General features: G+C 32.5%; 7 protein-coding genes across 12 annotated transcripts; 5 read left to right on the top strand and 2 right to left on the bottom strand.

Moving 5' to 3' along the window:
- Positions 1-799: 799 nt before the first annotated feature.
- Positions 800-38345, bottom strand: LOC133333372 (modifier of mdg4-like). 6 transcript variants are annotated; one of them, XM_061541685.1, is made up of 6 exons: positions 38061-38345; positions 37850-37989; positions 35580-36516; positions 3405-3538; positions 2676-2822; positions 2422-2454 (listed from the first exon to the last, which is right to left on the bottom strand). In XM_061541685.1, the coding sequence occupies exons 1-6, from the start codon at positions 38272-38274 to the stop codon at positions 2437-2439; spliced, it is 1590 nt and encodes a 529-aa protein (XP_061397669.1). In that variant the 5' UTR covers positions 38275-38345; the 3' UTR covers positions 2422-2436. The 6 variants fall into 6 exon arrangements, with proteins under 6 accessions (XP_061397670.1, XP_061397669.1, XP_061397671.1 ...); XM_061541684.1 differs by lacking the exons at positions 2422-2454; positions 2676-2822; positions 3405-3538 and adding exons at positions 26149-26316; positions 26380-26536; XM_061541686.1 differs by lacking the exons at positions 2422-2454; positions 2676-2822; positions 3405-3538 and adding an exon at positions 800-1091.
- Positions 4670-5194, bottom strand: LOC133333353 (uncharacterized). Its single transcript, XM_061541664.1, has one exon. The coding sequence runs from the start codon at positions 5192-5194 to the stop codon at positions 4670-4672; it is 525 nt and encodes a 174-aa protein (XP_061397648.1).
- LOC133333354 (uncharacterized) lies at positions 13078-13520 on the top strand. The gene is made up of 2 exons (XM_061541665.1): positions 13078-13302; positions 13387-13520. Exons 1-2 carry the CDS (start codon positions 13092-13094, stop codon positions 13518-13520), a joined length of 345 nt encoding a protein of 114 aa, XP_061397649.1. The 5' UTR covers positions 13078-13091.
- LOC133333355 (uncharacterized) lies at positions 19399-20836 on the top strand. Its single transcript, XM_061541666.1, has 3 exons — positions 19399-19441; positions 19995-20252; positions 20577-20836. Exons 1-3 carry the CDS (start codon positions 19399-19401, stop codon positions 20834-20836), a joined length of 561 nt encoding a protein of 186 aa, XP_061397650.1.
- On the top strand, positions 20941-21726 carry LOC133333356 (uncharacterized). Its single transcript, XM_061541667.1, has 3 exons — positions 20941-20944; positions 21039-21233; positions 21452-21726. The coding sequence occupies exons 1-3, from the start codon at positions 20941-20943 to the stop codon at positions 21721-21723; spliced, it is 471 nt and encodes a 156-aa protein (XP_061397651.1). The 3' UTR covers positions 21724-21726.
- LOC133333358 (uncharacterized) lies at positions 24221-24532 on the top strand (the record flags this gene model as incomplete). The annotated part of the gene is made up of 1 exon (XM_061541668.1): positions 24221-24532. A coding segment is annotated over one exon (312 nt), but the record flags the coding sequence as incomplete, so codon positions are not given.
- A 6180-nt stretch (positions 38346-44525) lies between the features above and the next one.
- On the top strand, positions 44526-51852 carry LOC133333367 (muscle-specific homeobox protein tinman). The gene is made up of 3 exons (XM_061541678.1): positions 44526-44704; positions 50257-51011; positions 51404-51852. The coding sequence occupies exons 1-3, from the start codon at positions 44526-44528 to the stop codon at positions 51796-51798; spliced, it is 1329 nt and encodes a 442-aa protein (XP_061397662.1). The 3' UTR covers positions 51799-51852.
- The last annotated feature ends 20237 nt before the right edge of the window (positions 51853-72089 follow it).

A 72089-nucleotide genomic window follows, 5' to 3' on the forward strand; every position in this document is an offset into this window, starting at 1 on the left:
CGTTCTCAACCTGTTTGAAAATCATCCTCTTAAATATATAAAAAGAGATAATTTATATATCTGAAGATCAAAAGTAAAAAAAAAAAACCGAAAAACTATTTTTTCCATCCATTGTAATTAAAGTAGTTGAAAGACTGAGAATTGCTTCTAAAATAATTCTTAAGCATTTTCTAATTATTAAATTTATAGATAATTGATCAAAAGTAGCATCGAATTTACTGAAAGATTTTTGTGATAATGATGGAGAATTGTTCGCGTTCTCAGACTTTATGCTGTTTAAAAGATTCAGATGAACATCTCTTACACCTTACACCTCTCTTGAAAAGCTGTAGAAGTTCCTCTGTTTATTGTAAGCTGCAGAAGTTCCTCTGTTCATTGTAAGCAAATGAGCTTCATGTCTTTAGTTAAAAATCGGAAATTAGAAATTAGATTATTTTTACATATTATTTGACACGGACTTGTTGTGCATGTATAGTGTCTTTTGGCGGAATTATACGTTTTAAAAATGTCGTGTCTGTAAAATTCACACATATCCGTAAATTAAATTTACATTTACATCCTGAATATATACACAATTTTTGTTTTTGCGTCAACGCTTTTAGTTTAAAATTTCATTTATATATTGCCTATTTATATTAAATATAAAAAATATTAAATTCTAAATAACAAAAGAAAAACTTGGATACGATGAAATTCATTTACATCTCTTCTTCTTATACAGTCATTTTCATATTACTAAATCTGATTTTTATTCCATACATACATACAGTTCAGTAGACCAGTAGTCATAGGTAGAGAGCCTTAATGTTTGAATGCTATCAATGCCGCTTCACCCAACATATTGTGTTCTTTGGCCAAAAAGGGTTTGATTTCAATATCGTTGCTCGAAACGTGACGATGTTGATGGCATAAACGCAAATTCAGTGTAATTTCATCGTATATAGCAATGGCTGGACATTTCTCCTTATAGTAATTACTGCATTTCCAATATTGACGAGAGCCATGCTTTTTATTGCGGAAGAAGCGAAAGCCATTAATCACTAATAATTTGCCACCGTTCTTTTTTGAGTCTATGAAATCGACGCGGAACCCTGCAATAAAAAAAAGAAAAACATAAAGCACATTGTTAAAAAGTGTACAATAATTAAATACAATTAACAACACAAAATAAATAAATAAAAGGAAAAAATACAAGAAACAAACAAGCATATTTTTTGAGGCATATTTTGTTATTTATGTTTTTATTTCAATTTAAACTAATTTAGTTTGTATTCAACTTCATTTTTGTTTTTTTTTTCTCTCTCTCTTTTTGCAATTTAATCCTCCATCATAAGTGGATGATTGTGAACACCTTTAATAATGCATTTCGAAGGTACTTCCAAGGAGGTTATGGCTCTGGCCTTACAATTTGAATGCCATTTTGAACATTTCCAATATATGTTCGAACCGTAGATATTATTCTTTATGAAACGATGGCCTTCAAAGTACAAAAGTTTATTTCCGCGTGCAGTATCCGAATATTTGATATTGCCCCAATCATCTAAGGTACGTGCATTTAAGAATATCGGTTTGCGTTTCGATAAGCCCGTTTTCACCGTATGCCCACCCATGGCAATTGGAATATTATTGTGGCGATTCAAATAGGAATTGTTTAGAAGAAATGATTCGTTTTCAGCAGAGACTTCAAATTTGACATTGGCCACACTATACTGGAAGGTGCGTAATGAATCAGAATCTGTAATATTTAAACAAAAGAAGACAATGAGAAATAAAATCGTTATTGGGGATGCATAAATAATTTGATGTATACGTAAATTAGCACATAACAATACAAATAAAATAAACTATATTTTGTATATCATATATATTTTTGTTTCTTTTTTTACTTTTGATAATTTGAAATAGAGATATTACTTGGTAACAACCAGTTTTGGGAACACTTTTATTATTTAATTGTTACTGTTTAAAATATACATAAAACATTTGTTGAAATTTTCTAATTCTTTCATTTTATTAAGTTCTAAAAGGGGAGGTCTCTTATATCCATTTATATAGAAGGTTTCATTAGTTTAATTTTCGGTATATTAATTTTTGTATTTTCAGAGTGAACAAAAGACTCATTTTCATTCACTTTATAAGTCTTATTTGATTTACGCACGGGAAACTTGCGTGTGTGATTGTGTTCGAATGAACGCTGTACAATTATTTCATGACCCTGTTCATTACGGGTTGTTACAATTCTAGCTCTGCAAATGGTTATATCCTGTAAAATAATACAAAAAATTATTGATTATTACTTTGCAAAATTCTTTTGGGCCTTTTGTGGGACACTAACCTTTCTTGAACAAATCCAATAGGTTCGGGTACTGGAACGCCGATTTCTCACATACTTTTCATTGTTGTATAAGAGAACGGTGCAGCCACGTTGTCCCGTTGCTAATACTGCGCGTTCAGCTAAAATAATAAAACAATACAATAATAAATATATTTGAAATTAATAAAAATAATAATGAAATTGTATTTGTATGGCAACAGAAAAACAAAATCAACTATGATATTTCGTGAAAATACTCTTATTATTTATTTCAAAAAATATACTTCGAAATAAAACTTATTAACATAATTACAAAAAAACAAAATCTACTTTTAATACACTATTCAAGCTTAATGCTCACAATCTTTTCCACCAAGGCAACTGCAGCTGGTTTACGCTTTTTGCGTGCCACCAATTGTGAATGATTATGCGGGCAGGATTCCAATACAATTTGTGTCACTCCATTTATAACATCTGTCACTACTCGGGCATTGCATTTTAGACTTCCCTAAAAGATGATAAAATACAAATGTATTAAAGGAGAAGTGTATAAAAAGTTAATGTTATTTCAGGTTGCAATTAGTTTCTTAGGTTTGTTTATTGCTACATATAATAAATTTGTATTTTTAATTGTTATATCCACATAGATCTGTCATCAAGTGTTTCCCTCACAAATAAAACTAAGGAGTCGTATCCTCATTCAATAATCATAAACAGTATCCAACATTAATATTAATATTGGAATATCTAAACCCTAACAGTTCAACAGGTGTTGGCGGATATTTTCATATTACTCTGTTGCAAGAATTATAAATAGTTACCCTCAAATAAATACTCTTTTTCTGTGTCCTTATAGCCGTTAAGACAATACCATTTAAATTTAGTTCGGGACTATAAATATAGCCTTTCGTAAACTGCAATGACAGGGGCCTTGTCTAACATTGTCCATAATTAATTTTTCCCAGTACAACCTAATGTTATTACATCATATCATTTTATATAATAAATCTGTCTATAAACTAAAATTATAAAGTTAGTTATAAAATAGGTTAATACTTAAAAGAGCATACATATGCATTAAATCACTTACCTTCTTGGCACATATCCAGTACGTCTTGACACCACTTTTACGATTCTTAACAAAATTATATCCCTTGTAAGATAATAACTTACAATTCCTTTGGCCCACAATAAATTGCAAATCATCATTTTCGGTCTTTATAACTACAAAATAGAAAGAAGGAAACAAAAATCGATTAGTAGAAATAGAAATTGGAAATAATTTCGAAATTTCCAAATATTATTGAAAATTCCATATAATTGAAATTTAATTATAACAAAATTTGACAAATTTTAAATTTAGGTAAACAAATTGTTTTTATTAAACAAAATAAAACGAATTAAATACAGTGGTTTTCTTAACTTGAATTATAAAAAATATATGTGTAGAGAGAGGCAACAATTAAGTATGTTTAACTTGTTCTTCTTAGGTGTCTAATAAAAAAGGTTTTATGGCAAAGTCGTGTTTTTTTTATTATTGTGATAATTTGTTCTTAAAACGGCGGGTGATTATGTTTTCCACATTTCAGAACAACATCGTGTCGATAGTCTTCATCAATAGTTACAGCTCTAGCTTTGCACTTGTGTATGCCAGCCCGGGCACATGACCAGTAGGTTTTATTTCCCGATGCCTTGTTGCGGGTAAAGGTGAAATCACCAACTTTAAGCTTACGACTACCACGAAAACCAGTGATATAGGTGATGAAATAATTGCCTACCGGTTGGTCAAAGGGATGTGTAAGTAGATACCGAAAAAGATACAAAATAAAGGTGAAATGATTAATAAAAGATATACTAATAATTATGATACACTAGGCAGTAGGATTTCAACTACAATTAATGGCATTTCTTTTTTAATATATATTTTTTATTGATGTATCTTATTTATTATGAATTTTAAGTTTGTACATACATTTATATATATTAGATTCAGAATTTTACAAACTAATAAATAATAAAAATTATAAGTAGTAATATGTCTTATTTGACATAAATAGTTTATAACAATGCAAAGTAGGTGCCTAATAATGTTTTAACTTAAATGGCCCATTTGGTGCAACATATGATGACATAATCTCTAAATATCCAATTCAGAGTATTATTTTTATAAGAATAATAAACTATATTTCGCAACGTAGTAAATAGAATCTATGAAAATTGTAGTTTATTAACTCACTATTTGTAAATTATGAACTCGAAATATTGTTGTTTGTCCACACCTAGGAAGCAGTTATGTTTTGTTGCAATGACTCCATGTAATTAAATTATATACTTCTCCATCTATCGAATGATTATTCAATTAATTTCCGACTTGAATTCTTGCTTTTCAAAACATTCATCCTGTTTCACCTTGGCCACACGTTCGGCTTTGAGATTTTTCAAGGAACCATATTTGCGGGCCTGTGTTATGACTTCATGGTTATGATCACTGTTGAGTACCGTCAGTGTTTGACCCTTGGTCTTAATGCGTGCCTTACAACGCAGTACAGCAAATTGGCTACATCGCCAATACGTAACATCCTCTCGAATGACATGACGATTGAAGGTGTGCTGTTTGAGCAGCAATTGTTTTGTGCCATATTTACTGACCACAAAAACAGGGCCATTGTTGCTGCTTCGCAATGTCGACGAAGAGATACGTTGATTCGCTGACAGGCAGGGTGCAACAGGGGCTGGCTGTTGGTTTGTTACTGCCGCCACTGCTCTTATTCCTCCCATACTTTGCTGTTGTTGCTGCTGCTGCGCCATAGATCCTGCTGGATTTAAAGGTTCAACAATAACTTGATCATAGTAATGGACTTGTCCTAAAGGTTGTTTCATTGGTTTGTCGGAATACATAAAAAGGAAGAAAAAATACAAATTTAAAAATTAATATAAACAATTATATCAAAAAATCGTATTCGCTACGCTACATTAGCAAGTGTAAAGAAAAACAAACATATTTGAATTTGTATTTTTGATTTATTTGCCACAGGATGGTTTGTGTGTTTTACATTTAATCAGTTGTCCTCCCTTGAGATCGCTTAAGACCAAATAAGCCGGGCAGTCTACAGTCAAACAAAACCAATAACTTCGATAGGGCGTGGCACGTGTCTTTTGGTATTTAATGCCCATGAGTACGATATATTCCGTCGAGCCTATTTTTAACATTTTGATTTCTAAATTTGGAAAAAAGGAGGAAGGACAAAAATAATAAGTAACAATAATAATTATTCAATACTAATTTATTATAGTAACAAAATGAAAAAAGGTTGCCATAACAATGTTATGATTTTATTATCTTTTGTTTTATTTTAAAATATCTTTGTTGAAATTATGCATATTGGGCTTGGTCTGACTTATCGTACTGAGCTACACAACTAACTTAGCCTAGAAACAGTTTTTTATTATCGCCTTTAATGAGATTCGAGGGCATGTTGTCCGAGGTAAATTTGGGCGGATGATTGTGAGGATTTTTCCCCAACTTTAGTCCACCCTCAACTTTGGTTATACACCGGGCGGTACATTTATTTTCCGAAACACGTTTACCATTGCCATTCGAACAAATCCAATTGATGGTAGAACGAAAACTGGCCTCTTTTTTATACATGTAACCGCGAAAGATGAGATTTAGACCCTGCTTTTGATTACGTATGTAATGGTAGACTTCATTATCCAACCAAACACCCACTGGGACATCTAAAATGTAAAGTTTTAAATTTAAAAATTTTTTAAGAAAAAAAAGGTTAGTATTATTGCAAAACGGAGTATAACGAATAACCTGTATATATTTTTAAGAAAATAAACTCAAGTCTAGATTTAATTTATTTCCTTTTTAATTGGCTTACTTAAAATATTAAAGCAACTAAAATTTATTGCATCGAACCAAATGCATTTTCATTTGATTATTATAAAATTATATTAGATCTAAATTGTTTATAATATTTACATTTAGTTTTTTAATGTAATCTTTTTTTAATTTTGAAATGGAAAAATAATAGAGGACTTTCAATAAAAATACGTAATGTTATTAAAGTTTTCTATTAAATCTTAGGTTGTGCCACAGCTCAGATCATTATCGGGCTCTTCTTCCTTTATTTGTAATTCTTTCCCAGACGACATTGTTTCGTATAACGAAACGTGTGAAGACGATTGATTGCTCATCGATTTTCGATAAAGATTATCTTGTAAATTTCTGTCAACATTTGTTTTTGCTCTACATAAATAATTCATTTGCTTCCTTTCCTGACGGATCCGGTCATATTCACGTTCGTGATTATGTACACCAGCCATGCGAACATAATCATTATTGGAAATTGTTAAGCGCGCTGTGCAACGAAGCTTGGCAAAACGACAACAGCGCCAATATTTTTCACGATTTTTACGATACAAATAATCGTCTAATATCAGCAGTGGTATACCACGAGGACTGTAGATATATTCCAAAGCTACAATAATAAAAAATAATAAAAATAACTTAATTTAAATGTTAATATGATAGAAGGCTACCCAACATACTTGTATGTATGTTAATGTATCACATGTCTAAAAATAACAAACTGAATATTTGTATATCTCATTTTCTTCTATTGATAAACAAAAATTAAATTAATAAACTTATCCTTTTCTATGTTCTATCTTAAAAACCATCTTCAGAAGAATCTTCAGTTTTCATAAAATATAAAATAAGGATAAACTTTAGATTTTTATTAATTTATTGAATGTTTATTTATTACTTTTATATTCTTTCTAATTATTCGTCATAATTCTCATTTTATTTTCCACATTTTAACTATTCTGATCAGCAGTAGCGTTCGATGTTTTTATTTTGTTACAATGTTTCTGTTGTCCTGTGGCTGTGAACTCTTTCCTTTGATTCTTCCCTAATTTGTAGCATCCTTTGGTTTTGGGCACGACCTTTTTCAATTTTCTTTAAATCTTCGGCATGGAAATGCTTGCCATTAATTTTTGCTATTCTACCGTTGACAACATGCAGGCGGGCCGTGCACTTGTACGTTGTGGTTTTAACGCAACGCCAAGAGTTACGATTTTTACGATAAACGAAATTATTAAAAACTATTAATGGATGGCCACGTTGACTGTAAATGAAGTCCAATCCTTCAACTGTAATGAAATGATTGGTTTATGTATCTATTATTAGCTATAGTTTAGATAAAAATACAAAGAAAAAACTAAGAGACCTGAAAGGCCAACACAATCACATTTCAATGCAGTCGAAATCGCTTACAATGACGCTAAATCGCTTACAAAGATGTAAACAATAGTCGTTATAATCTATACATCGGACTTTATAACATAACTTTTTTCGTGGCTTTTGGATATCATCGTTAGTTATAACGACCATCGTCATGTAAACGATTTTGACTGTCAGTTGGTTTGATTAGAAATGGTAAATATGTATAAATATGTAAAAGCTGTACGACAATCACTTTTGTATATATTTGTATTTAATTCCACATATAAAGACAACATTATCTAAAATAAAATTTTTTTTAAATTATTTTATAGGTTTTTATAGTTTCAAACTATGAATCAGCCTCTCCTAAGGGTTCACTTTTAATTTCTATACTGTCCATATTGTAGGTGACGTTTGGTTCATGCTGTGGTTGGTGCGTATCCAAAGCTGAGCCCGTTGACCTCGTGGTATTAACAATATTTCGTGGACTAGAGTCATAATCATTTCGGAGCATAGATTCGCGGTGTGTACTAGCAATACTTTGATGTTGTTGCAGGCTAACAGCTGGCATAGAGGAGTTTGCATTATGTGCCATATTTGAACATGAATCATTCCGTAGCAACGATTCAAGTGTCGAAGTACCCATTCCTGATGTTGAACCTGTAGTTGCAGCAACACAATTCGAAATAGTTGACCATGTGTTCGTAGTACTGTGATCATTCCTCAGCATGCTATCGAATGTAATGGGCGTCATACCTTGATGGAGATGCTGCTGTTGCCCCGCTACACCTATCCCAGCCGGTACATCCTGTGATGAGTTAACATACCATGGTCTAGGTGGATTGGGATACATAGATTCCATGCATGTGGAATCTGTGCTTGCTGTTTGATCTGGCTTCTTTAAAACCTCTGGTATTTTGGCTGTATTCAATGAGGCTTGCTTATGCCTTTTGACCCTTAAAATTTCTTCGCATTCCCTTTCGTGATTGTGAAATCCAATAGCCTTTTGTATGCGGCCATTGGTAATAATAAGAGTGGCCTTACAATTGTAACGGGAAGCACGTAAACAGCGCCAATATTTGGTACGATTTCTATTGTAGAGATAATCATTGAACACTACCCTAGGATGCCCACGTTGATTAAAGATGTATTCAACGTTGAAGTGATCTGTAATAGCAGTTGAAAACACAATAGTATTGTTACAATGTACACAGGTTACTGGGAGATATTATTATTTGTGTGTAGGCCTTGCATAAAGAAAATAAGGATATTTATTGTTTTCTTAATATGTTTTATTATGTAAACTATAGTTTCAGTATTTAATAAAAATCTACAAAAAAACCATTATGATATATTGTTTAAATGCATTTGTTGCTCCATCAAGTTCCAGAGAGTTTTGTTCAGTGATTGTAGATTTATTCATATCACTTTTCGGCAAACTGAAAATAAGACTGTGCTAAAATCATGTAATATAGAAGTGTTGCAGTAGTCGTTTCTTAAGTTTTTGTGCTTCAAATATCCTGCTGACGTTCGGAAACATAGACACAAGTGTAGTTTCCATTTCAATTTATTTCATAAACGAGAACCTAGCCCAAAGGGCTATGAGCGATTCCAAAAACTCCATTACATGGACTACTTCATTTGGATCATTTAAGGGAAGTCCTAATTTTCGAGTTTTGAGCATTGAAAGTTGTGCAAATGTCATACCTAAACATTATTTTCTTCCATTAATATGTTTATATCATAATTTTCAGTAAAAATAGGTATAACAAATAGTATAAATTATTTCGTACCTATAGACATTGTATCGAATCTATCTTTTGAAGCGCAATTACGAATTAAGATTAAGGACTGGCCTTCTAAATGGACCCATGGTTATACTATTTCAGGTATTTTTAAGTGCGAATTTCAATTTAAATTTATGCAAGATCCAGTTGCAGACTCATCATTGTATCGATCATGCACAGTATTCAATGGAAATATCGACCCACCTACAAACAGTTTTGTCATTGTAATCAGCATAATGAGTAGTACTTGCTGTAAATATTACAAAACCATCAGAGTAAACCCAATGCTTGCTAATTGTTGCGGTTTCAAGCAATCCTTCATATTCTAATTTAGACTTGCTTAGTATTCAATATATTAATATTGAATACTATATGGGATTTTAAAATATAATCTCGTTCTGGATACTTAAAATAAATTATGAGTATAGTTATGAATCCCTTATACATGTATGGTCTTTTCACTTACCCCATGCAGTAAGCCACCACCATGCATCGATATCGTATTCTGAAAACACCACATTTGATCTTTCATATATTTTAGAGTTGGGAGCCATCCCTTTGGCGCACTCCAGTCAACAAGGCATATCGTTACTAAAATTTGCACAATTGGAAGCAATTTTCAATCTGTGTTTATGGCCACAACATTTGTAAACAATGCTCGGTTTTGTTATGATGTCGTTTGTCTTGACACCATCGACAACATAATTCTATTACAATTTTATGGGATACAACAAACAAACACAATCATACAATTCCATAATTCATTCATAATTCGCTTTTATATTGAATATATGTTTTTTGCACATTTTTCTTTCGAATAACTTTTAAATAAGCAATGCAAATTGTATACAATTTCATTCTTTTTCAAATAAAACAAAAACTATGCATTTCCACAGAATCACTCATAGCACCAGGCAGTATCAAATTAAGGTTTGCATACTATATATGCATGGGTTTACGTTTGAGAGTTAACTCTTCATTTTTTTGTAGCTAAAGGTACATTTTATCATTATTCCTTCACAACACATATTTTCCAGAAGCTTTTTAATGAAAATTCACTGTATTTTAACAAAAAATATAAAAGACGCCGAGAAAAATATCCGATTTTCTAGCACGAAAATAACATTAATTTTATGGTGACAATCGAGTAATCGAAGTACTGATTACTTAAGGCAAACTTGTAAAAGATTGCAAGATGGCGACAAGATGACATTTTACAGTGAATATCAATATTTTTAATGTAATGGATCGATGTTGATGTGATTGTATATAAATAAATTAAATTTAACATAAATAAATTTAAGAAAATAAAATTAAATAAAAAATAAACATATTTATAAAATAAAAATATAATACATTTAATTAAAAATAACCATTACTATGTGATAGGCTATGTATGACAATGAAGGAAGAAATACAGGTATATTTTAAAGCTAGTTACTTCAAACTTTACTAAAACAAAATATAATATTTGTATTATCTTTTATTTCCAAAATCGAGGAGTTTATATAATTTCCAAACTATGAGAGGAACTATATAAGAAGAAGTTGGCTTCTTGTATTTAAAAGATTAAAGAAGAACGGCGTTCAAATGCAAGCTTGACTCTGATATTGATTCATAAATGTACATTTCATACAAAACCAACTTAACAGGCCAGGCCTGAATCTTCGTATGTGTTTCTCCTTATATCTTTTAAACAACTGAAATAAAAAATCCAAGATTCTATACCCCGAGTTTTCGCATGCAAATTTTATAAGCAACTCTGAAAAGTTCTGAGGAGAGAGGTATAAAAAGTGACAAGGAATTCAAAAGAGAATCGTAAAGAGCAGCAGCAGAATTACTTAAAAAAGTTGAATTTTTAAACTCGGAGATTACCTTCCTTGTATTATTATTCCATGCGTTTAATACACTTCTATACAGGTCATATTTTTTGAAACCCCTTTAACATTCGCAATCAGGCTATGGAACATTTTATAGGAAAATATGAACATGAACATTTTATAGGAAATTTCGATTAGGCGTCCAGTCTTTGTTTGTAGGAGAGAGATCAGAAAGAATAAAAATGGAAAAAATTGCTCGTACCGGCAATTTTCTGGAAATTCGTCTTGTGTATTTTGTATTGTAATGTAAGCTGCTAATTATTTGTTGACATATTGTATTTATTTAAATGTGAAAAACTATTTGCAATAGCTAATAATTTAAACATATATTTGCATACAAATATTAAATAATAAATGATTTAGAAAATTAAACATGCCAATTATATGGTATGGAGTCAATATAGAAAAATATATTTTTTGTGTACAAAATATTCATGTTTAATACAATTTTGTTTAATTTTTGTTGTGTTTCTCCTTTATGTCATTGCCAAATTCCACTACCGCATTATTTTGTTCCAACTAGTTTGTGTGAACACATTATAAAAATAGCATTGTGCTGTTTGAACATAGTGTTACATCTTGACACAACTAATTTTAAAATGTAGCCAACGTACACATCGCTGCTGTAAAAGATTAACAATATGGCGACTAAAGAAAATGTCCAATTGACATTTGTTGATCATACTGAGAAAAAGCAAAAAGAAAGGAAATTATCTTATAAAGTGCAATATACGCATCATAATCGTAGAAATTATTAACAATTTTTTACGATAGCATAAAGTAAATACAAATCGGCGATAATTCAACGTGGATTTATTTATTTCTATTAATTATTGTTATTTAAATAAAATGTTTTGTTAATCACCCTTTTCTGTTGTTTTATTTCATTGAATTTCTTATGTATTAGACATTGTTGTGTTTTTTCGTCATATTTATAATGAATTTTAATTATTTACCTTACAGCTAAGAGCAATGAAAAGGTCAAGCCGCCAAGAGGAAGGCCCAAGAAACCTGCTTCGGAAACCAGCAGGAACCCTCCTAAAATGATAACCAAGATAATGGAAGCGGTAAACAATAACCCTGGACAGCCAATATTGTATGCATCGACTACAAAGGGAACCATGAAACTTGTTGTAGATGGTCATCATTTCCGCTACACATTCCGTAAGGGAAAGTACACCATATTCCAGTGTTGCTACAAAGAGAAAAATGAAGAATGCAATGTCCGCGTTGTGACAGATCAGAAACTGGTGTATCCCCTAGACGGTGAACATGTTCACTTTATTCAGGCCACGGACAAGAGTGTGACATCTATGAAATTTTCACCTGGCGTAGATACTGATCTGGAAAATGTGAAAGAGCCTGAAGATACCATGGCTGAAGAAGAGGCCCAAACTACTTCTGCTGAAGTGCATGATGTTGTATTGGATGAGGCTCCAACTGTCTACATTGGGAAGGTTCTAACTCCACCGAAAGCAATTAATGTGAAATTGGAAAAGGGTGTATCCCAAGAGCAAATGGAGTTCACTAACGAAAATCCAGCTACAGCAGCAGCTGAAGATCCAAATGAATTCAGAGAAAAAATTAAGAAACGTTTGCAAAAAGCATTACTTGGCAAGAAAAAATAATTTTTGTATCCATGTATTCCCCCAATAACATTTTAAGTATATATTTTCTATATATGTTTTATATAAGTACATATCATTTTAACTGAAAAACGTGAATGGACAATAAATATATCAACAAATCCATTAGCCTCTTATTATACTCATTTATTAAAATGATTTCGAAAAATTTTATTTCAATTTGAGAAATAAAATGTGTGCTTTTTGTCTCTATATTCTTCTATTTCCATTTCACATATATTTCCAGTAATGCAACACGTAAGGAATTGTGGCGAACAGATCTTCATCATTTCTAGAAAAGGAGGAACTCTATTGGCCATCAACGATTTCATATATCGTTCGAATTTAAAACGTTTTGGTGTTAATTCCGATAAAGTGTACTGGGAGTGCATACACAATCGGTCAAAGAAATGTCGTAGTCGTTTAAAGACTATTGGAGATGATCTATATGTTACCAATGGTTAGTTTTGTTTCCGTTATCTGATCAAGATGTATATACATCCTCCAATATATATTACGTTTTATGTTCCTTTTCTCATTTTAGATGTTCACAATCATGCAGGCGATCGTCAGCGCATAGAATTAGCTAACAAATCGGGAATATTAATAAGGAAAAAATTTAGTGCAATAGGTTTACCGGCCTATAACAGTAATACTAATAATAAACCATTATGTTAATGGAGAGATGTATTTTTATTGTTTTTTCATATGAATATATAAGTTGCCATTAACACATTCGCGGACGTGAATGCTAGCATCCATTTTTACGCTGAAGCTTAATGATGAGAATACAATTGCGTCCGCGAATGTGTTAATTATATATATATATATAATGTATGTGGACGTTACAATGCAAATTCGAAAAATTCTATAAGGAACATTGTTTAAACATTTACTATTTATTTCCAATTTGAGTCAATGAAAAAATCAGCCTTTAAGGCTTGAAATTGCATTTATTGAAATAAATAAGCAGATATTCAGTTTTTATCACTCGAATGCTATTATACAATTTAATGTTGTACAATGTATTCGTTTAACAAACTTTTCCATTGTGTTATAATTGGTTATATCGACTCCCATTGATAAATATATACTTAATTAATATCATCTTTTAGGAGAATAAAAGTAGAATTCCTCTAATATACTAACGTTTTCAAATACAACATGTCTTTCTTCCTACTTACCTCCTTTTTTCCTAAAGATTATTTTTTTTTTAATATTTGCTATGTTGTATTTATTAAAAAATTTTGCTTGCTATAATTGATTCCGCGGCCCTCATATTTAATGAGTATGGAATGGATGTGTTATTCGATATCGTATATCATTGCCAATTTGTTTGGTACATGCTCGAGCTTTACATAAATACTTGACGTACATTGAACATCGCCAACTTGAGACATAGGCAGATTTATTCTTCGGCTTGGTGTCACAAACAAATGTGAAGTTCTCAATCATCAGTAGTGGGCGAGATTTTTTTGATAGCCCGAATTTGGCACATAGTTGGAAATTTGCCGATATCATTTCAGGAGAGTGGCAATGGTATGCCTTGGGCACTACTTTTTTAGCTAAAAAATATAAAAGATGAATATATAATTTAATGAGGTAAATTTTTTAATTATCAAATTATGCATATACTTATGAGTAATATATTTAATAATGTATTAAACTGTGTTTTTTTTGTCTTTGAATTTATTTACAAATATTTGAAAACTTACACACAAATTTAAAATACTTAATGTTAATACTTATTTATAATAAAAAAAATCATTACATAAAAATACATATTTTTATAATTAAAAGTACTTGAACTTATATTGCAAAAACTTTATGCAGAATTGAGACATGTTTAAGATTGTTTATTAAATTTATTAATATGGGTTTAGTGGGTAATACCAGTTTCCGTGGCAAACTTAAAGAAAATAATATTATTTATAGCACATACAATTGATATCCTAAATATATACTATTTTTAGAATAGTATTTATAAGAACTTGCCATTAAAATGTATAAAAGTAAAAACAATATGTTTTTACTAAAACTATCTGGACTTACTTCCATTGCCACATAGGGTAATAAATGCATCAAAATAAACAATATTTATTAAAATGATATTAAATGACGTCTTATAAGGTCATATGCACAAAAAAAAAGTCGGGCAATTTTTTTAATTTCACACAAATTTCATTTGATATATAAAATGCACATTTAGCGTCCTAAAAGAATTAATTATTTTATGAAAAAATCTGGGCAATTTTTTTAATTTCACACAAATTTCATTTGATATATAAAATGCACATTTAGCGTTCTAAAAGAATTAATTATTTTATGAGTTTTTTTTCGAAAAATCAAGTGGAGTAATAGAATTTCTTTAAAAGGACAGTGACACTACTGTCAATTTTGTTCCTTGTGAAAACTCAAACTATTAGACATTCTAAACGACGAAGGATATTTTTATCTGGAATTTAGATTACCCATTGTATATTGATTAATAAAAATTGAGTACTGCCGAAATGCTGAAACATACATTCTTCACAGTTTGTGATAAAATTATGATCACATTGTATTTTAGTCATTTTTATTATGAATGAATACTTTAGAGTGAAATATGGATGTTCCGCAAAATTCATTGTTGGTTCACATTAGCAATGGATAAACATGCAGAATCAAATATGATAAAATTGCACTTATATGCACTCTACACGACAAACAGCAATTATGATGGGAAGTCCAGCAGAAAAAATTAGAAACATATTTCCATGACTACAACTATATGATAAAATCGACATACATATATCTAACATTTTCTCAAATATTCTTACATAGACGAAGACTCCGGCTTATAGACACTATTTGATGAATTACTACTAGACTCGGTAGTAGATCTTCGTACATATTGGGCACTTGTAATAACATTTGTTGTTGACGTTACCGGTGTCGATGGCGCAGTTATTACACGTTTCACATCTTTTATATTTCCCGAATATGACAGTACCAGTGGAAGCGGCCCGGTTGACGGAAACGATACTGGTGTGAATTTCAAGTCGGCTTGACTAAAACAACTCAAGCTTTTGGCCGAGCAGTACAACTGGCATGTGGCTAATATATCTTTGTGTCGACGTTTTATATGACTCAAGAAGTTGCCGGTCGATTTTGTGGTACCCGATATTATGCCAAAACATGTTGTACATGTAGCCTGAATGCCACCCGGTGTCTTGGGATGTGGTTGGATATTGTTGTAGAACTTTCCATCCAAGATTTTAGGCAAGTTTTGTGGTTTTCGAAATTCTTCATTAGTAGTGGGTGTTGTGGCAATGGCAACCGATTCGGTGGTGGATGCACTGGTAGACGTATAAGACATACTTGATTTACCTGTAAAAAAAAGAGAAACATGTGTTAGTAAAATACAATATATATATGAAAAACCGATAACAGTGTATCAAATAAATGTATCATTGTTAATTTTACATTTACTTCGATTTTAATTGTATTTCATTTATTTTTTACTTTGTACATTGATTTCATAATTTATTTAACTAAACATAAATAATTAAAAATTCTATATAACTTAATTTGATTTAATTCACATTATTTCTTCAATTTACTTTATATCGCCCAAAAGGCCAACCATTGACCTCATATAACCCACTTTGGTATCTTCAAGGAAATCCGGTGAAATTTCCACCAAGCTATCGGCTTTCATTTCGGGTTCGTGAGTGTGTGGAGAACCAGCTACACGAATAGAAACATCATCGTTAACCTTAGATGTAACAACGGTAGCTCGACATCCATATTTTACATAACGGGAACAACGCCAAAATACGTTCTTGTGTGACTGGCGATTTTCGACATACCGATAGCCATTATAAATTAACATAACACGTCCACGTTGTGTCGTTGAATATTGAATGTATGTTGTGGCATTTTTCTCCTCAAAAAGGTATTTAAGCGCTGCAAAGAGGGGAAAAATAAAAAGTATGTTTAGAAAGAATCAACAAACATTAGGCAAATATCACAAAATTGTAGAAGAGTAATTATTAATATGTAGTAAATTTAATTTGTGTAGCTGATGAAAGTTTATTAGATAAAAAAACAACATACTTATATTATTTACACATAAAAATCATTAAGAAACAAAGTTTAACATAGAATATTTTGGTGAATTGTATTATGTGGATGCTCCAGCATTCGATGTTGACATATTGGCTAGCTTTTGTTGTATAAAACGTAAAACCATGGCATCGTCTAATTTTTCACCGCGCATTGAAAAAACTTGTACCACATGAGCTAGAAAAGAGAAGCAAAGATGGATTTGGGGTATTAATAATATAAATTATTATTATCAATAGTTCTTGGAAGTTTTATAAATTAATGAATTCGAAATTAAAACAATAATTGAAAATCGGTTTACTACAGTCTTATGAATTAGTGGTTCGGTTACACAAGTAAAATTAGAAGAACTATTCTTGTGAACGTGTACGAGTGAAGGCGAATGCTATATATGCATATAATTATATTTTTTTTAAATACAAGTTTTGATTTCTTCAGGCCTGCTGGGGCTAGAACTGAAAAATTACAAAATTGTCGGTTTTATTTAGAAAAATATTCACAAGAATCACATTTTATTTTTTGCGGTTTGTTGCATATGTTCTAAAGGTAAACAACAATTATTTTAGACACAAAAAATATTTTATAATGCAAGGTTATTTAAAAAAATGTAACATCTCATAATCATTAGCTATTACGATAACTGGTGTATAACTCCGATTCTATATGTTCTTATATAAACCACTTACTTATTACAGATTTGAGCAGATCATCATCTAGCAATTTCAAACGATCCTTAATTCCAGTTTTCGCTACCTTTTCCAGATTCTCCAACCCAAATACCAAGTCACTCAAACGTGACGTATATATGCATGCATTCGGGATATAAATTTTCATCAAATCATTTTTCGAAACATAAACTCGACTTCCAGCAAATAGTGGTACCTTACCAGAATCGATAGGTCTGGTTTTCTTAGGTTTAACCGAAGTTGGTATAGCTGCTGCTTTGGCCGATGATATCGTAACTACAAATAGAAACATGCAAACACATTAGAACATCTTTGATAACATAATGAAGACTTCTTCCTAGATACAATGGAAAGTGTAGGAAAATGCTTGCATTGTTTTTTGTTGAATGCATAATAAAACTCAATTAGATTTTTTGTGTAATATATGTTGATTTATTGGTACAGTATTTAAGTTCAAATATGATGCCTAAATTGTTGATGGGGAGATAATAGCGTTATTGTTTTTTCTACAATCCCTTTAAGGCTGTAAGGATTAGTATTGCCATCACAACATATGCTCACATTAAATACATATTTATTTTTTCACTGTAAACTTCTTTATTTCACATTTGTATTCATACTGTTTATCACTTTTTATGTTTAGGTATATTCCATGTTTAATTTTTAATATATTTCTTGAATTATTTGTTAGTAAATATTAATTCTGAAATAATTGTACTCAGACGCAGCACATTGACAAATCGTTGACAGTGGAATGTTGACACACACGGTTGCATTTTACGACACTTGAATTTGTAATAGATTAATCAAATTAATTGGTATCTCAAGCTGTAACTAATGTTTATACGAGGCAATATGTAGTGTTATTTTTCAATTATTAATACAAGATATTTGCTTTTATACTGCTTCCTCATATTTCAAACGTATAAAAAAATTACAACATATGGATAATTGTCATTTTTAATCCGTATTAATTACAACTTTAATAATTTATAAAGTACACACAACATAAATTAACGCTTACCAACACTGGTCTCTTCTGACGCTGTCAATTTGTCAAATTGTTATTTTCATAGAGTTTTGTGTGTGTTTTTTATTTGGTGATTCTTTTCTCAAATGTTTATATTAGAAAAGCAAGCAAGGTGTTGGTGCTATATTTCAAGTCATAATAAAATGGTGTGATAACAATATATTTATATTTGTTATTTAAAAAAATTGAAGTGTACAAATAAATAAGTATATAACTGGGATTACCCCTTCAGCCAGAATGAAATGTGCAACAAATTACAACAAGAGTAAAACAGAATTAAACAAACATCCCAGCTTCCAAAATATTGTGTTGTGTATTTTTAAGATTTGTAAGTGGTGAACGATATAACTATGCGAGATAATGAAAATAAAGTCGTATGCCTACAATTGCATGCCGGAGTTTTATTGTAGTTAGTCTTGGAGTTTGTATCAACTGATGTGTGGGGTGCTACCTAGATTGGCATAAGTCAAGTTTAAGGCTAGCACTTGTGGCACGAGAGCAGTTCGACTTTTTGGAAGACTTTGGTTTCTGAGATTCCAAAGGCTTGCAAAGTTCGGTATTTTTAATATAGCCGGTGTTGGCTACAACACCTGCAACCTACGTCCGATACCCGGTGGATCAGAATCCTTTCTATTAAACAATTCCGCCGCTTAGCCATTGTTGACACCTGTCCAGGGAAGACAAAGAAATAAGTTTTGTTTAAAAGGAGAATCTATCGTGTTAGAATTTCAAAATGATCCGAGACTGTGCTCTTAAATTGGTTATTGAATCTATATGTGAATACCTTGAGTGTCCATCAACAATATATTTGTGAAAAAGATTCCCTAGAACGTAGATGGGGAACTGCAGTAGAACCGGAGGAAAGATTCATTGTTATTTTATTTTAAAAATATCACATTAAAAAAGTTTTTTGCAGTCGATCATAAGTAGATAATAGTATTTCCCGATTAGAATTGGTATTGACAAATTCAAAACGGTAAAATAGGTTAGGCAGATGCATGGACATATTTGAATATTCTCCAGATTGCAATTGATTTGTAAAGATTATTGATAGTATATAAAATCTCATTATACATTCAATTGAGGTTATGCAATGTAAAGAAATGGGAGACTTAAAACTGCTTTGAAATACATTTACAAATATTATATTGAAGTCAGTCCTTATAGACATAAAAGGTAATTCCTATTACGATATATTATGAGTGAAAAACAATTCTATTTTTTACACTATTTTGAATATAAATAAATACTGTAGTGTAATATTTCAAATTCTCAATTTATATAAAAGTGATACTATTGTACATATAAAATTCATTTTATTACTTTTAGATTGTACCGTCTTGCATGTTGTGAAATTGGAGGATGCCAAAAAGGCCAGCTATGATCATCTGAACGTAAGTTTTACACGAAGTGTTCGTGGCAATAATCTCTTAACAATCAATGGTAAAAATTACACACTAAATCGTCGAATAAAAGATGCGTGTTACTGGGAATGTGTCAAAGTTCGATGTAAATATACAAAATGTACGGCTCGAGTTATAACGAAACAAAATCGAATTTCTTCATTGCGTGGTCATCATAATCATAGTTAACTTATCAATCTGGAAATTGTATACTATATAAATAAGCCACAAAACGATACTCATATTCATAAGAAAATATTTACTTATTTATTATATATTTTAGATTATTTTTAGTATATGTAATTTATTTATGTGCTAATCTATCAAAGATTATATTTTTTAATTTACAATATTTCAAAAATATACCCATATATGAACGAAAAAAAAAATAAAAGTGCCATTTTAGGACTGTTTTCTCTCATTTGAATTAGTATCTCATATTAGTAGCATACGCACAATATATTGTTTATTTATTATTGGAAGTTTTGTTAACACTGCATCATTTCAGGGAAGGACAGAAAAACTAATAAATTTGGAATTTGGCTAGATGATAACTTAACATTTGTGCGTAATCGTCGTGGCGGATTTAATTTAATATATAATGGTTATCTATATACAGCTAAGAGAAAATACAATCATACCATTAACTGGGTGTGCAATAAAAGTAGCAACACAACGCTCAGATGTCCGGCCCGTTGTATTACGTCTGGCAAAAATTCAATCAAGCTTGGATATAAGAAACATAATCATGCAACTATTGTGTTATAACAAATAAAATAAATATAACAAAATATTAATAGAATATACATTGATACACACATAATTTTTATTGAAAAAACACCCAACTTGTACATTACTTATTTTATTTCCAAATGAGTATTTATATTAATTTATATTTAGTAATAATAATACAATAGCCATAGTGTAGAAGAATCTGGACCACAATTAACTTTTGCTTTAACTTTTTCAGATTTAAAACGACATCGCAATAATCAATATACCATTATAAATAACTATCGTTTTGTTAAAAGCTCACAATCAGCAAATACATATTACTTAAAATGTGCAAATTTTCGCAAATCCTGTCGAGCTCGTGCCATTATACGCAAGGACACAATGCAAGTCCAATTGAAAGATGGCAATCACACTTGCCAGAGCTACCAACGTAACATACGCCTTAAAACTGAAGTTATCTGACGCCAATAAACTAGAATTGACAACATAGCATTTCATTTTAAGTTCAACACAATTTATTAGATATTGAAATAAAAAACAATGCATTTATATATCTACGAAATTTAGTTTTCAGTAATGTTATTAGGATTTCCTTATTTATGTAATACTATATATTTATTTAATACTATTTACGCGTTTGTTTAATTTTATCTAAAGGTATTACATTTCCCGCTCGTTATATTATATCCAGGCGTGGTACACAACTGGTGCTGTTTAGACACAATACATACACACCAAATTCAAAAATAAAACCTGACTCCCTGAAACGTGATTGGAAGTGTTCCATGTATCACAAGGCCAAGTGTAAGGCACGCTTGGTAACCAAATTTACATCCGCTGGTGATATTATACACGTAACTTGTGCCATGCACTCTCACCCCCCCATGTATCCTCCAACGCTTTTAAAACCTCCGCAATAAACTAAATCACAGTGAGTTCTTAAATAGTTAAGTGTATTATTTTAACTATCTACAATCAAATTGTCATTGTAAATGTATTTATATTTCTCAGGAACAGTTTTTAGTTCTAATTATTAAAAATTATATATCGTTTTAAATTATGCTTTTAGAATAAAAATTGTTAAACATTTGTGAATAAATCTCGATGTCAACATGTTCAAAAATATGTTAAAATTTATTTTCGTAATTTCTTATATGTATATATTTACAATATTTGTTATTTTTTTAATTAAGTTTTCCTTTTATCATTTTTTTGTATATTCGCAGATGTAAAACCGCTAAGAAGTTATGGCAAGAAACAAGCTTTGGCTGTGGTAAATATCGAAACGAAACCATCATTGGCAGCTGCAATGCATACGAATTGTGAGCTGGTATTTATTCCTGGTCAGAGGGGCAAAAACCTATTGCTCTATCAAAATTATACATATTCCAAAAATAATGGTTCTGGCTCAACAACCTACTGGAAATGCCGTACAGTGTACAATGGGAAACCTTGCAATGCACGAATTACAACGTTCTTAAGACCAAATGGTCTGTACAATGTATGCCTGACAAAACCATGCCATAGTCATCCACCTTCGTCCAGGCTAACAAAGAAAATCCTTGGAAAAATTGAGGAGCATGAACAAATAAATTAATTGTATTTTTTCGTTTTAAGTTTACAATAAAGTATTACATTTTTATCCACTTTAACAAAAGAGGTAGCTGTGTACATACATATATTTGTGTGTGTGTGCGAGTGAATACAATTAATTGTTGTTTTATTTTGCCTAGCCATATTAAGAGTTAAGTTTTATTTATTAACTTGGTTTAACTTTTATGCTAACATTTTTTTCATATTTCTTTTTAACCACAATTCTAGAAGAAGCAACTGTGGCTGTGTATTCGGCAACATCAAGAGGACGCATACAACTAATATATGGAGGACAACCGTTTATTTTCGAGAAAAAAATTAAATTACCAACCAACGAAGAAAAGAAATACTGGCGTTGCAATCAATGGTGGAATCAGTAAGTTGAAATGTTTTCACGCTATTTTCTATTAGCATATATAACGAACCCCTTTTTGGACATGACTATTAGATAATAGAGATTTGTCGGTTCAAGTTAGGTAGAAGGTTTCAATTCATGTTTCATTCCAGTTTTCCAAATTTGTATTTTTAACAGGGACCGAAAGTAACATTTATTTTTGAAAATGTGAACAAAAAACTCTTCATCTTAGAGATATGGGACACCTATAGTGTCTTATATCAATAGATTCGTATTGACGAGCCCATTAAGGTGATCCTTAGAAATCACCCTCAGTTCCCATTTGAAGACTTATTATGGTTGTTAAATGTTGTTATACATTTTGAACAGTTAAAAATCAACCTTTATTTTTTCCGTTAAAAAATAAATAATTAAAATTAATTTTTTTATTTAGGCCACAAACTAATTAGGCAATTTTTGAGTTTCTTCTCATAAACTCCGGATGTAATTTATCGTTTAAAGACAACTCAGATATAAACACTATATAAAGATGTGTGGAAGTCGTTGATAAATGTTTTATTTATAGCTTGTTCCCATACTGCAAGAATCTTCTAATTTTTACTATTATTATTTATTTGATATTTTAAATGAAAACGGTTATAGTAGTAAACATTGGTTTTTAAAATGGTGTTTAGGATTTATATGCACTATGAAAACTAACCCATCTTTAATCCATAACCACAACTTGTGAAATTGAAATTGTAACTAGTTTTATTGTCACTCTTCTAAAAATTCTTATTTAATCTTTAACGTTTAATATTATAAATTATTTGATTAGAATTTAATTGCATTTGTGTTTAATACATTAAATTATAACCTAATAATGCTCTCACGTTCAGATAAATCAAATCTATTTTATATCCGTTATATATTTACTACCGATTATAAAGAAATAAACTGATCATATAGATTAATTGTTATATTTTTATTTTATAGAAAATGTCGATCACGTGTCTGCACCATTAATGATATGGTTCTTCCGCTCAATCGTTACCATACCCACGAAGAGATTGTCCGACGAAAGAAGCGTGTACGTAAAAACGTGCCAGGCAACAACAAAACTAACAAAGCAACAGGAGCCGATACCAGTGCTGGCGCTTCTGGTGGCAATAGCGGCATTGATCCGCTCGGCATGCATTTGAAGTATGAAGAAATTGTAGCAGATGTTACAGATATGGTTGAACCTACGTCTATAATTATGGCCAAGAAATAGACAATTAATTTTTTACTATACAATTACAATAATAATAATATTCAAAATATGCCCGTAGATGACAAAATAAACAATTTATTCACTCTTATTAATAATAAATAAATGCTTAATGTCGAAGGTTTTAATTTGTATTAAATAAAAAAAATAATTTTAAAAAATTATTTTGTCTTCCTTTGAATATTTTCTAATACGATCATGTTTTTTTTTTACTTATTGTTTTCCCACAAAAAACAATACTGGCTTTTTCTTTGCAGTCTACACGTTCACCACGGGCCAGCGCTCATCAATAAAATTAGTATACAACGGTTACAGTTTTGTGAAGTTCATGGAAAACTCCCGGGGTACAAAGTGGATTTGTGCCACCCGCTCATCAACAAAATGTCGAGCACGTGTTCGCACTACACAAGACTCACAATTGGAAGTTTTATATGGAGAACATAACCACAGTTTGAAACAAATGAAAGCTAAACATGAAGATAAGAATGAAATTGCTAAATTGATAGCTAGTATTAAGCAAAATATTGAATAAAGTTCATATGTTTATGCAAATGCAATAACATTGTTATATACATAAGATAGGTGTAAAATAGCTATACAAGGACAACAAATAGAACCAATTGGAACTTATGTATAACTTTAATAATATAAAAGTTAATATTGTGATTCTCTCTATAAATCACAGAATAGAAGACAATTAAATAAAAAATAAAAAACTCATTTGCCATCGTCTTTTAAAATAACACCAAAAATACCAACATTTTATAAAAAATCGTATTTAATGGATGTGTGTGTCACATTCAATACTCTTTTAGCTTCATAGTAAAACATTTTATTCAGAAATTATTTTATTTTTAAATGAAATTTCTGTAAAAATATCTGGCATAAACATTTTATTATTTGAGTTTGGCTGTAAGGGCGGTGATAATTTGAATGGAGTTATAAGTGAGTTATTTATACTCTTTCGAGTCAAGCTTAATGATCAAAGTTTTGCAATGAAAATGAAAGCCAGGAGAAGAACCTACTTACCCACCATTATGCGACGCATTTCGCCGTTGGTTAAGTGGCTCATATGGCATATTGGACTATGTGGCTTTACAAACATGTTACACATTTAAAATTCAAGCATACCCTACAAATGTTTTGTTTTCAATCACATCTGTAATATGGTTGGCTTTTATTTATTAAATGAAATTTTAAAATGATATTTCAAGTAAAAATATAATGTTAGTATATAGTATTTTCGCATATAAAATAAATTTCATTTCCACATTATTCTGGATGAATTTCATCAAAACATGACTCACACATCCAACAACCACCCGGACAAACTGTACAAAAAGTGGTTATCTTCGCAAGAGACTTTTTATCAACGTTGGGCTTTTTCAAGCAATAGACACACAAGCCGAGGCATCGTTTGCGTTTCACAACATTCAAGCTATGTCCATTCGAAGACTGTTTTACAATTAAATTGGGACTGTTTAACTGCTTCTCCACTTCGCTCTTGTCCAATGGCTGCATCAAGGAGTCATCTAATAAAGCGTCATTTTTATTCGACAAGCTGTCTGCAGTAGCGGCTGTACGTATTTTTGGAGGAGAAAACGATCTTTTGGAATATTTACGTTGTATCTGTTGTTTGTTTATTAGCAAGGACTGAGATGCAGCTGTTACGTTTGGGTTGAATTGGTTTTGGCTCATTACATAGGCTGAAATTATAACATTAAAGATTAAATTAGAACAATATTTTAAGGATATACAAATAATGTACTAAATAGTTCTTTATTTAAATTATGCACTCTTTTTTAAGTTTTTTTTTTAATTTTTTTTTTATTTATAAATTTGAGGTATAAAAGTTTTCTGTGTTTTTACTTCATGATTATGCTGATTTGTAGTGCTTAATAGGTTTTTATTTTTCGTTACTAAACGTGCCGGGCATTTCTTTTTGTGATACTGTGTACACCGCCACTGGACAATGCAACTTGTTGGCGTCCTACGGTAACAAGAATACGAATATCCTTTGTATATCAAGTGGCCACGATAGTTGTAACTGAAGAGCGGACAATCTAAGAGAAACAGTTTTATATTAACAATTTTGTCCATACACACAAATGCATTAAAAATTTATGAATTAAAAATACGACAAATCGCTTTGTTCATTCCTTTTTTTTATTTTGATTTTTAGCTAAATTTCTCTCTTCATAAATGACTTTAAGTGATCCCTTTTTACGACGTTCAAGTAAAATGTCGTGATTATGATCTTCGTCGACAATTGAAACACGGTCACCAGATGGATTAGTTCGGACTCTCGCTGTGCATCTAAACAAAGACGAAAAAATAAAGTTTAAATATGTATATTGAAAACTTTTTAAGCTTACTTACTTCAATGGCCGAGATTGAATACAACGCCAATAAATTGTGTCGCCCCGCACTCGATGCCTCGTATAAGGGAATCCATCCAATACCAACTGATAGGTGCCTTTTAAGCTATTGCGATATTTGACTCGATTTTGTTGCTCGGCTATGGGAATGTCGCAACCTAAAATCACATAAAACGACAATGCAATTTATTAATAACAAATTCTTTACTGCAAATCGTAAAATATTTACCGAACATATATTTAAGCGAACATTATGTGTGTCTGTCTTAATTACTCAACGTCATTTAACATTTATAAATTTTTATTTAATTAATCTTAGCATCTTATACATTTGCACATGTAAAATAGTTTACTTTTTCTACTACATACAACTAAATATGTATATTTCTGAAATTATTATTCATCACTGATTAGCATAAGCGTTGAGTGGGTTACCATATGCTGTTCACTTGATTGGGACAAGTGGCGGGTTGGATGTTGCGACTCAGATACAGCTAATGGGGTCTCCTTCTGGCAATCAACGGATATTGTACGTCTTGGCATTTTAATACGCTGCATCATGGAGTTAGTGGTAGTGATGTGATGACCCGTGGAGCGATTACGATACATCATTTTTGCGATTTTCTCTGTATGAGGCGGATGATTGTGTTCTCCACCCGACAAGCATTTCAGTCTACCGTTTTCCAAAACGCAACGTGAACGACAACGCTCCGATTGTACTTTTTTGGAATAGTTATGGCAGCGCCAGTATTCCTTGTTGTTCTTGCGGCTATGACAATTGTACATAAAGTTGTTCAGGACCAGGCATGGTGTCGCCCAAGGACTTTCAATGAAAACGAGTTTGGTGTCTGGACATGAAATACAAAAAGTAAGAAAATAATTTGTTAAAAATTGAAATTAATAAATTTCACAACTTAAGAGAACCATATAAATACATAGACCCAAAGACTGGTTATATTATCTAGGAATAGCGACTGAGATGTACTGCAAAAAAGTAGTATTTTATTTTTTTAATAATTTCATCTCATTTGACTTGCTAAGAACTAATTAAATTATACTGTAGCCTATGAGTAACTGAAAATATTGTCTAAACATGCTCCCGTTTATAAATTTGAGCTTTCATGTCCAAGGCTGGACATGGTGCGGGTACAAACAATTTAAATTCTTTGCCGCTCTTCTGTGGCAATATATCGATATTGGTCATTGTTATAAATTCATTTATATTCGTAGAGTCTGGCTTCAATTCGATATAGTCTCCCAGATCCTCTTCCTCGTTGTACAGTGGTCTTTGATTTATTCTCTGCATGTGGTTCTCATGGTTGTGCTCTCGTCTAGCAATGACGAGTTCATTCTTTTTGGTAATAACCACAGCTTTGCAACGCATTTTCAGCACATCTATGCAACGCCAGGTTGTATGTCCATTTGCCTGCGTAAGCTTCTTATTGTAAATGAAGCCATTGTAAACAAGCTGAGCATTCTTCTTTTGACTTCGTATGAATTTAACAAAACCTGGAAAGTTAATGGATAAATATATGACAGCATAAGTTATAAATCATTACAATACAGCAGTAAAATTATTCCATAGAGCAAAAAACTATATTTATATAAATAAAACACAGTTATAACAAGTATTTTTACTTTATTATTTGATAGAATTTTAAAAATAGTTTTATTAAAACAAAATTTATCTTGTGTATTTCTGTTGAAGAGTTTTTTAATTACTATGGATATCTGGAATACAAAATACCTGGCATTTTAAGAAATATACATATTAGTAGTTTACTATATTGATTATCCAAATTATGGTCTTAAATCGATAGTTTCATCTTAATTTGTTCTATCCTGAAGATCAAGAAGACACAAAAAAATGAAGACGACCTTTACAGTTCAGTATACTGGGAATTGTTTACAATATTACCGCACGCGCTTTTAATCATTTGTCGCATATTCTCAATATACCAAAAATATCATACAATTCTTACTTGGAATTTTTCTTCAATCATTTCATTCGTATGGTACAAGTGAGTCAAAGGATTGCATTGAAGTATGTTTCTTTTCTGTGATAATTTTGTCCACCATTATGTATATACACACACCAAACGCATCCCAACAAAATAATCAGGCAGCCTTAAATATTTGGCCACTGACACTGATTGGAAGTTTTCACGACATTTGCACTGAATGTAATTATTTAAAAAACACACACATTTTTATAACTTTATTCTAAAATAAAAAAGAAAAATTTATTTCCAATGCAGAACCAAAACAAAATATAAAAATCTGTACTTTTCAGTTGTCAAACATTGTAGTGTAATAGATTATGACAGTGTTGGTAAACGTTAATACGAGGCACACATCTATTACACCTTTCCTGTTTTACTTTGTGCGGCAATGTGCGTTTATATGTGGATCAGATTATCAAAGCGCGTTTATATGTTACATTCGATCACGATGAAAGGCCGAATCAGGATTTAAGCGGAAAACACATACGATGATTAAGATTTGGCCAAGTTAATTGGCATTGTATGAAATGCCAAATTTATAAAGGAATATAGGTGTCAAACATTATATAAGGTAAGTTATTTTTTGTCAATAATGAAATATACACCTCTTCGTTGTGGACTATAATGTCAGAATAAATTAAAACAAATGCAACAAGTGGTTTTTAATAAAAACACGAAAAAATTAAGCAACTCTGCTGCTGCTATCTTCGATTCTCTTTTGAATTTCTTCCCCTTGTCACTTTGTATACCTCTCACTTCTAAGAACTCAGTAGAGTTGCTTATAAAAGTTGCATGTAGAAACCCAGACTTATCGATTCATTCACAAATCAAAAATTTCATCTTACAAATGTTGTATAATTCATCTTCGAACTAATGGATTTTAGAAATTATTTTTTTATATTTTTCAAAGCATCAAACATTTTGTATATAACTTTGGCATAACAAGTTGCTATGGTCCACCTTGAATAAATGTCCTCTGAAGTGTTTCCCCCTTAATGATTGGAAAGTAAAAATCCTTAATAAAAACAATAATTCTATTAATAATATTTCGTTTGTTTATTTTATTATATCATTTGCAGCTATTGAATATAAAACCAAACAACATGTGAACCCAGTTCCAAATGTTGGTTTATTTCATTGTATAATAATTAAAAGGTATTCTATAGCTAACATATGATTACAATTTGTTCTCAAGTTGACTTGTTCTATCAAATCAAATACATATATTGTGTATGGGTGTGAAATTCCATTAATTTTTCGCGTTTTCAGTAAAATTTTTAGAGCAGGTCAAATCAACAAAACAATTTTTTGCATTTCTTTTTGTTTATTCTAACATTATATCCCACAAGTAGAGGTGTATTTCCTCTTTGTTGATACCGCCACCTTGTGTAATTGTACATGATTGGAGTGTTTCCTTTACACGAATTATACGGCGTTTACATTTACCGGATTTCGTTAACCCAGTGGGTTTCAATTCCCTTGCATATATGTCAAATAAACCCTCATAAAGTAGATTAACCCGGAAAAAAGTTCTTATGTATATGCCGTTTAGCGCACAGCTACCATCTGATTACAATTTTTTCTCAAGGTGGCTTGATATGTATTTTGATTTGATGGAAACCAAGATACATATCTTATGTATTGTTTTGAATACTATGTCAAATGAATTGAAATATATTCAAATTTAATTGAAATGAAACAAATATTTCATGGTACTCTCTACTGGATTTTGGAAAAAAATCATACAGCCTTATTCTGGATATTCGCTGGGAGATATCTCGCATGTACAAAAATTTTCGCTTTCACATTCTCGCCTTATTCTGAATGAATAGGGAGACGCAAAAAATGCGAGATGCGGATTCGAGTTTTCGAAAATGGTGGTGTTGCCATATTATAATTTAAGTTGTAATGTGTGTTGCCATATTGTAATTTAAGTTGTAATATGTGTTGCCCCATTGTAATTAAATTGTGTAATATTTTTCAATATTTTATTTATTGCTTATTTTATTAAAAATTGTTACTTGTTATTGTTGTTTACACTTTATAACAATACAAATGTGAAATATCAAGAATCCGCTTTATAAATGCCTTGTAATTGAAAGAAAAATAATTAAAGTTTGAAAATATGGCAACCTAAAATATGACATGTGAAACAGCTGTTCATTGTTTTGATGCAATTTGGTACAAAAACTATAATAAAATAACATTTTTTATGATGGCAAAAACACAGGCATTTAATTTCGATATTTTATCTCTACAAATTCTTAAAGTGACCTGTTATGTTCCAACTCCTTTATTTCTTCCTCCAAATAATGCAAACGATAATTTAAAAAAAAATGTAGTTTTTTTTGTGTTGTTTCATAATTTTTATTTAAGTTTTTCACTGTTAAGCGGCTCATTAGGCAAATTTGGTTTTTCTATATTTTTTTCTTGAGAGACAGATCCTCACCCAAAATCTCTGTTTTTCGCCTCCAAAATGCATCAAACTCGACTTAAATATTCAGTATTACCTTTGTACATTCCTTGGCAATATTTGGTTCAGCATGCATCATTATCAATAGGATTTCCAAATGCATTCTATTTGCTGTTTTCCAGATAAATATTTGCTTACTATCATTTAAAATATTCTAAATCGTCATAGAATAAGTGTAGTGTTAAAATTTTTCATAAAAATATTTATTACTTATGTTTTTTAGTCAACTCACTCTGAATTTATTTGCGAAAAATTTCATCTCATTCTCCTACTGCCTGTAATCCAAAATACCTAATTTTTCCCCAAAGTGGATTTTTTCGCTTTCGAACTTCATTCAGAATAAAGCGAAAGCGAAGCGAGAATGCGAAAAAATGCACACAAAAATGTTGTTCAGAATAAGACGAAGGGGAAAATCGAGTAAATACACGTGGAATTGACATCCAGAATAAGTCTGATAACCTTTCATTCATTTTTCGCGTTTTTAGTTGTGTAATCACTTGTTGCGTATATTTAGCAGAAGCCAAAGCCAACACAGTCACTTTTTTTTACGTACCATGGTTAAAAGTACGTTAAGATTTACGAAGTCCATTCGAATGTCAATTATAATCCACCAAATTTGTGAACGTCAAAGAATTGATGCTGAAATCGATATAGTAGTCTAAAATGGCATTTACACAAGAACTTTTTGCTGGGTAAAGGAGGAAACACACAAGAGCACGTTCATGCATGGCAAGTTGGTTTGTAAAAGAATAAAGGTTTCCAAAATCCAAAATGGATTTAAAGTATAATGAAATTCCTATACAATTTTTTGAGGTTTTGGAGATTCTAGGAGTACTTATAGACAATAAATTAATTTTGCAAGACATATTGATAGAGTAGTCTCTCGAGAGAACATGGCACTGAGAAGGCTGTACAATTGTGACCTTTTTCTACCTCACCATTTTAAGGTGAAAATGGCCAATGCTATTGTAATGCCGAACATCCTCTACTGTCTTGAGGTATATTCTGGTGCTAACATGCATAATATGGAGCGAGTTCAAAAGGATTTTAATAGCGTTGTCAGATATGTTTATGGTGTTAACCGTTATCACATTTCTTCGTTCGTTCACCGTTTTATAGGATCTTCATTTACTAATTTTATTAATATCCGATGTCTTTCCTTATTCTATAAAATATGCAAATATCAATGTCCCTCTTTTTTGGCGAGTTCCTTTATTTTTTCAAGATCCACTAGAAACACCAATCTAACAATTCCAAGATTGGACGTTCACATGGACAGATAATTTCTTGTTAGAGTGTCACGTTTATTCAATACACTACCTAACAACTTAAAAAGGTTTAATGTAACCATTTCATCATACCGAAATAAGCTTCTTGTCTTATTGCAAGGAGCAGCAGAATAATATTCTATGCTATCTTTATCTACCTTAAAAAATACTTATATTTTGAGGCTGTAATTGCCGCTGATATTATAGTTGGGAGCGTTTTTAGTTTTTTTTCTATGACTTCGCAAGCGAGGTATTAATAGGAGTAGTTCTTCTCTTATGAAGTTATGTATTTTTTCCTAATTAGATATTATTCACCTTTAAGTTCTAATAATTTAAATGTTAATTTACAAATTACTATTCGAAGCATATTGTAATAATTTATTGGCCCCTTAGGCTTTTCATTACAAAATGATTTAATAATAATAAAAAAAATCCAGCCTTATTCTGGATATTCGCTGGGAGATATCTCGCATATAAAAAATTTTTCGCTTTCACATTCTCGCCTTATTCTGAATGAATAGGGAGACGCAAAAAATGCGAGATGCAGATTCGAGTTTTCGAAAATGGTGGTTGAAAAAAAGATTCGTGTTGCCATATCGTAAATTAAGTTGCGCTGTGTGTGGCCATATTGTAATTTAAGTTGCAATGTGTGTTGCCCCATTGTAATTTAATTGTGTAATATTTTTCAATATATTATTTATTGATTTTTGTTATTAAAAATTGTTACCTTTTATTGTTATTTAAACTTTATAGCAATACAAATGTGAAATATCAAGAATCCGCTGTATAAATGCTTTGTAATTAAAAGAAAATAAATTAAAGTTTGAAAATATGGCAACCTACAATATGGCATGTGAAACAGCTGTTCATTGTTTTGATGCAATTTGTTGCAACAACTACAATAGATTACAAATAAAAGAACATTTTTTTATGATGGCAAAAACACAACGAATAATAGGAAGAAATCTGCGATTTAATTAATTAATTCACAGTTTATTATTTCACTACATAATTGTGTGCCTTTTTATTTAATTTTGATATTTTATCTCCCCAAATTCTTAAAGTGGTCAGTTATGTTATGATTTGCTGCTACTCCTTTATTTGTTCCTTCAAATCATGCACACGATAATTTTGAAAAAAAAATATTTTTTGTTCTTTCATAATTTTTATATCAGTTTTTCACTCTTAAGCGGCTCATCAGGCAAATTAGGTTTTTCCATAATTTTTAAAATGTTTTTCTTGAGAGACAGATCCTCACACAAATGTCTGTATTTCGCCTCCAAAATGCATCAAACTCGACTTAAATATTCCTTATTACCTTCATACATTCTTTGGCAGCATGCATCGTTATATAGGATTTCCAATGGCATTTTATTGGCTGTTTTCCAGTTAAAAATTTGCTTACTATCATTTATAATATTCTAAATCGTCATAGAATAAGTATTGTGTAAATATTTTTCATAAAAATAGTTATTACTTATGTTTTTGTAGTCAACTCCCCTTAAATTTATTAGCGAAAAATTTCGCACAAAATTTCATCTCATCTGTAATTCAGAATACCTAATTTTTCGCCAAAGCGGATTTTTTCGCTTTCGAACTTCATTCAGAATAAGGCGAAAGCGAGAATGCGGAAAAATTCACTGGAAAATGTTGTTCAGAATAAGGCGAAGGGAAAGAGCGAGTAAATTCACATGGAATTGACATCTAGAATAAGGCTGATCAAGTTTGGCTCCGATATTCCTAAATTGTCATTTATACAGTCAATTTATCAAGTCTGAATTCTTGTATATTTCCCTCTTTAAACCGCGTTTAAAGGGGAAACACATACAAGGATTCAGGCATTGTTATTGAAACCTACTGGATTAATGAAATCCGGTTAAATGTACTAAGTCAACTTAACATGCCAATCCTAAAGCTCCTCATACGACCGAAAACACTATTCAATGAGTGTGCACGTTTGAATGCAAACAAATTAACTCCTAATGCGAATTTTGACTATTTTGTATGGTTTTATAGGTATATTTCACCTACTTTGCTCACTATTTTTTTTTCTTGTTATTTCTAACACAACTACATTAAGACCTTTAATAAATACCAATTGTTTTTACCCACCTACCAAATGTAAGACTCGGCAGTCAGTAACTGCCGTTGCATAGAGCAACATCTTTTATATGAATAGAAAAATTCCGTAAACCTTTCTCTTGGTGTACTTTTTATTTCAACTTGAATAGAAAATAATTGTATATTAATCAATTGTATTTGTAACCCCAAACATTGTTTTAACTTCGATGGTAATTAATTTTAAACAATGTTCATTATGTTAAAGCCCATTTTTCTATACTAAATAATACAAACGGATATTGCACGCGCTTTACAACCGACAAAAAAAATCTCGACATTTCCGACAAGTCCCCCCCGACCAACTGAAACGATTTTACGAGGAACGGACGATTCGCCGAAGGAAATTGAGCTCTAACACAATTTAATTTTCGAAACAAATTTGTTCAGTTCGGTTTAAAAAAAGAAGCCAAAACAATGGTTAATTTAAACCTTTTAAAGTTACAATTCACATGTGAATACAATTATCTTTACCCCTTTTGATAATTCAATTTGTATTTTTTTAATAATGTCCATTTTTACTTACCTTTGTTATTTAATTATTACACAGTATTATATAAAAATTTTTTTTTTCACCACTTAAAATCGAAAATGATCGCTGACACCACTTCAACGAAAATATGTCATTAGCAATCTTATTTTACACAAATCTTCTTCATTTTGATAGAACATTGTATTTAATAGTGTAAAAGATCTGAAATCCAATTTTTACAAAGTCAATATTTTCGAAAAGGCCACTTCGAAAATTTTCATTTTGTTGAAAATTGAATGGAAGACCTCTATCGATAGAAAATGCAAAATTCTTGTTATCAAAATAAAGACGAGCCGAGTCAGTAACACTTTCTCCACAGAAATATATTATACATACATATAAAAAATATATGTAATCTATTTCTGTGGATCGAAGGACACTTGCTCGAAATGAAAAGTATATTCACGCGCGTATTATACTTTTTCTGTTTTTTAACGCAATTTTTTTAGACTAATTCGGCGGTTTTGAACTTAATTTAATAACAAACATTTATCTTTTTAAAGGAAGACTTACGCGTCCATCTTCTGTAAAGCATAATGTTGTAACCAAATCAAATTCAAACCAACCAAATTTGGAATAGGGGAAGAAGATCAAAGCAGCGAATACTTTTTCAATCACAGAAAAGCTTTACTTTGATCTCCTTAACCAACCCTGAACCACCATTTGCTTATGACTAGGAAATAATATACTTCTTTTAATTGCACACAAATATAAATGTTTTCACAACAAATACACTGGCGACTAGCGCTCAAGCGTTTTGGGGGAAAACATTAGATCCGTGTGTGTTTTTAAGGAATGTCAACCAACCTTGTGCATCACTGTTTCCTTGATCTCCTGTTGTATCCATGTACGACGAATCGGAGAGAGGTTGTGATTTAATGATAGCCTTTGAAGTGGTAGCCGTGGCACTTGTATTCGTTGTTCCTCCCGTCGCCGCATGTCCACCAGCAGCGTCCTCACCCTCTGTGAAATAACTTTCATCGTAACGCATATCACCGTATGACTCGTCCTCCACATAGGTACCATCTTGTTCGCCTTGGTCCACATCGCCAGCATCTTCAACATAGTCCGGTTCAGATTTGGTCGGCAATTCTATGGGCAAGTCAATGTATTCGGGCTCATTGCTCTGTTGCTGAGGCTGGGACTGCTGTTGATGATGGTGGTGCGATTGTGTTTGATGTTGTTGCTGCTGATGGTGGTGTTGTGCCTGGGATTTGGTCACATCGGACGTCACCACAGCGGTTTGTACATTGATTTGTTGTGTTGCAACGCTAGCGTCTGAAGCCTCTAGAGGATCGATTGTGCTCTTGGTTCTCTTAATGTGCGGCACACTACCAAGATTTGTACGTTGGGCGGGTCGTTTATGTGCTACTACGGCTGTTGTTGTAGTCGTGGCCGTTGGTAAGCTAACGCTGGTCAATTGGTGAGTTTGCGTTTGCATTGGCTGCTGTTGAATATGCTGTTGTTGGGGAGGCTGTTGCTGCTGATGGTGGTGATGATGTTGTTGCTGGGGTGCCTGCGTCGTTATTGTTGCCTGTGGTGGGTGGTTTGGCGCTGTTGTTTGAATGACTATTTGTGTCGTTTGTTTTGAATCGTCGCCGGAATCGTCAACTGTTTCTATTTTATATGATCGGGCCGTTGAAGTACGTTGCCGCACCCGTGCCGGATTTTGTATTTGTTGGGGCTGAATTTGCGGCGTGGGTGTTGAGGGTTCAGGAGGTGTTTGAGATTGTGGAGGATCACTCTGAAAAGATTTAAAAAATGGAAAAAAGGATAATTAAAATGTGCATATGAATCGAAATCGAGAAATTAGTTTTTATTGTCGCACAACCTATATTGCTACATATATACAAAAGTCTGAAGTTGGAAGACTACCAAAATAAGGGACCTTGAGTATAGATTGGGAGGTAAATAATTGTAGTTACCAATAACGAGTGAAATTGCTGGATCAGAACTATAAGATCTGCCATAATATCCAAAAACCATTAGATTTTTCGTACAAGAATTGTAAAAGAAATGTCAATACAATGCTTTAGGTTTTCTGATTTAAAATTAAGTTCTGACAATTTAAAATATACATATTGAAAATCCTCTATAATGGAAAATGTAGCGAAGGCATACAAATCAGTTGGTATGATTACATGGGGACTAAAACAAGAAACAAACCAACATAATAATTTGTTGCAAGGATTGGATTCATTTACAATAAATTTATTTTAAAATTGAAGACGTATTCCCAAATTTTAATTATTTTCCGATTATAGATTATCCTGTCGATAGTAGGATGGATACCAGTTTGCCCAAATCGTAAGCGAAATAAATTACTTTTTTTAATGATGGATTATAATACAAGTACGAAACTGTTAAACAAAAGTACGGTATACATTAAAATCACATTAATTTACAGAACTCTTACCTTAATACTTGAATACTGACAAGTGAAAATTCTCAACTGACCCAAAAACTTGTTTTGAAAGAAAATAAAAATACTGACCGTCGACAATGTTTGCAAAGTAGTGTATCTGTACTCATTTTATTATTATTTTTAAATAATCTACATTTCAGCTATGGAGCATATTTACCTGAATATAACATGTATAAAACGGCTTCATCTGCTTGAGGACATGATGCTCATAGCGTTTGTTATAGAAAATGCAGTAAAATATATGTGTACGGGTTATATTAAACTATTGATACATACTATCGCACATTTTAAAAACAAATAGAATTCCTAAAAAGGGTATTTCAAATTTCTACCCCAATAACACTGCAAGGGACCTTAATTATACACACAAATATTCTGTACTGTATGTACAGTTGCGCTTCGACGCAAAATCAATAAACACATATACACACACATCGTACCCAACTATGTTTGACTAAACACACAAACCCACGCAACCACCACGAAGTTGCAGAATCAAGCACCAAAAGCGCGGTAAAATGATACACATTTATAAAACGAAACGAAAAACGAACATTCTAGCCAAAACAGAATTGAAATAAAAACAAAACCAACCGACCAACAAAAAATGTGTGTCTACAAGACGTCTGTCTGTATTCGTTGCAGTACTTACATCTGTTAAGCCTTTGATTTGTAGAGCCTCTGCTGTACTTATAAAAGCTGGTAGTGCCTCCTGCTTTACATTCACCTCTCCACAATACATAAATTGGATGAGATCTTTTAGAGCCGTGTGGCTTACATCCTTTAGAAAAACTACATGGGGGAAAAAAGAGAAAACCATTATTTTTTTCTGCCAAGTAAATTTACTTAAACAAAACACTTACCAAAGGCATGTTGATTGGCTGGCATTTGAGTGAACATCTTGCGAAAATAGGGCGAACAGACGGACAAAACAAGACGATGAGCCTTGACAAACTGCCCCTCTGCCGCCAGCGTCACATCCACCAGATCACCACGGCACAGCGATTCATGGAAACCCGCTGACAAATTGCTATTAAAATTGTTCCAGCACAACGAGAACTGCTCGTCGTCCGCCATATTGTAAGGTAACACTATTTACTGTAGCGTACCCAAATCTGCTTTTATTTGTTCTCACACTTCAACTGGAAATATATGAAATAAAAATGATCATCAATAAACAAATTCGATACCATCGAAATTGAACATTTTTAAGCAAAATAAAATGTGAGCATTTTTTCAATTAGGTATAATATGCAACCATAACTATATGTGTTTATAGTTTCAACATTTCTTCACTCACTTTATTTGCTTAAATTTAGTACACATTTTTATAACATAAAATACTTACAATAAAATATTTTAGTTAACCTTTTTTTCTATTAGTAAAAAATAGAAAATTCTATAATCTTCAATATTTTCTTTAGCGGTACGACGATATGCTCACGACAATTTTCTACGAATGAATGAGACGATGATGCCCGTATTTTGTGTATCGAGTTTCGTTAAGTCGCCATTTTACTATACATGCACTTAACTACAACGAGTAGTGGTTACTCAGTAATTGAAATAATACCCAGAAAATACAACCCTGTTACTTGCTCTAAAGAAATGAAGGGACCTTTACATGAAGAGTTTTTGTTAACATTTGTCTTTTTTTTAGGACAAAATATATATAATTTTTACTAAACTTGAATGGAAAAATGTTTAGCTTTATGTTTATGTTTAAAATGTTTTGTTATTTTCGTATTGTTCACCAACATTATTTACAATTTTCATTTTACTTTTATTTGATTTTTTATTCTTTGGTGAACAAAGAATAAAAAAATGTATATATAATTGTGTTTTATGATAAATCATAATTTAATTTTTGTTGGAGTTGCATTTCCTTTCTTTATATATCAAATAAATGACCATGTTGATAAAACCTTTATCTTTGAACACGTTCCCTGTAAACGTACATCAACACAGGTATGAAGAGAATTGATTTCTATGGTATAATAACAAGAGGTAAGTTAATGTAAAATCCAACATTACAGCATTCAGAGTATTTGGAAATAAATATTATTATAATCTTATTATATTATGAAAATAACTTGACAGCATTCATTTTTCTCGGTATTTTCCTTATTTAATAAAATTATAAAAAAATATATAATAAATAAAGCATTATACCTTACTACAGTTTTTGTTAATTTCGTCAAGTAATTTTACCTTCATTAATTTGCCATGTATGTAAGCGTTGTTGTTATTGGAATTCTTAAAAAAAATATGCAGCGACATTAATTGAATTACCGGGAAATATTTCAACACTATTAAATCATTACTCCTTTGCAAAAATATTTGTAAGATTCCATTATGTGTACACAACCTAAAAAATGCATCTGTAATATAGAAAACAAAATGGCAATACTTGTTTTTGTATATACAGTTGGTAACTCTAACAAATTTAACGAAGAATTTGTCTGTATGTTGTGTACTAAAATTTTAGAAGCTCGATGTTGATTGGCTGTTGCAGTGGGGGTAATTTGGCTGCGATTAGTGTGACACGTAACGTACATAGTTTGTTCATGCACATCATTAAGCCTGATCACATGAGCGAATATAACATTGACATTTTTGCCGCATGCAATATTTGTTTTATTTTACAGATATTGAAAGTATGCGTGCAGTATTCTGTTCTTATTATTGTGTGTTCATATGTATTTTTAACCAATGTTATTATTTTCCCCCTAATTGCTCAATTATTATTATTTTTTCATATTTATTATAAAAGACGCGGGAAATGATAGTAAATAATAATAAAACAATAATAATGTCGTTAAGTTCTGCCGGGTCGAATTTGACCTCCACATAAGGTGGAAAATCAAAATACTTAAAATCAGCCGAGATCCTTTATACATTAAAGTACCGTTATAGCGAACTAGTAGGGCCCGAGCAAATTAGTTTGTTATAGACAAAGTTCGTTATATCCAGGCAAATTCAAGGATTAGCAGAAAAAAAGTAAGTTCCAAAATATGTAATTTTTGTGTCCTTTTTGGCAATACTTTAGCTGGTTCTCTTTTCATTTGATGAGCCTGAGATATTTGTGAAGGTTGCCAGCGATAGCTATAAATTAATTTTTGAGCAAGTTTGTTATCGTTAAGTATTTTGTATATTTATGGCAAGTTCGTTATAACCGAATTAAAATAAATGAAAACTGAAAGATGGGACCGAATAAATAGTTCGTTATAAAAAAGTTCGCTATATCCGTAATTCGCTACAAGAGTAAATATTTGTATGAAAAATATGTCTTAAAACATCGGAACCAGGAAATATGTTCACTATAAAGCCATGTTCTGACGGCACTCGAACAACGTAGTTCGCTCTCAGAATTATCTATTTACTTTTAATTCATGTTTTCCATTTTTTCTGAAAATATTGTAGTTTTAAATAAATTTTCATATTTTCGCAATTGTAAAATGTCACATATAAAAAATTGGAGAATTTTTGTTTGACTTTCCCCACATTTCTTTCTCGTTTTACAACGTTACCTTAAATCCGACGGGGCGTAAAAATATTAAACTTCCTCACTATGGCAAAATGTTGTGTACGGCCGTATTACCCAAATATGTCGAATACATATCTGCAAGCAAATAATACAACCCGCAAAACTAAATTGAAAATTTATTGGATTAATTTATATTTTATAATAAATTTAGGTGGATTAATTAATCCACATATTTTTAGTTATCATTCGAAATTTCAAATTTCCTGAATGAAAAATACGTTCTGTCAAAGTTGAAAATTTTCAACATGAAATTTTGTACGTTCGGCGTATTTCGGTAACATTCATATAAATACACGTGTTCTACTTTTGTGGTGAAAAACGTCGAACGAACGAGTTGAATTTTAGGTAAGGCTGTTATACGTTAAGTAGAACCAAAGGGAAAGAAAGGCACGTTGCATTATGTTGATTACAAAAATTACTTGCATATATAAAAATAAGAAAATTTTTTACTTTTCATTCATCATTTTCAATTTTACTGAAAAAGTTTGAAAATTTTAAAAATATTTTCATGCTGTCAAAACTAATTTATTTTCGATATATTCTCTCAATTGTTAGTTATGGGTCAAAATTCTTTGTTATTCAGAGAGTGATTCGAATTGAACAAAATGTATACCTATTGGTCTGTTCCCGTACTGCAAGAATCTACTATTTTTTTACTACAATAACACTTTTTTCCTTTATGATATTGGAAAAAATAGTAAAAACTCGTAGGTTCTTGCAGTACGGGAACAGACCATATGTTTTATATGTTTTAAGGTACACTCTAAATTAATTTTGTATATATCTTTAGGATATTTAGTATTAAATATAATAAAAAAGTAATTGTAACAGTAATGTGACAAAATAAATGTTGGGTTCTATATTCGTAGGTTCGCCTTTCAGCCATAGATATGAAATGCATTGGCCATCGTCATCTGTGGATGATGTAATAATAATTGTTTAATTAAATTTTTTAATAGTGTATATTTTCATTTATATATTCACACTCCAAACTAGAACAAAAAGTCTCATCGTTAGTAGAGCAATTAAATGGGTGCTAAGATTACTGTAGTACAATACATTCTTTATATAGCAGTGTAGACCGTTCCATAAAATAATTGTATATAGCCTTGGCACCACAATTTTTTTTATTCAAAAAACTTATAAAACTTATTTCTGGATGTTTCAAAATTATCCTAAGGCTTTAGGAATGGCTGACCAGTTCTCTGTGTAGCAAATCATCTAGACATAAATGTTCTTGCCGTCTACAATTCTGAATGATCCACTTTTTTGTGGTGGTTTGACATACATCAATATCAATTATTATTTTTTTTAATACATTTTTTAAAATTTTTAAAATTTTTTAATACAAAATTTTAATTTTGTTGTTCTTCTTCTTAAATCACACTTTTTACACTTATTGTTGTAAAATAACAAATTTTTCAATGAAAACGCATTGTCAATGTTGAAAATTTTCAACTTAATATTTTTATACGCAATGTGTATTTTGGTAACATTCATTCAAATAAATGTATTTAACTTTTGAGGTGAATGAAATTGTAAGCATACGCATGAATTTAGGTACGACCCTTACACAATATTATGTTGAATATTACCCACCTTACACACCTGGTTTCAATTCGAAATTTCAACAAATAATTTATAGTGAATATACGAAAAGTACAATTGAATTAATTTTCAAATAAGTTCATAAATTTTAAATTTTTGGTTCATAGGTTAAGGAAAATAGGCTCATTCGAAATCAAATGTTGCTCGCAAAAGTTATAGCAGTTACAATTCACGCTTAATACCATTTTGTAGTATTCTAAGCGTACTATCAGTGGTAAACAAAATTGAGACCCTTCGGTTTCTGTATTTTGAAATAAAAGCCACAAAATAGCGGTCACTCACGTGATTTCAAATATACATTACTTTAGACATAATTGATAATTAAAAATGGGAAAACTTTGCGAATTGTGTAAAAATGTTGAAAGTGTGTAAAAAATATTGAAAGCAGACGTAAATATTAATATACTCGCATTTGTCCCCGAAAAATTTTTAGCAAAAACAATTTTCATTACTTAAATAAAAAAGCATAAAAGTATCGCATAATAGTCATATTATCCAGTGCTGCATTTACGAACAGACCCAGCGATTCTGTCGTAAATAATTTCAAATCAATTGCAAATAATTCTGTATATTTCACTAACAATTTCCGTATTTAAATTTATTTTTAAACAACTGTCCCTTCAAATGCATTTACATTTTCAAATAAATAGCCACTTTTAAATCTATTATCTGCGATTATAATAAAGCAAGCATAAAAATCATTATATTTTCGCACTTCATACTCAATGAAAGGAAAATTATTTTGACAATCAAGTCATTGAGACAATTAGTGAAAACCAGAAGTCAAGTAGTGGCCAATACAAGAGCAAAACATAATAACATCAAATCGAAATCTCTGTGATCTCTAACAAGGCTGAGACAAGTGCTTGAGAAGAGTTTCAAGAAGGACAATTATTACCACAGAAGTGTAAAATCAATAAAAAAGCAAAAAAACCCAGGGGAAAAAACAAATCCCAGTAAAGCCTATGACGACAAAATACCAACAGCAACAACAACAAAAAGGCGCCACTTAAAGACCATGAGTGAAACGAACGACAATACACGGTTATGTCCGTTAAGGAAGAGCCATCAACAGCAACAACAAACATTCATAAATACAAACAATCAGAGAGTGCGTGTACTTGAAGTGAATGGGAGTTAAATAGACAGACACACACACACCACTTACATGCTGTTACACAGTCAGCGACACACGTATACACGTACAGATTGTGTGTGAATTTCTAAACAAACTACGTGGAACTCATCGGAATTGAAACATTCATTGACTCGTCAAGAGGGGAGAAACAATCAAATGCTTGTGTGCGTTTCAAGTGCTCTCATTGGTGGCTGAATGTTGCAGCCATTTTTAATTTTTCCCAAACCAGTTCGGTTGGACACACATGGCTGGTCGGATGGCCGCCTCGATTGCTACGGAAACACACTGAGAGTCTGAAACAGTTGCATAGCATCGCTTACATTGTTGTTGGACGAGATCTTATTCGTTTGTTCGTTCGTGCCTTCGGTTGCGAGAGGGTGGATTGAAATGAAATTGCTGGTGCTGGTTGTAATGGTAGTAGTAGCAGTGGTGGTGGTACCGACGATGGTGGTAGCTGATTTCGTTGCTGCCTTTTACAGTTAATTAACTAGGCACTCGTGTGCTAAGGAATTTCAATCAGTTGTTTAGATGTGCTGACAAATTGCGCACACACACGCACGCGTTGCCATTCAATAAACGACGAACGGCATTTCCTTCCTCTTCCTCGCCGCCTTCCGTTCGACACTTCAAATTTACAATCGATTCCAACTACTCCACTCTTGTCTCTTCGCCTGAGTTGACAATTTAGAGCAAGTCCACCGCAGAACAATTAGAAGATATCGCGCAAGTGCAAAATAATAAAACAATTTCGCTATTCATGCTAAAAGTGGCCCCGGTCGTTCGTTGGTCCTCTTAAAGTGCTCAAGTGTTTTTATTTGTTGGTGCTTATACTTATTATTATTAGTTCTATTATACTTATGTGACGAACAAAAGAATATTGCAAAGAAAAAAAAAAAAATAAATACTGCAAAAAAAGAAACAGGAAAATAATATTAAAAAGAAACAATTAAGTGTTTGTGATACAAAGAATATTAAAAAAAAAACATACACAAAGAGAAGGAACAATTTGAATTTAACAATTAATTGCCGCACATTATGTTACAACATCAACAGCAGTCGGCACAAGTACCTCAAGGTTACTACGATTACAATCAACCAAGTCCCGGGAGTATAACCAATCCAGATTCCCTAAATAATACTCCATTCTCAGTTAAGGATATATTGAATATGGTTAATCAAAACGAAGACTACGAAGCGTATGGTACAATGGAAAGGTAAGTTTGTTGATGTTAATGTACTAATTGGAAAATGCGTAAAGGTTTTCTTTAAAAAAAAATATTAAGTTATTGGCTGTGCTAAATAGGACTTGGCTCTGAAAATATTTAATGAAACATTTGCTAATACATTCCATTATTAGTAAATACCAATTAAATTGAAGTCCTTCATTCTAATCTATGCTCCGTCGGTTAAATGACATGGACGCAGCTTAAAACATTAAGTTCGGGACTTTAGTTATTTTTAAGAGGGGCTTTTTATTATAAAGATTCGGACCATTTCACAAATAAAACAGCAATAAAAATAAGGCGTATAAAACCGTTTATTTTTCATATCAAATTTTTGAAGCCGTCGGTTATGTTACTGATATTACAATTAGGTATTTTCTAGTATATACTTGCATCATTTCATTATTTTTTGCTTGCACTAATACCTGAAAAATATCTTCCCTTCACGTTTGCTAAATATAAACTTATATATCTTATATGAAATACATTTACCTTAAACTTCCACGCAAAATATTCCCATCAATATTTATACACAAATAACAACAACAGTAACAATGAATAGTAAATAAAATATGCCAATATTTTATTTGAATTTTTTTTTCGGCTACAAACATTCATAACTCCTCGGCAATTTCAGAAACCACAGTTTTAGAGTTTGATTTTTTTAAGTAGTTTTGTTTTTTTTTTCATATTTTTCAAATGTCAAAACATAGCTCACTCAAGTGGTGCACTTCAGTTTCGCATTTATAATTATAACGAACTTAAAAAAAAAAAAACTATATACATCTAGATTGTCGATTTCCTCCAAAAAGGGGTTGCAAAGTAGTAGTAGTAGTTGGCTGTACTAAAAATGGATTGAATATTTTTTTATTGCGAGACTACACATGAGGAAAACATGTTCCGTCTAATATTCATTTTTGAAACATAAATATTTTATTTGTTACTTTAATTTTTCGTATAAAATGTAATATTACCATGAAGCTTTCGACCAAAAAGATTAAAAATTAAAATAAATTCACTAACCTGACCTTTTGAAAGGACCTTGGCACCAAATGAGTGGCGTTTAAAATATCGCCTTCTTAATCGCCACTAACTTTTATTTTTATCACTGAACCACTATTTTATTACAGTTAAGAGAAATTGCCCTGATTTTGGTAATGATAATCCGTGAATCCGATTAAACCAAATATCAGGTTTGATACTCTGTCTTATAAGCCATGGATATACATAGTTCGGAAATTTGAGTATATAATCGTACATCAAGTTAATTCACTTTGTAAAATCTGACAAAAATTTAGTTTTGACTTTCCCAAATCCGTCTAAAACTGATATGTATATCCAAAAAATAGTGCATCCCAAAAATTAATTTTTTTTTGGGATGTGAAAGACGAATTTAAGATTTCTAGGCCTTTGTATCAAGTAAGGTTTGCACCAAATGTACATCATAATGCCTCTCTCATAGAAGACCAGCTCTCTATTTGAAAAAAACTCTAGTAGTCGATTTTCACAATCCTCGCTAGATACCAATTTTTATCATTAAAGAATTATTGCAATGCAAGAAAAATATGATAATCGCTTGGTGCAAAGTCTGGACTATATGGCGGATGCATTAAAACTCCCCAATCAAGCCCCGGAAGTTTCTGGCGAGTCACTGTAGATGTGTGTGACCACGACACCTCTCCTGTTGGCCAATTCTGGCCGTTTCTGGTCAATTGCTATCTTCAAACGGTCCAGTTGTTGACAATAGAGATCAGAATTTAGTTTTTGGCCATATGGAAGCAACGCATAATAAATAATTCCATTTAGTCCCACCAAATGCATAGCAGAACCTTCCTGGTTTGGTCACCGTTTGAGGTGCTTCGCCGTTCTTTGACCACGATCGCTTTCGCACAGGGTTATCGTATGTGATCCATTTCTCATCTGCAGTCACCATCCGTTCAAGAAGGCTTCGCAGATGGAAATTCGATCCATCCTATTTTTTTTCTGTTAATTGATGTGACACCCAAACATCGAGCTACTTTTTGAATCCAGCTTTGTGTAAATGGTTTAAACAGTCGATTTTTAGCTACTGGGCGATGTTATGACTGCTAATATACCGGTCAACTTCGATAATTTCTCGGATTTTATTGAAATTTTCATAATGGATTTCTTCTTCCCCATCCTAATAAATGCAAATATATTTTAGATATTTTAAGAAAAGAAGGAATTAGAATTAGTTCTAAATTACCTCAGTCTGTCAAAACAAGTAGAATGTTATAAATTTTGATAGGCAAATTATGACAAATACTGGTTATCTTCTAATTAACATGATCGGACAAAACCTAAACACCCCCTCTATACATTTTTTAAATGATCATTTCTATAATTTAGTCATAGGGATTTTTAAAATATGCAAAATAACACCAGAGTAGTTTTCAAAGGGCCATACGTCTAAATATACAATTAAATTTATAATGGACTTACAATAAAACAATACAAAGCATTTACATGGGTCATTGCAAGCGAATAAATATTCTTCTTCTTCGAAATACAACAATTTGTTTGTTACAAAACAATGTGTGAGAAACCCACAATAACAACTACAACAAATTAAACTTTTCAAACATATGCTTTGCTAGGTGTATAGATGGGCGGATTGACGTCCGTCCGTCAATGGCTGAATAGATATCTATTAAGTTTTTCTTTTTGTAAAGTGCTCCCTTCTACTGTTGAAAAAAAAGAAAACAAAAGATTTCTAGGAAATTTATACTCAAATTTCTGCGTCACAAAAACCCCATATTAAAATAAGGGACACGATGACAAGTCGCCATTGTCTGACTGGCAGACAATATCAGCATATCATCGTTGTCATAATTATTATAATAACGATGATGAGGACGACGACGATCAACACGATCATTTGTATAATATAATTACATACAAACATACATCCACATATCGACTATGTACAACAATAAACGTTTAACAAACTACCTCCCAGAAATAACTGGAAAAACAAAAGGTCAAACTCATCGCATAATATCTGTCTGCATCATATCATCATCAACATCCAGCATCCATCCATCCCACCAAGATGACCATTGTGTTTTTTGGTGTTTTCGTTATAAATCTTGTAGAAAAGTTAATATTTATCCAATGGTAAGCCAGCAGCAGCAAAAACAACAACAACAGTCAAATAGCCAACCAACAGCAGCAGCAGCTTATGGCAATAGTGGATGTAGGGTTTGTAGTTTGTAACACCATCGTAGTCTCGCCGAACAGCAATAGTTTCGAACCTAAATCCAGATGATCTTGTTACTTCTTTTCGATCTTCTTCTCTACGTACGACTGTGGTTTTGTTGTCTTTGTGTTTTGTTTTTCCATGCCATTGTGCCTGTCCATCTAACGCTATTATTTACCAATAATATAATAATAACGCCTTTTCTAACATCGACCATTGACAAGCGTTGGCTGGGCCCGTTCGGAGGGTTGGACAGACGTTTACTAAGATCACGGCTGCTGCTGCTGCCGTTGATGAACGTGAATAATTCTTAAGAAAATAATATTTACTTTAGTCGAAAAAAATACACACCGACCGTACCATAGCTGGAGTGTAGTTAGATGGTCAGACGGACAGAGATACTGACAGGCGTTTAAACGTACAGACAGACAAACAGAATTATTTGTACGTTTGCGTACAAATAAGTTGTTGTCTTTTTTGTGGGTTTTGTATAAATATTCAAAATAACCCGTATGATGAGAAATCCTATAAAAACATGATGACAGGCCAACTATCACATGCATCTTCTTCTTGCTCTTCGTTTTTATACCTCATCATCCATCACCAACAAATAGTGTTGTTGTGGGTATCTGTTATACGGTTATTGTACGGGGTTTGACCTGACATACAAGTGTATATGTTAAATGGGGTACAGTGGGCTCAAAAATATATCTCTAGGTATGCTTAAAAATATTTATAGAAATCAAAGTCCACATGTTGACTTTGAACTTATCTAAAATTATTTTTTAAGACATCTATCCAAAAAATATTTAAAAAAATCTACGCCTATTCAAATCCAGGCCTTAAAAAATATTAAAAAAACAGTGCCTAAATCCAGGCCTTAAAAATATTTTTATAAATCCACCCCTTTCTGGCTACTTGAAAGAATATTAATAACTCGAACATTTATTGTCCAACATTAAATATGTTCTGTTAAATGACACTTCGGTTGGAAAATACTATTAAAACCTCCAACTTGGATCAATATGTCCGATTTTCATTATGAAGGTTTTGCAAACAAAGCGACAAATTTACCAAACACTACAACTCATTGTTCCGGATATAAAAATAAATTATTTTAGTTTTGCCCTTAAACAGTAATTAACCTTCATTGTCCCACTGTGCAATAACAACATGCTAACGAGTAGAAGAAAGGACGTTCCAAAAAAAATATGAAAATGACAACAACAACACGATCAATATTTAACTACACTATATATAGAATCGATTGAGAAGAGAGCGAGAGAACTGAAAAAAAGATACAAACAACCAACTGAGACTTACAATGACGACAACATCGTACGACTACGACATCAAACCCAAGATCATTTTGTGCCACAAAGCGTTCGTTTATTTTTTTGTGATTTTTTTTTGTTTCTGAGTTTTGGGTTTTCTGAATGTTTACTTTTCATTTTTGTCAAATCATTATGTGAGAATTATAATAATTTTTGTTTCTGCTGATCTTTTGGGAAGAAATAAAAATAATAAAAATAATAATAACACAAAAAATATTCAAACTCATACACAAAGCCACAGCAGCCGAGTCAGGCCTGGCCAGACAAACAGCCATGCGGACGGACTGTCACTGTCGCAGCCTCACAGTCACACATATGCATGTGAATGGATGGTATGGCTGGCTGGGTGGATAAATCAAACTAGAAATAACATTGAACGGACAGAACATTACCAGCGAAGGTAGTTAACGACTTTTTCTGGCCAGAGATGACCAGTTTGGTTGTTGTTGCGGCCTGAAACGGTACAGACGGTTAGTGGAAGTACTCTGTGTGTCAGACAGTAAAACGAAAAATAGAAAAAAAAAACGCTTACCATGTGTGCAGTAGATCATGTTTATGTGTGCGTGCCTAGTGCTCTGTTCCAATAGTTACTTTTTTCCAACTTTCATTGTCGCCCAGTTGCTATTCATGAAATGTGTCGACGAAACATCATTCATTCACTAAATTGAAAATGAACCATGAAATGATGTCACAGTAAGCATTGATCGATTTACAAAAAAAAAAAACCCAACCGAAAAAAATTACAGAGGCGACAACAAATTTCACAAGACTTTCATTGTACAGAGTAGGAGAATGTGTGTAGCGTGTGTGTGGGCGCTTGGTCCACATATGGTCACAGCGGGCAAAACCTTTTCCCACTTAGCACAACATACGGCGTCTTAGGAAACGGAAATTGTGAAAAAATAGTTAATTTTGTAATACTTTTGTTGCTGTTATTCTGTTTACTAATCTCAAAATTTGTTTTGTGTTTTTGTGTGTTCTCGTTACAGCCCTTTACAGGCCAATTCTGGATATTCTAACGACTACGATACCCGCGGCTACGATCCTTCTCATACGCTGTCACCCATGGTGCCACATGGTCATCACTTACCGCCATCGGCTGGCGGTCCATCACCGGCCCAATTCTATTCCAGCTATCAGGACTACAACACAACGCCCCTAATCACACATGCGACACACGCCGCCCCGACAACCCATCCTCATGCCCATCAAGGTTATCAGGGGTATAATACTGCTGCAGTGGCGGCTGCTGCTGCTGCAGCTCATCCCTACTATGTTCCACCCACAGCAACATATCAGCCACCAGGTTATCCACTGCAAAGTACCCAGCCAATGTATCATCAATATAACGGTTATGGTACGGATGCCTATCAAACGCATGTGGCCCCACAAAATGGTACAGTGGCAACAACTCTACCCTCTCATCATATGTCCCACATCGATTTGACCCAGTCAAGTGTGAAGAGTGAATATGTACCCACGCCGTATGTAACACCCTCCCCAACCTTGGATCTGAATAGTTCGACAGAAGTCGATTTGAATACCCCCTCGTCGGGACAGAAAAAGTCACCAATCGGCAATACCAATAACACTAATAATAATCCACCTCCCGCCAATCTACAAAGTCTTATGGAGACGGCAAATAATTCGAATTCGCTGAGAAATATTTCGACGGGTTTGCCAGCGGGACCATTGTATGAGCAGGCATCGTTGGTTGCAAGATCGGCGGATTTGAGTAAAAGAAGTAAGTAGAATTGACAATTTTAGATATTATATTATCGAATATTTAGGGGAAGGTTATACTTCAGAATTGTATGAAAAAATGAGAGAATTTTTAGGAATGTTTCTAAAGATTTAAGGAAATTAAGGTCTCCAAATAAATAATATTCAACATTTTAATAAACTTATTGAGTATAAAACGCTATTTCAATACTATTAACCTTTGTTCTCAAAATACTAAAATTATGTTCGGATTATCACAGACGATACAAAGAAAAAAAATTATCTAGAGGAACCACCCTAGCAATCTTTCGTTTAAATCAGTCCCTAAAAATTTAGGCCCTTTTATTCCTATTTTTAAATTTACGAAATTTTTACTAATTATTTACCTTCCCCCTCTCCTTTGTTTCCTTTCAGAAGATATATCACAAGTGACATCATCCAAATCGGAACTACGTAAAAATGGTAAACCACGATCGAAACGTAAGCCACGTGTATTGTTCTCACAGGCCCAAGTATTAGAGCTGGAGTGTAGATTCCGTATGAAAAAATACCTCACCGGGGCTGAGCGAGAAGCCATCGCCCAAAAATTAAATCTCTCACCGACACAGGTGAAAATTTGGTTTCAAAATCGTCGCTACAAATCGAAACGCGGTGAGATCGAAGAACCAGCCTCCCTGAAACACAAAGCTGCTGAATTGCCACCGCAGAACATTTCCATGTGGGGTCATCATGCTGCCAATCATTTGATGCAACAAACTGCGACGGCGCATCACATGCACACACATCCACATGCGCAGCATACAATGTAAAACATTAAGCAATAATTATTATTAATTTTTATTTTTCTGTTTTTTTATTAATTATACAAATTTTTAAATTATTTATTATTTAGAATAGCATGGTTTAAGATTAACAAACGAAAAAGTAGAAGAAGAAAACTTAGTCATTTTTTTGTTTTATTTTTATTATTATTATTAATTATAGTTATCGAAAGAAAAACAAACATTCGCCACTACCTAAAACTACAGTACTCGTAGTCGATCGATTGTACCTCTCATGAATTTAAAACAAATATAATAACTAAAACAACAACAAAAACATATTTTTATAGTAATTTTTATAAAAAAAACATGTAATAAAATTTATATATTAATAACATAAGAAACAACAACAACAAATTGTGCCTAAATAGCTAACATTAAGTAACTCCTAATTCTAAGCTAGTTCATTCAATCATTCGTTCCAACGATCTGCCAATCAATCTAGACTAAGCCATTGGAAATTTTCTAAAATGTAATTGTTATTGTAAATATTTACATAAAACCAAGCCCCATACACACATAGATATATACTTACATTTAGTTATATATATAGACATAGACATATATATAAATACATATATATACATATATTTTCTCACAGATGCTGAAGCAAGAAAAACAAAATAGTCATTAAATAAATAATACAAAAAAGAATAAAAATAAAATTTGATAAGCAAAAACAAAAAAGAAATCTATTTGTTTTCATTTAACCTAACCACCAACAAATTGGGACCACTTCAGATTAGAACAATTATATGCCAGTCCGTCCGTCCATTCATCCAGTCCTTTGCAATAAACAATCTCTTGCTGCAATCAGTGGGAAAAAAGGATGTTTCCGCTATTGCTGCTGCCGTTGTTATTTTGTTGTGGCAACAGCTGTCTAATTCTTCTTAATTCTACTTTTCATCTCTCTCACTCAGCCATTGGATTTCAGAGAGATTTCATCGCATTTGGATAATTAGGAATTGTGTGTTCTCATTTAAACTCTTATCGCTGATCGGAAAATTTAAATACCATTTCGGGGTATTTGTTACGTCAAATCAATTGAAATGTATTTGACTTTTCTGTCTATGGGAGAGCGAGAAAAAGGATACGCCCTATTTAAATGTCATCTATGATACGAAATACAATTTAATTTTTATTTTGGGATAAGAAATATTTAACAATTTGTACATACATTTGTACTCTTTTTAAAATAATTCCAGTAATATTTTTTAGAAACTTGCCGAGAAATACATCGGCCTTTTCCATGCTCTTTTATGAAGAATTTGCTTTATAAATAATCTATTTTGATGCTGTTAAGATAAACGGGACATTTGAGAAAATTTATGTTTTTAATTAACGGTTTTGCAACATATCCTACAGTTAAGAGCACATTAGTGAAATCTATATAATTGTTATACCCACTGTCTTATGGGTAATGAGGGTATATAGGCTTTGAAACGGTAAAAATGTGCTTTATTGAAATATTGGTTTTAGACCCCATGTTTTGTACCAAATCCGTTTCAGACAATTTGGAGTCGATTTAGAAATGACCGCCTGGCTAGTGTGCACGATAAATCTCAAAGGGAGTAACCGATTACATTCATATTTTGCACATCGTAATATTTCTTCCAAACTTAAATCATTTTGCTGAAAATTAATTGTATAACTTCTACTCCTCCGCCAAAAATAATCAAAATTGTAAACACATGCAAATTTAATTTGAAACGAACCGATTCAATTCATTGTTTGCGAAGATGGCTTCTATAGGGCAGTTGTTCAGGTCTTTGATACAACTTATACCTTACATAGCGAATAATAAAACCTGTGTAATTCCATAGACCTACTCAAATTATAGGCTGAGGGTATATATCTGTCGGCAACACCGACAGGCACTGTTCCCGTACTGCAAGAATGTACAACTTTTTACTACGATAACGAAATTTCCTTTATGACATCGAAGAAAATAGTAAAATCGAGTAGATTCTTGCAGTACGGGAACATACCAACTTTTTTACTTGATTTAAAATAATTCAAGAGTAAATCCCACCAATTAAATCCGTAGGTATACACAACGTTTTTAATAATATTGCGCATTTAAAATATTATGTGAGATATTGAATTTATTATTTAATTTATATAATATTTAATAATTGGGAGAAATATTTTATAATTGGGAGAAATACCAGGTGCTTACCAAAAAATAGTGTCAAATAGTCAAAACGTTGAAGAAAAACGTTCCACATTCTACATAACTCGTGTGAGTATGGTAAGAGATCAACTGGTTACAAAGGAATATATAGAACTACGCGAAAGACAGTGGCAAACCTTCAACTTTTGAAAAATTAAAAAACAGTGGCAAATATTTGTTTAACCTTGAAGTACCCAAACTACAACGCCTTCAATTGGAAAATAAGGTGGTTCTTTGGAGACCTATATAAAAACGCCGATTGATATATCTTATTTTCATTACTAAATATCCTAAGAGTAAGAGAACAATTTTAAAAGCTTCTTTTAAATATCGATTTCTGTAGATCACAATCCATACTATGTTGGAGGGTATTCAAAAATTAACTAGAAATGTACATACTGAGAGTCACAGTCAAAAGTACCCACTTGTTTTTATACCCTACACAACTATGTTGTCAGGGTATTATAGCTTTGTGCAGTCCCAAAAGTTTGTAACGCCGCGAATCGTTAAGTATACCGATCGTCATATCTCGACTAGCTGAGTCGATCTAGACATTTGTGTCCGTCCACAGGCCACAATTATAGACCAATCTTCACGAAATTTTGCATGTAGGATGGATTCTGGCCAATGAGAGATCAGGTAATATTTAGGGGGTGAAATGAACCAAAAACTTTATTTTTGACTGATTTTCTTGTCGCTCTAGACGCTGCAATTATGGTCCAAACATCGCAAATTTTTACATGGAGAAGGGGATCGGCCCAAAGAATAAGCATGCCTGTTTTTATAAAAATCGGCCAATATTTGGCTGGCCAAATAGACCCTGACTTTTGTGTGAAAAATTACAAAATTTGCATTTTATAGCGTATATATTTATCCCTGAAGGACATAGACCTTGGGTCGATGTCAATAATAGGCCGAACATCACACTGAATATGAATACTGAATATGAATAGTAATATTCGGAAAATATGTCAGTGTAAGGAAGAGGTGCTGTTGACCTTTAATCGGGCTAGAGGGAGCAAATATCACGAAATATTGCACAGGCTCGGAATAAACATCCGCAGAACGTTAGAGTTTCGTGGTAATTGTGTAGGGTATCGTATAGTCGGGCCCGTCCGACTATACTGCTCCGCTCACTGGTTTTATAATTAAAATGCCATAAGATTCTCTCATAAATATTTCCTTTAAGCGCACAATTCATTCCTGCACACTGTTATCTTCAATGTGCAGATATGACTTGTGTTTAGAATATTTGCACTTTTTTCCTCTCATTACTTAACATATATGCATTTAGCCGCACAGTAAATATCAAATTAAAAAAAACAATGGTTATTTTTTTACATTTCGTCGGAAGCACAAGGACTTTAGTTTTTAATGGAATAAATATATGCGCTAAATAACAATAGTCCTTCTGCTTCATTATTATATATTTATCGTTGATCGCGTATTACAGAAAATTTAACATTGTCATATTTTTATGCAGTGATTTAACTTAAGTGCACGTTTTGACTTTTCTGCACACAAATAATTGCAATTGTTGGTTGTGCAGGTAAGTCAAAACTACTGTATTTTTAACCCTTTCAGTGTCAAGAAAAAAAATTTTTTTGTCGGAATAAAAATCTAAAATATTGTACTTAAAATCATATGAAGGCACAGGGTTTAGAAAAAAGGCAATTCTTATTTTAACCCTCGGACAGTTTTGTCTGTCTTTCAGCAAAAACAAAGACATCAATTGAAACGGATAGCCGAATAATTGCAAAGGAAGAGAGTAATTTTAAATGTCGAATATATTCGACAAAAACACTGAAAGGGTTAAACTTATATTAAAAAAATCCATTTGATGTTCCAAAAATCGAATTAATAAATTTGTATTCATTGGATTATATTATCTATTCGACTTTTGAAACCTAAGTATGAAGTTATATAATATTGGCCCCGCCAAAATAACATATGAAATAATTTGTACACACAATTACAATTACAAATAAAATTCGATTTTTTAAATATTTTCTCAAATGTAAAGTACTTCTCAAATAAAGTACTTTTGCATTTAGTGATTCTAACTTCGAATAACATTCAAAATAGCGTAGGTCTCATTTAGCAATATGTGATTATTAGTATTAAGGATCTGTTTTGGTATTTATATTTCATTACTTTTGCATTAAATTATGGACTACACTACAATAATAACAAAACCGATGGAAATCTTATTCGAAGAATTATTTGTGTTCTATCCCAAAACAGAAAAAAATATTATAATTCCAATGAAATGATAAAAATTATTTTTAATGTTAGATGTCCATCTGCGACGTATGTGTCTTTGGTAATCATCATCATCATCTTCATATTTTTTTATTTTACTTTCATTATTAAAATTCATTTTGAACGAATTCAGTTACTATCTCTAATAATTGCGTTTTGTTGTTGTTGTATGTGGTTTCCAAACCATTTGTCATTGAGCAATGCCGGTGAATGCATAACTCCTCGGCTCAAGTGGAAGCGGCTGGTAGGTTGGTCGGTCGGTTGTTCGACTTTTCATGATAATGAAGATGATGGCATTGCTCTGATTTCCAGTTTTTATTTTTTTTTACTCTTAAGGTAAGAGGAGTTGGATACATCTTAGCTGTAGCCTACAGCCTACATAGTGCAGCCGTGTGTATGGAGAGCAAACCCAATCACCTCGTCAACGCGAGATTCATGCTGTAATAACTGGAAATAGTTTCAATCCCAAAACTAAATCGTAAAACAACAAAAACAAATGGCGCTTTGTATGGCAACAACTTCCTCTTACGAGTCGATCTTTAGATGGGTGTTTGAAAACAGAGTGTAATGGAAATCGCTTTGTGGCGAAGCCGCCAAATATACAAAAAGGCATTGAAACGACGATTGCAGATGAAATATTTGTGGGGGTAATAGCGCCAAAGGATCAAAGAAACAGAAGCCGTGGCCCGATTTGTCATCTGTGCCAGGGTATTTGTGGTGTGCTGATGTCCTTGTCGTTCGTTGTTTGTTGATGTCGTCGAGCTGTTGATTTTCAATGCCACCATTAAACGTTTCCTTAATTGTGTAATTGCGGGTGTCGGGTGTGAAGCGCCAAACGTTGAAAAGGGTTTTCGTTGCTGCTCGCTCTGTTGTTGGATTATGTAATGTTTCTGTGGTTATTGAGGCAGGGCAATGTCATCAAATATAAATAAGCAAATTACGATGTCATTGTTTAGATTTACACACAGACATTCCAAAACATACAAATTCCCTTTTGCTCCCCGTACTCCCCGCTTGCTCTCTCCCCTCTTGCTCTAACAAGTTAATGTTTTTCGAACAAATTTATCATATTTTGTGAGAAAAACAAACAAACAGAAATATATTAGAAATGAATTTGATGGAAAATTGTTTTATAATCCGATGCCAAGCAAGCATCAACCCCATCACCACCCTCAATTGCAGGGTATTGTCGTCGTCGTTGTTGTTGTTATTGTTCTTATTTATTCGGCTTAACATTTTAATTTTCTTCAACAGTGTTTCTCCCTCTGTTGACATTCAAGTAAATCACAGGCGACGTTGCCACGAATTTGTAACATTTTTTTCTTCTGCCAACGTCCGAACAATGATCGGCGCTGACATTTGTCGGATTTCTTTGATTTGTTCAGTCGAACAGTTTATCCGTCAATTGAGCGTGGATTTTTTATTTGATTTTGATGTGGGAATTTTTTCCTCTCTATTTTGGTTATTCATAACAAAATTTCATAAAAATTCATGGGTGGCGGCGGGGTTCAATTTATTGCAGAAGCCTTTCTGTTTCATTTCATTGTAAAGCGTGTTTCGGCATTTGTCAATCTCTTGGTTTTTGTTGTTATTTTGGCACTTGACATATCGTACGAATTTACAAGCATTGGAGTCTATGAATGAACGATCGAATGCATGAAGAAAGTACTCGTAAAAATGGAATGTGTTTGTGACAATTAAATATAAATGAATGCTCCGCCACTTGTGGCCACCATATTCGGATTTCACTTGATTTTTGTTTTCATCTTCATCTGGCCGCTTGTCGTTTTAAATGTTGCTGTTGTTGTTTTTGGTTTGTTTTGTTTTGATGCAGCAGTGCAGGAGTAAATATTTTGAAATTTGATCGGAAGCAGAGTATTTCAATTCTCCAATTAATTATGCACTTTAGGATGTAAATTAACACCATAATTTGAAAATAATTGAAGTTAAAAAATTTATATATTTCAAGTAAAATTATAGGGAAAATAAATTAAGTTTTGGAAATTGAAATTAAAATTTTGGAAAATAAATGTAGGAAAAGCGAATATCTTCATAAATTAAATTAATAAAACCGGTATGCTTATTTCTCCAATCTCAAAATAATTTGAGATTGCTAAATAATTATAAATTTGGTTTAGATGCTAAAGCGGTATAATCGGTCCACTTTCGCATTTTATTTAATATTAAGCAATCTCAAATATTATTTACAAAGAAATTCCATATTTGGGATTTGCATTTAATTCGGACAAGGCTTATATTTCAAGACGACTAACAGAAGATCTGTCTTCCGTGAATGAATGTTATTAATGTGTTTAGCATAATATGGTAACATTTTTAGACGAATCCGACACTTCTAAATTATATACAATTTATTCGCGTTCGTAGATATACGGTTTTCTGAGCACGGATCGGATAAAAGTAGAAAAGAATGATGAAATCATACGAATTTCAAATTCTTGACTTTGAGAGGAGCTACTAAAAATATTATAAGCGACATTTTTCTAGGATATATGGAGGTCAAAAAATCTCGTTTCAAAGCTTCTTCTTCATTAACTTTAGAGTTACCACCAACAAAATACCTCACGTCATAACTCAAAATCTTAACCTATGACGATTTTTTTCCTTTTCTTCATAAAATAAATTACACCCCCTAAAATCTTTGGCAATATGTTTTTTTTTTATAATTACAACACACATTTTCCCAATATTTTTAAGTTTTTGCTTGATATTGTAATTCTTGAATGGTTTTAATTATTTTTTTTTTCAGTTTGGATCCTTTTATTTCAAAATTGTCATTTATTTAGAAAATTATTTCAATCTACATTCTCCTATGCCATACAGCTTACAATGAAGGAGACTGCGAAACTAATTTATATCTAGCTCGAAGTACTTATACGGGGTTTCTTAAAACTTCACATTCCTTAATTTAAACCACCTTTAATCTAAACTTACAATGAAACTATCCACAATTCTTTTTTAATGGGCTGTACTATATGCTGGCTCAATGTGGGCGTCAAATCTGTGGTACCTCAGATTATAGTACATCAGCCGCAAAGCTGCAGGGAGAAGGTGTTTCATTTTCCTCTCCACGCATAGCTCCAATATCCATTTTCCATATGCCGGCCCTTTTCCAGGAATTTAAGGGTATATTTCATCATGCACACATCGATCCGGTTGATGTCGATTGCCTTTTAGATTTTCCAATTGACCATTGATACCCAGAGTTGGCCTCATTCCTTCGCATGATGCCAATATATTTCTCTCCCATATTCTTAACCTTTCCATGTCTGCCATAGAAGCAAAGGCGTAGGTGATAATGGTTGAATCACTTGCTCGTATATTAACCACTTTATCTCCGAAGAAAGTCCTCCTCGCATTCGAAAGCGTCTTTGGTAGGCAAAGTTGGCCTTTGATAGCACATAACCACATGACGATAGAAGTTGAATCTGTCATGCAGGATGGTCCCAAGGTATGTAATCCTGTCGGAAACTCCTTTGAATTCATTTCCAGCTTTTATCGTTGGAATGTATTTTCGGAAGCTCTTCGACGTGGACTTGAATTTGCCTTCGAAAACCACCGATAGACATTTTCCAAAGTGGCCTCCCAATGCAAGTAAAACATCATCGGCGTATGTTAACAGCAGTCCTCTTTCAGGTGGCCCCGATATGTCGTAAACGAAGAGGTTGTATAGAATCGGTTCTAGTAGTGATACCTGATTATATAATTAGTTTAATCGACCCACTGAAGCGGCTATTCGATCCATTGTGACTAAATTTCGCATCGAATTTACATTGTTTCATATTAAAACACCAATACGCTTACGTAGAGTGCAAATTGGAATAATATCGCATCATTAACAATTCAATTTTCACCGTTTGCAGTGTTTGAGCCTCTATTACTCAACAACTTGGAAAAATTTACGCAAGGATTTGAAGCCCTTTAAAATACAACATGCTGTAAGAATTGAAGTCGTACGACCGACCACAATGATCCATGTAATCTGGAAGATCCATATTTTTATAGAAAAATTAATAAGCAGAAGTGTAGATTTTGTAGTGAACACCAGTCAGAAGCATTGAAAATGCTTCCAATGCACATAGTTTGGTGCGGTTTATGTGCTGGTGGTATCATTTTACCCTACATTTACAAAGTTTCTGCGAATCGTAACGAAACTGTAAATTGTACCGTGAGATGATATCTAACATTTTTTGTCCAAAATTCAAGGGCATGAATAGCATGACAAGTGGTTTCAACAACACGGTTCCACACATCACATCACCTATTGAGAAGCCTAGGTTTGTGGGGCTTTGTAAAGTTAATTGTTTTACAGACCAGCCCACTTCAAATGGCGGAAGACGGCATTGAATCATTTATATGTGAGATACTGCCGGACGAAATGTTGCATTGAGTATGCAGGATGAACCATTTGAAGCGTAGTCGCCGTCAATTTTTGCGTAAATCGATTTCATAGATTTTTCTGATTTTTGTGTGTGTTTTCAACGTTCCTACAGGTTAAAAATCACCCTTTACTAAATTATGTGTTTTTAACATACTAAATTATCATAACAACAACTTTATACGTTACTTTGGAGTATGTTCAGATTTGTTCCTGAATAAATCTTATTGATGTAATAATAGAAATTTAAAAGTTTTCCCAAATCAGAAAAGCTCCGTTCCACAAAAGAAAAGATGTTAAACAATAGAATATTTACATACACACGTGAGTACGCACATTGAATAAATACGAATTTAAAGTTTGTAATAATACGATTTGTGTTTGTCCAGTTTGCACATCTTCCATTGATGACCATTCATATCGACCAGACACCAACCGGAACAACAACATTTTTCGTTTATATGGAAATTGGATGAATTGATTTGACATTTCTAGTGTAGATGTAAACAAAAGAAAAGGTACATGAGTAATATGGTCCTTCCGAAGGTATGGAATGGTATGGTTCACACTGAAAGTGACACAAATCCTCTAATGCTCAATAAATGTGAAGGAGTGTGTGTGTGAGTGTTTGTTTGGGGTATGTGTGCGTAGGTAGGAAAGTGCAAACTTTTTGTTTTGACAAACATAATAAAATAACCCCCCTCCCCCGAAGTGAGGAAGACGTGAAATAAACAAATTGTTGTCGGTTAATCACTTTTTTCTGGGCTAAGCAAACTTTGTAACTTGAAAACCCCGAGTGAGAGAGACGGAGTTTACTTCTGCCGTCTGTTTGCCCCAACGCTCTCGTCCTACCATCATTGTTTAAGGGTTACCGTTTTTTTTTGTGGAACAAAACATTTTTGTTCGGTTTAAGGTTTTGTGAGTGTTTCATCGGCTCGGCCGGTCATTCATTGTGAATAAATGGAGCGGTAAATGGTGGTTGCGGTGGTGGTGATGTCGATTGGTAGTGGCTGTTGTTTGGTTTGGCTGATTGTTATTTGGCAACGATGCACGACACGTGTAATACTGGTTCCTTATAGAGGCTTATACCGGATGTGTCAATGAAAATTTTTGAATATTACGAATATTAATATTAAACTTGTGCTCTTATTAGTTTCCAGTTCTTTTGTTTGGTTATTAAATTCATCGTTAAATTGTTTGTGTGAAGAAAAGTTATGTTTATATCACACACATCCTACGAATAGTTGCTTATTATATTTTTTCGTTTCGGAAAATTCTATTGAGCCAGACTTTGTTCGAATTGTGTTTGTGAAATATATGGAAAATAATATTTATCTCCCACCTTTTATATGCTCGAAGGCTTACAGAAATTATCGTTATAATACTGAAAATATTTTTAAAAACCAAATTTTGCCTGACTGAAAACGTTATAAATACCCGACGGAAACTGTACTATTATTATTATTATTTATTAATAGATTAAAATTAGCAACACATTTTACAAAGCCATTTGAGTTACAAAAATCTATAGTATTTGTCCTTGCAGAAATAATTATTTATATAGGTTCATACAAAGGTTGCATTTCATTTACGTATTATGATGGTTCTAGCCGAATTTTAGATTGAATGTTGGTCTATAATTGTATTGGACTGTTATTCTTTTTATGGATTTCGATCCATTTACGAGATTTCTGAAGTAATGGATAGAATTTTGTATAAACGCCATGGGTCCCTTTGTTGTGGTGTTTCAGAATGGCAATAACTTCAAAATTATATCGAAACATGTCAAGGAAGGTTCGGGGAGGTCAATATTTAGGGTTTTATAATGGTATTCACAATCATCAGATCTTTGCGCTATAGATGTAGCGGAGATAGATAGGGATTCACAAAAAAGTTCAGGATGCGAAAAATTGAATATAGAATAATCAAATTAGGCTATTATAGATTCACTGCCTCATAGGTGTGTTGTCGTAATAAAAAATAATGGTTACGCTGTCGATTGGTAGTTAAATTCACATTGTAGCCAAAATATGAACCTATATCAAACATTTTGTTCAAATATGGTTTTCACACTATAAGAACCCAGAATGCATTGAACATTTAAAATTTCGAAAACTAGAAAACTATGTTAAAATATGATCGAACTCCAAATGAAGACTTACATCCTTTGCAGTTGGAAAATGCGGCTAAAATACACAAAATCAAGAAAATAGATGTATGAAAATGTAACCAAAAATTTAACATTTTCTACACGAAAATATTCAAGAAATGCCGGTAAAAATTTTTAAATGCCGAAAATAGGGGGCGACGTTAATATGGTGTTGTTTCAAATGCTTGGACGATAAATCCCATTTGCAATGCCAGACATGCATGATGTTGGGTATAAAAAGGTGTTCAGATCGGCAAAATCGAAATTCCTTCATCATGGGGATAACGTTAATCTTTCAGAATAAAAAGTAAAACTATTTCATTTGTGTTCAAAATTACAGTTGTATTTCCAATGATAACAGTTATACATGGAATTGGACATTTACAGATAATTTACAATGGCATTTCATTACCTTAAGAACCAAAAAAATGCTAAAAATTAACGTTTTCGTTTTATGGACTTATAATAAGAAGGGGGTTTATAATAGTTGATAACAAGTTTTACAAGTACGGAAATTAGACTGGAAAAACTGCCAGCAGAATATCGGAGAAATGGCTCAATCCATTTTGTTAAATGTTTATATACTTGGTCAGTACGTATAAGAATGGGCAAGTGATTTTATATAGATCCTTAAAAACCTAAAAGAATAAGAGTGGTATATATCAATGACTTTTTTGTATTATCTTAACTTTTGAATAAAAAATATGAAAAACATTAGCCGCTTGTGCATCGAAATAAGAAGAATTGTAAAAAAACTGGTGCATAAATAACTGATGAATAAAATAAATATATTTACAGGATGGAGAATTTTACTTTCCATTCTATGAAAATTATTTCCAAAATTGGTGTATATGCCACATTTCCTCTACAATACTTCCCTTAACATTTGTAACGTACATTCTGTTTTTCTCCAAACAAATTATAAGTACTCATATTTTTATTCGTGAAAATTCTTTGTTTTTGTTTTTTATGGGATATTGACCCCTTTTTGTTTGTAGTTGTTGTTTTTGTTTCTTATAATTTTCAACGGTTTTGTTTTCATTTTTATTTCCATTTTTCAAATGTAAATAATAGTCGTGCATTTGTGTTAGTATCTACTACCACTACAATTTGGAAATGCGCATGTATGTGTATGTTTCATTTCCATTCTGTTTCGCTCGTTCCGGCATTTGAATGTGTTAGAATCCTTTGTGGCAATGGCGACCTTCTTATGATTGATTTTCCCATTGACGAGACGTTAAAATACAAAAACGACAATAAAAACCAATTGGTGTCATCAACTAATTAGGATAATTTTCCATGATTTTAAGTGCTTGAAAATAAGAACAATGTGCAGTAACATTGAACAAATACATATTTTAAAAGATATATATTAAAAAAATTATGCAAACATATAAAAAATTAGTATTTTTTCTAGAAAATCATAGGAATCATAGAAAATCATAGGCAAAATGGTCACAATGATAAAAGTTATAAATTTCATATTCCGTCAGGAATCAATCATACCAGGCGAAGTTTCAATGTAGGGTCATGTTATGACATAGCTTCCATATAAAACCACAGATTCCTATTTACCAACGAATGATGCAATAATAAGAAATTTGGAGTTTTTTTATGAACAAAATTCATTTGATCAATTGTATTTACTTTGAAGGTAATTTTTTCCGAAGTGGTGATTGTTTCGCAAAGTATTCGAATTTATCCTTAATATTTATAATAATATTAAATTTAGAATCAACCACAAATTGTGAATATTCAGAAAACTCATAAATCCTCCGCAAAACTGTGTGGGATCCCGTCTTTAAGTTCTGGTAACTCTTAAAATTCACGAAGAAAAACCTTGCAGATTATTTTTTAGATCACATGCTTCTAGTCAAATCGAATGCGAATTAATTTTTGTGAAACATATCCTCCTTCTATCTCGAGTCATTCTGCTTTTGATCTTCAAATAGTTTACAAAAATGTGTTCATAAAATTAGCGATGGAGTCCCAAAGACAAAAATCGAAATTATTGCGGACAAACCAAGCGGCATAACTGAAGCCAGTGAACGGAGCAGTAAGAATTTGGTCACTATAGGTTTTGGTTGATTTTACCTTCGGAATATTGACTGATTATCATCTAAACAGCCTTCACCGTATAAAATATCTGATGTTTCACACAGAAGTCTGGGTCCATTTGACCTGCTAAATATTGACCGATCATCATCAAAATGTTATGCTTATTCTTTGGCCAGATTCAGTTCCTCATGTAAAATTTGATAATGTTCGTGTCATAATTGTGGCCTCTAGAGCGATCAGAAAATCAGACAAAAATGCAGTTTTTGGTTCATCTCATCCATTAAATATTAAGCTATCTTCTTTGGCCAGAACACATCCTACATGCAAAATTTCATAACGATTAGTCCTGTATCATGTTTACAAATTAAAATGGACAGACGGACGGTCGGTGTCAAGATAAACTCGGCTAGTCGGTATACTTAAAGGTGGTTCTAGGACCTAAATTTAACTCTGTAGTTGTGTAGGGTATAATTAACAATAGCAAATAACATAAACAGGTTTGTGTAACAATATTCGACATAGATAAGTCGAGTGAATATATTTTTCGAAAATCCGACTTAGTGTTTTTTTCAATTTCTAAAATACCATAATATGATATTCGCTTAAAAAATAAATACATCTCACTACACAGACAAGCTTCATAATTTTTAAAATAGAATCCTCTTAAGGATCTCCACATTTTTACATTAATTAAAACAAACCATTTTCAACCATGACAGTACCACTTAAATTACATTCTTAATTTCTGTCATTGCGTAATATCAAATAATGATAAATGAGGATCCACCGAGGCCACAAGACAAAACCAGAGTCTAGACTCCAGACTCCAAAATGCCACTTAAAGAGGGAATCAAGGGAAGGAGTATTTTAATGCAACAAACAACACTCGGCAACAACAAAACATACATTCAAATCACATACGTAGGCATAAAAACAGTGTGTGGTTGTGATCCTGTGGCGTTGTAATGTCGTCGTCAACAAGGATGTTACGGGGCATAACCGGAGGTCGCCGTTTAGCGCAACACATTGACGACACTGAAATTTGAATCCAGACTAGTGTGACACAAGAAACAGTGACAACAAGAACAACAACAATAATGGACCAAAAGCGGAATGTGTGTGCGGTCAGTTATGTTGTTGTCGTTGACTTTGTCGTCGACTCTGCGACAGCGAAGAACGTAGGGGCGCTTACATATGTGTCCCTAAAAAGGAAATGCACACACAACACAACACACATGACGGCCAAAGGAAGAATAACAATGGCACGAAAATAAAGCGGGAAAATTCCAAACGCCACTAAAACAACAACAACGACGACGTCGACGGACGACAGAAATAAAGTCACTTTTCGTGTTGTGGATTTTGGAATTTGGAAAACGAGGTATTTAATGCACATTAAGGACATATTTGAAGGTTAGTTTACGTCAAGTCGCTGAGGCATGTCTAAGAGGTAATCGACGACCAGACGACTTTGTAGGCGTTTTGTTTGAAAATCTCCTTAGCCCAGAAGGGCGTTTGTTGAAAATTGTTAAAATTACTGTATACACATGTACGAGCATCCATCCCGCAATGTACTCATATGATTGACCTTTTTCACAACCCATATCACCACATATGACTTCAGTTGACTTGACTCGACTTGGCCTGTCAGGAAGTTATGGAATTTTGAAGAGTTTCAAATCGAATTTATGTGTCCATAAAAGAGATAATAAGATTGTTATAATGTCTAAATGTTGCATGTCTGAGAGCAAAGTGCGGCTGCTCCCTCCCCCTTCCATCCATCCATTCATTATTTTTTTATTTTCCCAAGAGCAGTGATATAAGGCCAATCTTTCATTTGTGGTCGGTCTATGGTGTTGGAGTCAATTACAAGTCAGTCAGATCAAATGGAATGCAATTTAATACGGAGGCCAAACATCAACAAACAGCATCCCCCCAAATCATTCATTTACCAGACATACACATACACAGAGGAGCAAGTGCAATCACATACACAGCAACACAAACATGTGTACATCGTGCGCCTTTGAACAGCAATTATGCCACCGTAGACACGACCATCTCTTCTCCCCCAAAAATGTATGTTTTCATACATGATTTCCCTCCTAGCTGATGACTTGGTCACGGCCTCCAAATCCTCCTCCAGCAACCAATCATTTGTGTTTATTTTGTAATTGATATGGCACTCTGACATACTCTGGCACTACTTTTCGTTGTCGCTGCCGCTGTTAGTGCTGTTCCCCCTGCCGTTTCCCATTCCCCTTTCTATTTCATCATTAATATATTTTCTTAAGCTACTATATTAAGAAAACAACCACTCTCTTACTCGGGCCTATGAATTCTGCCAAAATAAAATAAGCTGTCATAAAAAATCATAAAATTGGTTATTGTTGGTTGGGTAGATGTATAAAGAAGGGATGTAGGTTTACTTCTGCTGCTAATGAAGATCTTTGAGGTTTTGTTGTTCCTTTTCTTCCTTTTTAATTCAAAATTTGAGCTGGTTGAGGGTATGGAGGGCGGTAGTAACTAAGGGGCCTCGGGTATTTTTTTTTTTATCAAATATTCAAATACTTTAATCAAAATGGATTTACTAGATATTATATGGATATCGGATTACTCGTTTTCGGAATATGACAATTTTATTATTTTGTAGTTGAAATTTAGTTCAGAATATTTCGAAGGGAAAATGGGACCACAAAACATAGAAATAGGGCAAACTTCAACTGGACAATCAATACTCAACAATTGATAATTTATTACTAGGTGAAGTATAAATCTCCAAATATTCGTCGTCCTCATCTTCCCCCATATTATGAAATTTTTGGAGATTCAGACAAGTTTCCAACCGAATTGTTTCTAATTTCATATTTTGTTTCTAAATCTTACTTACTTACCAAAAATATTAATATCGCTCCATTAATAAGTTTAGTCCGCATTTTCTAACCTAATGGGCCGGATACCGGATTAATTCATTCATTCCGGATTATTGAATGGTGAAAGACATCAATGCAGAAAGGGCTCAAATACGAAAAATGTTATGAAAAAAGTTTAAAACTGAAGACAAATGTTCAATATTTAAATATTTTTTCCTATCCATTTGATTGAGCGCCACTTTACCCAATATATTAAATATGCGATTTTTTGAAGTACTGAATTGTAAATTATTTTGCAAAATTGTTGTCAAAATTTGTCTTTATATTAAGTTATGTTTCTTCTCTACATAATATACACCATGTTTTAAGCTCTGTGATTTGATTCTTGATAGAATTGATTTACCTATTATCTCAAATGAAATTTTAAAAAATTGAATTATTTTCCTCATCTAAATACTTAACTAAACTAGTGAACCCTATGTCTGAGTAGACGTGTTTTTTTTATCGCAGCTGATCGTTTTGTTTATACTGCCGTTTACGTTTGTTTATTAACAAAGATCTCTGGTGGCTGATTTGATTTTATTAAAATTAATTTGAATTGTATGAAGTTTTGCCTGGATAACAATTTTTATATATAATTGAGCTGTGGAAAATTGCGTAAATCATCCTGTATTGCTGTTGTTGGATTTTGCTGTTAACTCTGTTGCAAATCTCCATCTTTACTCGCTGTTGTTGCTGTCTTCTAAACGCTTTAAAATGCCTGCTGCTAAAATTATTAAATGTAACATTTGCAAAGAGTCTGTTACCAAAACCCAAGGCAGTGTTAAGTGTAAAGTTTGCAGTTCCTGGATCCATGCCTCCTGTGCCGGTATTGATGACAAACAACTGGGAGTTTTAAAGACTGTGAAATCCTTTGCGTACATATGTGCTGCTTGTGAGCCAAGAATTAATGAGGGTGCCTGTAATGCTGATGGCATTTTGGATAAGATTAATAGTTTAAATGAAAAACTTGATAGCTTCGTCAATAATTACCAGACACAGCAAGATTTAATGAAGTCTGTGTTGAATGACATCAAGAATGAAGTGAGCTCTTGTATGGCAGATATGAGATCCGAGGTTAAGGAGTGCAATGATAATGTCCGGCGCATGGAAGTGTCAAATTCGACCAAATTCGCTAATTTGCAGAGTGAGGACAATATTCTACATAGGAGACTGAATCGCTCAGATATTCTTATTGGTGGTTTGCCTGTTGGTTTGGATGATTTAGAGGCGCCTGTTATTGCGTTGGGCTCTATTTATAATATACCCATCACAAGTATTGATATAAACCAAGTATGTTATATCAATCGCAGAAGACAAATCTTGGTCAAATTTAATAAGGTGTCTAAACGTGATAGCTTGATGAAGGAATACTTCAAAACCCGCAACCTTCGTGTGTGTGATGTTTTGGGTAGTGGAGCTGAAGGATTAAATAGTCGTGTCTATCTAAATGACCATTATTCTCCTGCTGCGTCTCATCTTAACTTTATTTGCAAGAAACTCCGTAACTTGAATGTGGTGAAGAAGTTTAAGATATTGAATTCTGACTATCTTAAGGCTTGGTTGGTGTTATCGGATGGAAGAAATGAAACTTTTGATACTGCCCAGTGTGAAGCACTTCTTCGAGATGCAGAGACGGGGAGTAATTAGCTTTTCATCGAATGTATGGCATAATAATTTCACCAGAGATTATTATTTTAGGTAGTCTGTTTTTTCATTAACTTGATCTCATTTATTTGTTTTTTGATCAGCTGTTATATAGTTGATATTTTTTAATATGATTAAAAATTTTATACAATTAGGTGTTAAGATTTCAATGTTTTACTATATTTGGTTCCCCTCCATAACTATCTGGTTTACTTTTGATGTATTCTGATGCAAATATGGGGCCATTTATTAGCAACAATGTATACATTAACTCTGTTCTTACTTCGTGTGACGGTAAATTTAATATCGGTAATTTAAATTGTCGTAGCATCAGGCCATCAAATAACTCTACTAAGTTTGCCGAAGTTAAATCCATTTTATCTGGTTCAGCTTTAAGTGTTCTAGCACTTTCTGAAACGTGGCTTAAATCTGAGGTTTCAAATCGTGCTATTGATATACCTGGGTATACGTTTGTTAGGAACGATCGTAGGAGCTGTAGAGGTGGTGGTGTTGGTATTTACATCTTGAAAGGTATCAAGTTTAAGGTTGTATTTAAATCTTCGGTTTTGGGAAAATGTGAGTCACTTTTTGTTGAATACTTGTCTGGTGATGCTAGGTTTCTTTTTGGTGTCGTATATTTGCCTCCTCCTGGAGATTTTCTTGTGTTTGAAGATCTTCACACCGATCTGTTTATGAGATATTCGAACATAACTATCATGGGAGATTTTAACTGCAACATGGTTGATGTTCAAAAGTCATTAGTTGTTCGTTCTGCATGTTTTCGTTTGAATCTGTGTGTTTTGCACAACTCCAAACCCACTCACTTTGATGTGTCAAGAAATTGACATTAAGGCTAATACGGTACTTGAGTTTATTGAATATCGTGATTATAAGAATATTAATTGGGATCAAATTTATTATTGCTTGTCAACTTTTGATTTTAACTGCATGCATGTTGTTGATGTGGATGCTAAATGTTCTATTTTATATTCTCTTATTGCTCAGTTGTTTGTTTCAGTTCCTGTAGTGCGTAGAAGGATTCATGCTGGTGATGATTGGTTTCGAGTTAATTCTATTGCCTTTGCTTGTTCTTTACGTGACATGGCATTTAGGTATTATCAGCGTAATAAGAGTAGTCAGAGTTGGAACGTTTATTGTAGATACCGTAACAAGGCGAAATCTGTCATCCGTCGTGAGCGTAGGAGATATTATAGCAGTAAGTTTAATGCTATGGGATCGACTGCTTTATGGCGTTTTCTAAGAGGTTCAGGATTTGTGGGTGATAATGATGTTGGTAGTAACATTGATGTTGATCTTCTTAATGCTTCCTTTGTTAATAATGACTCACGTGCAAACTATATAGATTCAATGGGATTCACTGAACATGATAGTGGATTTTCTTTCAACTGTGTAAATGTTGAGGATGTTGCTTTGGCGTTGAGTAAAATTAAATCCAAGTCAGTTGGTGTTGATGGTATACCTTTGGACTTCTTGAATATAATTTTTCCATTCATTTCTGATTGTGTTTTGGATTTGGTTAACTCTGTTCTTACGTCTTCAGTGTTTCCGTTGTTATGGAAAAAAGCTCGCGTTGTACCAATACCTAAAGTTAATGTCGTTAATTGTGTTGATGATCTTAGGCCTATTTCTATACTTCCTGTATTGTCTAAAGTGTGTGAGCACATTATGAAAGACCAGATGCTGTCGTATGTAAACAGGAGTATATATACAGGTAAATTTGCTTTTCGCAAGAGCCACAGTACCACTGGGTTGTTACTTTACTTGACGGATACTGTTAGAAAGAATTCGAACTTTAATATGGATACTGTTGTTGTGGCTTTAGACCTGACCAAAGCGTTCAATTCGATTTCATATGCTATTTTAATTAGTAAACTCAGAGATGAATTTGACTTCTCTGTATCGGCTTGCAATCTTATCCTTTCTTACTTGTGCAATAGATCACAATTCGTCTCCTACAATGGTGAGCATTCTGGTTCATTATTTCTTTCGAGTGGTGTTCCGCAAGGTTCTGTGTTGGGTCCCTTGCTTTTTGTACTCTATGTAAATAGTCTTGCTGAATGTTGTGGTGATTCGAATTGCATACCTCTTTTATTTGCGGATGACGTTTTTCTTGTATTCAGCAGGAATAAAATGTCTCCAGCAATTTTTGAAAGTGAAATTAATAGTATTCTTGCTCGTATAAGGCTTTGGTCTTTGGAAAATTCGTTGACTATAAACCCTTTTAAAACTCAAGCCATAAGATTTGGATGTCAAACATATGACCTAAATATTTTTTTGGACCAAACTCAGATCTCCTTTGCTTGTTGCCTCAAAATATTAGGTATCTTCATTGATGAAAAGCTTTCATTCGAACCTCATATTGATTTTGTTCAGAGGAAAGTTGTAGGTGTTATTCGTAGGTTTTATTCCACAAACATATATCTTCCACCGTGAGTTTAAAAGAGATTGGCTTATGCTATGTTGATGCCAAATATTAACTACGGTCTTGAAGTGTTTTCTGGTACTTTTGAACGAGTTTTTGTAAGATTAAAGCGCGTTGTTAACAGCATTGTACGCTTTGTTTTTTGCTTGAGGAGATGTGAACACGTGTCGAGCTATGTTTTGAGCTTCCTGGGGATGGATTTTGAAAGATTCGTCTCCACCAAAGTATTATGTACTTTT

The sequence above is a fragment of the Musca vetustissima genome, unplaced genomic scaffold (assembly GCF_032173495.1).
Source record: "Musca vetustissima isolate MV318-11 ecotype Yass unplaced genomic scaffold, APGP_CSIRO_Mvet_v1 utg6724, whole genome shotgun sequence".
Taxonomy (NCBI): Eukaryota; Metazoa; Arthropoda; class Insecta; order Diptera; family Muscidae; genus Musca; species Musca vetustissima.

Bases quoted from the DNA above. Each gene is read 5' to 3' on its own strand.
- LOC133333356 (XM_061541667.1), top strand. The intron at 21,234-21,451 runs GTAACATACGCC...TTTGTTTAATTT, and splicing joins CACTTGCCAGAGCTACCAAC to TATCTAAAGGTATTACATTT.
- LOC133333355 (XM_061541666.1), top strand. From the start codon at position 19,399: ATGATCCGAGACTGTGCTCTTAAATTGGTTATTGAATCTATAT. The intron at 19,442-19,994 runs GTGAATACCTTG...TATTACTTTTAG, and splicing joins ATTGGTTATTGAATCTATAT to ATTGTACCGTCTTGCATGTT. The intron at 20,253-20,576 runs GTTAACTTATCA...GCATCATTTCAG, and splicing joins GCGTGGTCATCATAATCATA to GGAAGGACAGAAAAACTAAT.
- LOC133333372 (XM_061541683.1), bottom strand. From the start codon at position 38,274: ATGGCGGACGACGAGCAGTTCTCGTTGTGCTGGAACAATTTTAATAGC. The intron at 37,990-38,060 runs GTAAGTGTTTTG...TCCCCCATGTAG, and splicing joins AGCCAATCAACATGCCTTTG to TTTTTCTAAAGGATGTAAGC. The intron at 16,791-35,579 runs GTTGGTTGACAT...CCCTCTTTGCAG, and splicing joins AGGAAACAGTGATGCACAAG to CGCTTAAATACCTTTTTGAG.
- LOC133333353 (XM_061541664.1), bottom strand. From the start codon at position 5,194: ATGAAACAACCTTTAGGACAAGTCCATTACTATGATCAAGTTATTGTT.
- LOC133333354 (XM_061541665.1), top strand. From the start codon at position 13,092: ATGCAACACGTAAGGAATTGTGGCGAACAGATCTTCATCATTTCTAGA. The intron at 13,303-13,386 runs GTTAGTTTTGTT...TTCTCATTTTAG, and splicing joins TGATCTATATGTTACCAATG to ATGTTCACAATCATGCAGGC.
- LOC133333367 (XM_061541678.1), top strand. From the start codon at position 44,526: ATGTTACAACATCAACAGCAGTCGGCACAAGTACCTCAAGGTTACTAC. The intron at 44,705-50,256 runs GTAAGTTTGTTG...TTCTCGTTACAG, and splicing joins GCGTATGGTACAATGGAAAG to CCCTTTACAGGCCAATTCTG. The intron at 51,012-51,403 runs GTAAGTAGAATT...GTTTCCTTTCAG, and splicing joins GGCGGATTTGAGTAAAAGAA to AAGATATATCACAAGTGACA.